Genomic DNA, 72089 nt, shown 5'->3' on the forward strand with positions numbered 1-72089 from the left:
TATTGTTTAATAAAGCCTTAAATATCCTTAAAATACTACACTATATGGCATCTTTATCTCTCCGTTGGTTATGATGTTCCCCATGGATCTGAGGTTTAATATATGACAGCCCAGGACTCAGGACCTCCCTGGACAGGAGACACCACAAGCGCTGTCTGCTCTATGCTGTAACCTCAGTGTAGTGAGGTAAGGGGCCATTATCTACCATTAGAGGATTCACATTCACCACTCTTCTAAGCAAGTGATACCTAAATCCAGCTGTTATCTGCACGATTTAATTGTTTGTCATCACTAATGAAGCATTGGAGTTGTTTGCTGCTGCACCGTCACCTTTATTGAACTGTAATATTGTTTTTATAATTTTGAGCACCCCCTGCAGGCGCTGGACACTTTAGTGCACGTTGCACAGTTACTATGATCACTTTGGACATTTAATGTAACATTGTACCATTTGGCACAATTTGCTTTAATGTTATTTATTTTTTAGCGATTCATTTAGTTGCATGAATCACGGTTGATTTAATTATAACATTTCTTGTATATTATTTTTGAGCATTCTGTACTGGCACTGGATACTTTATTTCCTTTGTCACAGATTTTGTGTAAACTATTTGGGCATTCACTGCCACATTGCACTCTTCGTTATAATTTATTTTGGATTTAATTTTTTTTGACATTTTTTTCACTACGTACACTTACGCTGATATTTAATGTATAGTCTTATTTTGGTGGGCCTTACTCCTTAATTTTTTATGCATATACTGTTTGCACGCTAGCACAGTGCTACACTCTTCATCGTGTTTGAGACCACCACCATATGCCTTAGTGAGGGCAAGAGATAAGCCCCCCACTCTAGGATATTTAGTAGGCCTGCACCTATCTACTAGAGTTTATTTTAGGATTAGCGCAGCACCATTCCCACTTGTCAGCTGACGTCTACACCAGGGGCCAGGCTGGACCCCATTCGGTGCAAGCTGCTTTTCCCTATCTATTATTACATTTACTACCACTGCATGGTAGCGCAGGAATAATATACCTTATACTGATGGACACTGATAGAGGGCACTGATGGACACTGACAGAGGGCACTAATGGACACTGATATAGGACTCTGATGGGCACTGATAGAGGACTCTGATGGACACTGATAGAGGACTCTGATGGGGATTGATAAGATTTAGTGATGAGCACTGAAGGGGAGGCACTGATAGGCGACACTGATGGGAGGCGCTGATAGGATTTACTGATGGGCACTGAAGGGAGGGATTGCGTTGGATGCACATCCCAGGGGGCATGCGGGAAGCACGGTTTTGGGAGGATGTCCATGGATACCCTCCCAAAATTGGAAGCCTGGAGCTCGGATGGAGGGGGGGGGGCCCATCATTGTTTCTTGCACCGGGGCCCTGAAGGTTCTAGTTACACCTTTGACTTACCAGATCTATTACTACACACTACAGGCAAATACTTTGATAACAGTGTGTGGTTAAGGCTTCATTCACATGAGTGTACTGATCTTTATACCTGTGCGAAGACCAGGTGCAAACATATGCCATCCAACCCCATGTAGGCGACCTGTTCAAATCAATGACAGGCAACTGGCTGCATGGATCTCCATTCGCATCCCAGAGTGTACATGCATGTGGGTTTGATACATGGATCAGGACTCAGACTACTGGAGGAACCTTATCTACTACCATCACTGGCTGACCTGCTTTTATCAAACCACCACATACATCTGCCCCAAACTGGCTGCTAGAGTGGTTAATCCTAAGTGAGCAGGTTGCCCTTCTGGAAGCTTGCATTAGAGATCTGGAGGAGAAAATTGCAACACTGGGCAGAACTGACAACCTTGAAAGTAGGGTTAATGGGGAGCGTGGAGGGGTGAGTCAGGATTATTAGGTAGGAAGATGGGTTAATGTAGTTAGTGGGAGTGGTATGGGCTCACAGAATAGGAAGGTCAGCCCTGGGTTTGAGCACCCTAACAGATTTGCGAGTTGGGTGAACATGTGAGGCTAGCAAGCTCAGAGGTGGCAGCCCTAGATGTCACTGCTACCCCTAACAGCCAGGAGAGCAACCCATCTGAGGGGAGTGCAGGTAGGCCTAGACAGTTGGTGGTAATAGGGGATTTTATAATCAGAAGGACTGATAGAATAACTTGTAGCCGAGGGCTACCCGAGGGGGGCGGGCCGCACCGTGTGACACCCGCCAGAGGGGTGACACCTGTGGGCAGCGGCACCGCACTCCGCACAGTCCTCCCCCCTACACAGCGCTGTGCACAGCGGAGCGGACTTAAGCCGTCTCCCCCTCTTGTCTGTTTACGGAGGGGGAGGAGGAGGAGTCCGAGGGACACATGCAGCTGTGCCTATCCCGCGCTGTTCTGAGGTCTGTAACTTTTTTATTCAAATAGACATGTGTGCTGGGGGGAATGCTATGGGAGGGGGGTCTGCACTGAGGGGGGTCTGAATTGATGGGGGTCTGCATTGATGGAGGGAGGGGGGTCTGCACTGAGTAGGGTCTGCATTGATGGGGGGGTCTGCATCATGGGGGGTCTGCACTGAGGGGGGTGGTCTGCAATGAGGGGAATCTGCATTGATAAATAAACTCTAGTAGATAGGTGCAGGCCTACTAAATATCCTAGGGTGGGGGGCTTATCTCTTGCCCTCACTAAGGCATATGGTGGTGGTCTCAAACACGATGAAGAGTGTAACACTGTGCTAGCGTGCAAACAGTATATGCATAAAAAATTAAGGAGTAAGGCCCCTCAAAATAAGACTATACATTAAATATCAGCGTAAGTGTATGTAGTAAAAAAAATGTCAAAAAAAAATTAAATCCAAAATTATAACGAAGAGTGCAATGTGGCAGTGAATGCCCAAATAGTTTACACGAAATCTGTGACAAAGGAAATAAAGTATCCAGTGCCAGTACAGAGTGCTCAAAAATAATATACAAGAAATGTTATAATTAAATCAACCGTGATTCATGCAGCTAAATGAATCGCTAAAAAATAAATAACATTAAAGCGAATTGTGCCAAATGGTACAATGTTACATTAAATGTCCAAAGTGATCATAGTAACTGTGCAACGTGCACTAAAGTGTCCAGCGCCATCAGGGGGTGCTCAAAATTATAAAAACAACATTACAGTTCAATAAAGGTGACTTGGTGCAGCAGCAAACAACTCCAATGCTTCATTAGTGATGGCAAACAATTAAATCATGCAGACAGCAGCTGGATTTAGGTATCACTTGCTTAGAAGAGTGGTAATGTGAAGTGTATAGTGGTATGGGCTCACAGAATAGGAAGGTCAGCCCTGGGTTTGAGCACCCTAACAGATTTGCGAGTTGGGTGAACATGTGAGGCTAGCAAGCTCAGAGGTGGCAGCCCTAGATGTCACTGCTACCCCTAACAGCCAGGAGAGCAACCCATCTGAGGGGAGTGCAGGTAGGCCTAGACAGTTGGTGGTAATAGGGGATTTTATAATCAGAAGGACTGATAGAATAACTTGTAGCCGAGGGCTACCCGAGGGCTTTCACACTGGAGTGGTGCGCTTGCAGGACGGGAAAAAAAGTCCTGCTAGCAGAATCCTTGGAGTGGTGAAGGAGCGGAGTGTATACCGTTCCTTCCCCGCTCCTGCCCATTGAAATCAATGGGACAGCGCGGCTATACCGCCGGCAAAGCGCCTCTGCAGAGGCGCTTTGTGGTGGTTTTTAACCCTTTCTCGTCCGCTAGCGGGGGGTAAAACTGCAATAGCTGCGCTTTACCGCCAACACCGCCCCCGCCCCAGTGTGAAAGGGCCCTAAGAGAGAAACATTTTCAAGGATGAGGGCTGCTCTCCAGGACTTAGACTGGGAGGGAATATTGGCATAGATGAACACAGAACAGAAATGGGAATTCTTCAAGAAGACTGTATGCAAACTTTCTGCAAAGTATATTTCCATGGGCAATAAGTCTAAAAATAAAATCTGTGTGGCTCACAACCAAAGTTAATAAAGCTATAAATAATAAGAAAAGAGCTTTTAAAAAATATAAAAATGAAGGAAAACTATCATTGTTTAAATGTTACAAAGAGTATAACAAAATATGTGAAAAGGAAATGAAGGGCGCAAAAATTCAAAATGAACGACAGATTGCAAAAGATAGGACAAACCCCAAAAATTCTTAAAATATATTATAGTAAAAAAGGTCAGGTCTGAGCATGTAGGCCCTTTAGAAAAAAATTTAGAGTGGGTGACTTGGGACAAAGAGCTCTTTGTATACAAAGGAACATGGGGGGAGCTCATGTCCATAATGGGGATGATATTGACACAGCCGCAAATGTTCCACAATGGCTCAAAGGTGATATGATCCAGAAATATTTAGACAGAATAAAAAGTGGATAAAGCACCTGGACCAGATGGCATCCACCCACGGATCCTAAAAGAATTGAGCCATTGAGTCATTTTAACCACTTCAGCCCCGGAAGGATTTGCCCCCTTAATGACCAGGCCATTTTTTGCAATACGGCACTGCCTCGCTTCAACTGACAATTGCGCGGTCGTGCGATGCTGTACCCAAACAAAATTGACGTCCTTTTTTCCCACAAATAAAGCTTTCTTTTGGTGGTATTTGATCACCTCTGCGGTTTTTATTTTTTGCGCTATAAACAAAAAAAGAGTGACAATTTTTTTAAAAAAGGCAATATTTTTTACTTTATACTATAATAAATATCCCCCCAAAAAATATAAAAAAACAAATTTCTTCCTCAGTTTAGGCCGATATATATTCTTCTACATATTTTTGGTAAAAAAAATTGCAATAAGCGTATATTGATTGGTTTGCGCAAAAGCTATAGCGTCTACAAAATAGGGAATAGTTTTTTGGCATTTTTATTATTATTTATTTTTTTTACTAGTAATGGTGGCGATCTGCGATTTTTAGCGGGACTGCAACATTGGGGCGGACAGATCGGACACTTTTGACATATTTTTGAGACCATTGACATTAACAAGTAACTATAGACCTGTTAGTTTAACTTCTATAGTTGGGAAGATACTGGAGAGTTTAATCAAAGACCACATAGAGGAGTTCTTGCTGAAAAAAAATAGTTTAAGCAACAGACAGCATGGATTCATGAAAGACAGAAGTTGTCAAACAAACCTGATTTCTTTTTATCAGGAGGTAAGTAAAACTTTGGACAGAGGGCTGTCTGTGGACGTGGTATACCTAGATTTTGGAAAAGCATTTGACACAGTTCCCCACACACAGCTAATGTATAAAGTTAAGTCTACAGGCTTGGAAAGATCCGTTTGTAATGTTTGAATGTTGGCATGTTTGTTATAATTACCACGTATTCTTCTTCTTGACTTGCAAGAAAATATAAGAAAATTGGTTAAAAGATATTGTAATTTCTGTTTTCAATGTTGAACGGGCCACAAAGTTTACAATTTGATTGTTCAGTCTCTGTGGCACATGTATGGCCATCTCTATAATGTGGCCATACATATGGCAATCAGATTATGCAACTTCCTTTACATTTATTGGCATCTACAGGTTATAGCATGAGGGCCTTTCTGCTCTATGGGTAATGTAGTCCATTGCCCTCATCCTCACCTGGTTCTGTTGTGCTATCCTCTTCCCCTGTTTTATTGGCACACTTCTACATTTAAATCCCCTCTATCTACTCTGCACGCAGATGATGGACGGGCTGCCATCCCAGCGTTGCTTTGTGTATAAGGTACATCTCAACTAACCTTTTATTGCTGCTTTTTGATCTAAAACTGTTTTTTCACGCTAATTACCCCCTTGTCCCCCTTGTCCCTCTATTTGTATTGCCGGTTTGTGTTAGTTATCCCCTCAAACTATACACCTGTTACCGTCCTTGGAAGAAATATTTCTCCCCACTTTTGTTTTTAATGTGGACATGGACGATCAGTATACAGGATAATGGTTACTGCCTATATGGTTAACCAATATATATGTTCTCTTAATAGTAGCAGCAAAGTCTATCCTTCTAAATTAATTCTACTATGGCACTGCTGTGTTTTGTTTTGTTGTTTTTTTTGTTTTTTTCCCCAATATATATCCCTATAATTAGCAATAACCAATATTAATGTTCATTATGGCCCTTATATTTTCCTCAGTCAGACCAACATTCCCGTTTGGCAGCCCTTGCTTCCCTTTAGACCTAACTAGTCTTATGTAACTATATAATTTCTTTTCCCCTTGATCCATTCAATCTTAATTATCCCTTTTTTTACCCCTCACTCCACCTACTCACATCCACATCACCTTCTGGTTGAGTCAATGCACATTTCACTCCTCACTTTTTTCCCACACTCACCCACGGTTTTCTCTTTCCTTCAATCACTCTACCTCCTCTTCTTACTCTTCCTTTTTCTGCTCCTCCCTCACACTCCTCATCCTTTCCCATTTGGATTTCCTCTCTGCTTCTGTCTCTTTCCCTCCCCTCTTCCTCCCCCTCCCTTCTCCCTCCCTCACCTTCTGTCCTGTTCTTTTTTTCCCCTTCTTCCTCCCCCGCTTTTCTCTCCCCCTCTTCCCTCCCCTCCCTCTCCCCCCCTCTATCCTTCCTCCCCTACCCCCCCTCCCAGCCCCCCCCTTTCCTCCCCTTTGTTCCCGGTCCCTCCCCCCTTTCCCTTTTCCCACCTTTCCTACTACTATCCCATCTTCAATTTTTCTTTCATGTCACAGACACTGGTTCCACGGCCCCTATTTGGGCCCACCTAGGTTTATTTTTCACCATACAGCGCAGTGTCCGTCCTCCCACGTCTGTTTTTTTATACAGCAGGTAACTATTTTTAGGTGGCATTTGAATATTCCAGCTGGACAGTCGCTAATATCTCTCTTTTCTTTCCAATTATAGCCTTTTGGATAATGTGTAGATGGCTTCTATGTGTATATTCCATTCCATTCAGTGATTTTTCCGGCCCAGTCACCCAACGCATATCCCCTGAGGAAGCCCCAATGGGCGAAACATGTAGGGACCATAATGCTGAGTGACCTGTTACTTTTCACGTTAATATGTATCGCTGTTGGCTCTATATTATGCCTAGCCAGCATAAATTTTTAAACGTTGTCTAATAAAATGTCATTTATATTTTTTATCTTGATGTCTGTTTAAACTTATTTTTCTTGGCGCCCATAAAATCCCACCAAATTATCTTTCTGACCATATATATATATATATATATGCATGTGTGTATATACAGTCAGGTCCATAAATATTGGGACATCGACACAATGTGCTTTAACTGCAGACTTTCAGCTTTAATTTGAGGGTATTTACATCCAAATCAGGTGATGGTGTAGGAATTACAACAGTTTGTATATGTGCCTCCCACTTTTTAAAGGACCAAAAGTAATGGGACAATTGGCTGCTCAGCTGTTCCGTGGCCAGGTGTGTGTTATTCCCTCATTATCCCATTTACAAGGAGCAGATAAAAGGTCCAGAGTTCATCTCAAGTGTGCTGTTAGCATTCGGAATCTGTTGCTGTCAACTCTCAATATGAGATCCAAAAAGCTGTCACTATTTATTTATTTATTTTAGGTACTTATATAGCGCCGTTAATTTACGCAGCGCTTTACATATACATTGTACATTCACATCAGTCCCTACCCTCAAGGAGCTTACAATCTAAGGTCCCTAATCTCACATTCATACATACTAGGGACAATTTAGACAGGATCCAATTAACCTACCAGCATGTCTTTGGAGTGTGGGAGGAAACCGGAGTACCCGGACGAAACCCACGCAGGCACAGGGAGAACATGCAAACTCCAGGCAGGTAGTGTCGTGGTTGGGATTCGAACCAGCGACCCTCCTTACTGCTAGGCGAAAGTGCTACCCACTGCACCACTGTGCCACCCAATTATTAGTGAAGCAAGCCATCATTAGGTTGAAAAAACAAAACAAACCACCCATCAGAGAGATAGCAAAAACATTAGGTGTGGCCAAATCAACTGTGTGGAACTTCTTAAAAAAGAAAGAACGCACCGGTGAGCTCAGCAACACCAAAAGACCCGGAAGACCATGGAAAACAACTGTGGTGGATGACCAAAGAATTCTTTCCCTGGTGAAGAAAACACCCTTCACAACAGTTGGCCAGATCAAGAACACTCTCCAGGAGGTAGGTGTATGTGTGTCAACAATCAAGAGAAGACTTCACCAGAGTGAATACATGCATTGTATGTACTCGTGTTATATGTTAATGGCACATGTTTTTTACATTTTATACTATTAAAAGACATGTTTTTATTATTGAGTTGGTGGTCCGTCAAAGTCTCATTGCTTAATTGAGTGCAAAGAATTTGCAACCAAGTATTAAAAAGTGAAAGTTTGATGGATGATTGTTAATCTGTCCCATTACTTTTGGTCCCTAAAAAAGTGGGAGGCACATATACAAACTGTTGTAATTCCTACACCGTTCACCTGATTTGGATGTAAATACCCTCAAATTAAAGCTGAAAGTCTGCAGTTAAGCTTGTTCGTTTCATTTCAAATCAATTGTGGTGGTGTATAGAGCCAAAAAGATTAGAATTCTGTTGATGTCCCAATATTTATGGACCTGACTATCTATCTATCTATCTATCTATCTATCTATCTATCTATCTATCTATCTATCTATCTATCTATCTATCTATCTATCTATCTATCTATCTATATATATCACTATACAAGGGGTGAGATGCACTGAACGATCCAATCGTGCCAGCAATCTAGTCCTTCCCACGGACCGATATGTAGGAACACAAAGCGAGGATTGCTGCACAGAAAAATTTTATTTCCATAGAAAAAATTATATATATATGTATATACTATTTAGATTGTATACATTATACTTTCCAAATATTATACTATTACAACCCATCTAGAATTAACTCACAGAAGTGAACTGCTCGGAGAGTAGAGCGACATTTTGGCCTCATTTTCTAGTCATCAGTGTGCAGATGCAAAGAGGGCAAACTGTCTCTTTTGGCCACCAACTCTAGAGTGCCTTGAGTGGTTATGATGTCTTATCTTCAGTACTGGGACAAATTCCTTTAGTGCTTGAGGCAAAAAGGCCAAGGCGCACCCACCTCCGCGAGTTGTACACTATTTTGGCAGCATAGGTTACACATCAAAGTTGGCCACCCATTCTGCCTACCCTTTGGTCTGGTTCTGCTGATACACGTAGTGTAATGCTAGCCAGTCAACCATGGTAGGAAGGGGATGCCCATACGAGTCTGAAATTATAGAACCTGCTCTAAGCACATGTATAATGTGGAAGCCCTTGTGGTAAATATTTTTGTTTAATGGAAGCTCAATTTTGCCACGTCATTGCTGCACCACTGTACCCATAACTCTGCTAGCCAAATTTTACCAGGAGAAAGACATTTTTGGTACAATTTTTGTCTGTTTATATTACCCAGTTACTACTTCTTGTGGTATTTTCCCCCACACCTGCTAGTGGTAGATTCCAAGGGGTTACTTTACTTTCTGCTAAATTCTATTTTCTAATATGGCTTCAGATTTACAAAAATGCCAATATATAAATAGTTATATATGAAAGAAAAACAACAATCTTGTTAGAGTGGTAATACATTTATTTCTGTTGGAACTGGCCAAAGATGCTGCAGTGAGGGTAACTCAAAGTCATCATTGTGAACCATTTGTTGACCAGAATCAATTATTCTAAGCCTGCAGCTCCAACTTTTTGCTTCCAAAGATCCTTTTTTTGTCAGTTTGCTGAACAAGATCACCTTCGCTACCGCCACAGTGCCACTGTCACTTGCTTAAGGGTAATTACCTGTAAAAATAAGCAAGTGCTGTTATTTCAAATGCCTCTTACACTCAAAGCTGTTGAGAAAAAAAAATTATATATGCAAAATATACAATTTCTTTTTTCAATGTGTTAACTGTGAATAAGTATAATGCAATCCTATTAGCCAATAACTGTAAGCAATAGTTGTTTGCTTGGCTTATCTAGAATTTTAGTATCATGAAGAATTATTGTGACACTAACAATGTAACTGCAATTAACGTTTTGTTAAACGTGATATAATGTACATATTTACTTGTACATAAGAGCCTTAGAGAAGAGACTTCGGGGAACCTGGTGGCATGGAAGGATTAGATAAGTAAAGTTCATTTTTCCCTGTACCCTAGGTAAAAATGAATATTTAATGGTTACATTGTGGGGGGAGCCCAACTGCAAGAGTGTTTTATTTTTTCCCCTAGAATTCAGCTTTAAAATAACTCTTTCAGTTTTAGCAACTTTCCTTTTTTGTCCAAATATAAAGTAACTTACAACATTCACAACTTTCATCAAACACAAGGCCAGTAGAGCAGTATTGTTTGTATGTAATTCCATTTGCACAGTTCCAGAAAGCATTCTTGTCACCAGCTACAGGATAAAGACCACTGGCTTTTCCAGCACAGAATTCTTTCTGAGTCTTGGCTGGAGGAGTGGGAGCATAGTTGCCTGAAATTGTAAAATAAAGGTTATCATATTATATGCAAATTAAGTCTCCTACTTAATGGTTTACTATTTGCTTCAACAGCTTTTGTTTTTAAAAAATGTAAATAACGGAATTGGGTGAGTATAAAGGAGCATCTTAAGGTATTTAATCATTATGGGGTTTCAGTCTTGAAATGAGCAAGCAACAAAAGCACTCTCATTAAGATTTGATTTTAAGAGAGAAACTATTGTATCAGCAGTCCTTCAATGTATGCATGCATTCACACCTTATACTTCTTATACTGGCATTTTTTGTGTTTTGCAATTGTTTTTGCACATCTATACAAGCTCCTGCATAAGAGGAGAGGCAGAGGAGAACAGTTGCTCAGGCGTAAAAATACATGTAAAAACAATTTCTTGTGTCAGACACTTACAGGTGCTTGCATTGTAATCTATGGGGCCAAAGACAAACACCATAGCTCCAATAAAAAGCTCATGTACCTTTTTTTGAGCTTTGAGCATTGAGCTTTGAGCGACTAAGCGTAGAGGTGTGAACAGCTTGTATTGTATTGCTCAGGTGTGAACGGGGGGCTAAAATTAATCAGCCTATCAAACTTTTTGCCAAAGGTGGCGCTAGTGTAGAAAATGTGGTGTAGTGGTGTAGAAAATAAGAAAAATAATTTAGTTTCCTTTCCTACAATACATGTCATCACTGGCAACAGATTCATCATCAGCATTAAAAAGTGATCCTAGGAATTAATTGGTCTGTCAGCGATGTGTTCATATGTATACCTGGATTCAGACCAGGTATTAACAAAATGATTGCCTCCAAAAAGAAAGAGCCCCAGGTGCTGGCTAATGCTGAGCCAAGCAGGAAGCGATGCTTTCATAAACTATTTTTTTTCCCCATTGCAAGCATACACCTTTAGCAGCCCCATTAAATCTAAAGCCTGAACATTTTTTTACCTTAATGCATTCTCTGCATTAAGGTAAAAAATGTCCCAGTATTTGTATCGCTCCCTCACTCCCCTTTGTACTTACCTGGGTCTTAACTCGATCCAGCTGTGTGCCCATCTGCAGTGGCTCTGTTCTCTCTCTCTCTCTGCTCACAAAGGCAGCAACAGCAGCCATTGGCTGCTGCTGTCAATCAAATTCTGTGAGTAGAGTAGAGAGCGGAAAACCATTGCACAGAGCAGGTAAGTGTAACATGTTTGTCATTTTAATAAAACGACTACCTTTACAAATGCTTTAATGTTTTATACCATAATATTTCAGCTACTTACAGCAATCACAGCTCACATCAAATACAAGTCCAGTAGAGCAGTATTCTTTGTAGGTTATTCCATTTGCACAGTTCCAGAAAGCATTATTTTCACCAGCTACAGGGTATAGGCCACTGGCTTTCCCAGCACAGAATTCTTTTGTCTTTGTGGGAGGTGGTGGATAGTTGCCTAAAAAAGCAAAATGCACATAACGTTTATAGATATGTAAACTTGTTAAAATCTGCTCCACCAGAAGCAGCCTTTTTAAAACTGTTTTTCCTATCTGAGCTTTTAACAGGGTTATAAAGGAGCACAGTTACAAGGCATCATCAGCATGAGCCATTAAGCCCTGGGAGTTAGGCTGACAATGAATATTAGACTAAAATACAGCGTTTTTTTGATGCGTAAGCACCACAGCTCAGCATCTTAGACTTCCAGTTATAGCATCTTGAGCCAACTGGTCAGGGAGGCCAATAATTACATCTAAATTACATCTGGTCTACAGATGTAAGCACATGGCTTGCTGCCGCCATCTTTGTTTGAATCATCCGCTGGTAGTTGCTGCTCTGCATTTTGTGGTTGTGGGGAGACCAATTTCCCTGTGCTGGGCGAGACTGCGGTAATAGCAGTCATCGCCATCTGGTAAGCGCATTTCAATTCCTTATCTTGAGTGTGAAGAGACACAGAAGATAACCCTTTGTTTTCCTGGCACTTTCATGGATGATTGCTTTCTCTTGGTCACTTCTTGGACTGTTACTTTGTGGGATTATTCTATCCCCCGGTTTATTTCTTTATTTCATTATAAGTGTGATATTCATGAGCTGATTATTTATTTGTTTATGGTTTCTATGTTTAAAGCTTATATATATACCATTTATCACACATTGTTTTTTCTATGCAATTTTTTTAGCCTTCTATATTCACTCCTTTTATAACACAGTCACTTTCTATTTATATATTATATTTTATGTATGTATTTACTGTTTATATGTGCATCAATTATCACATATCAACATGTCTTTTTTAGTCACTTTCTTTTCACCATAGCCTTTTTTAGCACCATCTTTTTTGTTTTATTTTTTTATTTGTTAATTTGAGATTTGATACTAGACTTTTAGGTCCTGGCAGCTTTGTTTCATACACTTATTTTTTACATTCACATTATTATATATTCTTTGAGCGCAGCTTTATTTTCGATTTTCCAATAATAACAAAGATTCACTGCTAACTGATAGATGAAAGATTTGCAAGACTTTTTTTTCTGTGTTAGAGTTTTGTAAAATTTTACACACAATGTCATCAATTTCTGTTAGTTTAACTGACTGACGTTAAACATTCCTGCTTGCAATTCTGAAAGTGCAAGTTTGGGTGTCGTGCATAGGGCGATAAGCTTAGCGTAATTTTGGAACGCAAGTTTTGCCGTAATTGCCAAGCAATTGCAGCAGAACCGCACCACTTTTGGGGTGTAGTAAACCATATACTAAACATTTACTGTATTAGTATTGCATTTACAACAAAAAAATGTGAAAAACGGCTTTAAATCTCACTGTGCAGCCGCAATCCAAATCCTGTGGCATCAGAGTCACCCGGGTCCTCCCACGCATTATGTCACACCCATGTGACTTCAGCAAGGAAAGGAGCGGGGTCTAAATGATTCTATATATAGCTTATAAAACTGTGGGCATAATCAGCAATTTTTGTAGCTGACTGAAATGTTGGCAGTATCAACGGCCACAGAGTGGAGGAAGATTTGGCTTGAAGATAGAAAACACGTCATGAAACCATACACATGGTATTTGGACTATATTAAGTTATGTCAAGCATCGAAGTGTTGCTTTATGTTTAAAGTATTCATTGTTCCATCAGGTATATTGTTTTTTCACAGACTATTGAAGCTATGTTTGTCTATATTTATGATACTGTATATGTATATACAGTATATATTAAGATTGTAATTGCATAGCAACTTTATTTATATGTATACACAGAGGGAGCGATGCATGTTAACAGATATTTGTTTAGAAGAAAAAAAAATAATATAATACATCTGTATTCTCCCTCTCATATGTGTCCAACTTTCCCTGTTCATCATTTATAGGGCTTATTTGTTTCATCCTTACCTTTTTACTATTGATATATTTGAAGATTTTTTCTATTGTTTGTGCTACTTGCTGTAGCAATACGCATTTCATATTCTATTTTAGGTGCCCTGATTGTACAGGTTTGTTAGGGACTGGATCACCTGCTGATGGTACACTGGTTCTCAAACCTGAAGGGGTTCACCAGCAGGACCCCAGTAATTAGTCTCTACCTGATACTGGCTGTTGGGAGGGTATAGAGCCCCTCCTCTAGTTTTCCACGGTGATTTGTCCTGTATCCCTTAATCTGAATGCTCTTGCAGCTTTGCATATGGTGATCCTGTTCTGTACTTGTGCTCTGTTTTCTGTTATCCTGACACAGTTTGCCTTGTACCTTCCAACCTGACCTAGCTGCGTTGAACCTATAATCTTGTTCCTACCACTTGTATCTGTTACCCTGATTCAGCTGCCTCAACCCGCTCTCCTTGAACCTGATCCTCTTTCTGGCCCTCATCCTGACCCATCTCACTTGCTGCCTCTTACACTTTACACCTGACCCAGCCTTACCTGACCTCTCCAAATGATTGCATATAATTTAGTTAACTATATTTCGGCAGAGATGAATGCTGTCACTTAAGCCTAATTAAATATTTGTCTTTTTGCTAGTATTATGGTCAAAAAATTATTTTTAATTTTTAATTATCAGGGCTTTTTTTCACCACCCTTGGCTCAGGCCCTCTGCTGACCACTTTCACTTGTAAACACAGATGTCCCGCTTCTGTGTTTAAAAGTGACAGCTTGTCTCCCAATGGCACCCTCAGATCTCATCTCTTGAACGGCTCACTACTTGAATGGGCATGCCAAGCATTTTAAATGACAGCCGCTAGATACCACTACTAACTCCCAAACCTCAGTGGTTAACAAGATAGTGTCTATGCAACAGAAGGCGTTTTGTGTTCTCCAATCTTGCAAGACTGAGTCCGTAATAATGGTGCAGCGAGTGTTTCGGCAGCATTTCAGGATTGATCCACCAGTGGCCAAGAACATTAGTCGTTGGTATAAACAATTTGAAGAATTGGGGTGTTTGTGTAAGGGAAAGAGTCAAGGGCAGCAACACACAGAAAAATGTGCAACAAATTCCAGAGGCTTTTTAGCGAAGCCCCCACAAGTCCGCTCGTCCTGCTAGTCGAGCCCTTGTGATCCCTCATACGACTGTTTGGCATGTGTTAAGAAGAAATTTGCTTCTGAGGCCATACTGATTGCAACTGGTGCAAGCTTTTTGTGTAAGTGATGGAATAAAATGTTTAGATTTCTGTCATATGGGCTTAGATGACATGGAGGACGACAGATTCTTACCGCGGTTGATTTTTAGTGATGAAGCAACATTTATGTAAGTGGTAACGTTTCGTGTCACAATGTTCGCATATGGGGACTTGAGAAGCCACATGAACTTATACAGCATGAGCAACTTTCAACAAAAATAATGTGTTTTGTGCAGTTTAATTTACAAAGATTTATGGCCCTTTCTTTTTTGAGGGAAACACTGACTGGCTTTTCCTACAACTTAATGAAGACTCTGAAGATTTCATTTTTCAGCAAGATGATGCATTAGCACAATCAAGTTCGTCGGTTTCTAAATGAAAATTTTCCTCAACATTGGATAGGTCACATGGGACACCAAGACTTGGCACTATACTCCTGGCCCCCAAAATCTCAAGACATTACACCCTGTGATTTTTATTTTGTGGGGATATATAAAATGTGTTTATGTTCTACTAATACCTGCTGACCCGCATTTTCATTATTAAATATAACTATTTGAAGTCAGGTTTTTCTTGTTGAAACACACTGTATTTACTAACTTTTTCACCACAATTTCTTTTCATTTTTTCTGCAACATTCCTGCATAAGAGGCCTCGATAAAAAGTGGGCCTTTCTTTTTTAGTTTAGGGTCAGCTTTAACATGTTAATGTAATTTAAAAAGGTATTTTGAATTTTCAATATTCCCCAAAAATCATTTTTAGGATAAGTGCACCTTTAAACAAAGTGCACTTATCCTTTCTCACGCCACTATCACTGAGCTAAACTACACCATGTTACCAGTTATAATCTTGTCTCACAATGGCACCCTCAGCCTCTGGCATATGTGTATATCCTTTATACAATGCTGCTCTGCAGTGGCTGCATATGTGCATTAACATCCCATAGATTTCCATGAGACATGGCTACATAGAAGTCCATGGAGAGCTGTGTGCAGGCAAAGCCAGTGTATGTCGCCTTCGTGAGAAGGATGTAAACAAATGCATCTTGTAAAAAAATGCATCTGGGGTAGTTTAGTTCAGTGTTGAGAGGGGTGGCAAAAAGAATAACGGCATTCATATTATATACAATGAGATTAATGACAAAAACTTGATTACTCACAGCATTGGCAGCTGAGCTCAAAAACGAGACCAGCAGGGCAGTTTTGACGATAGGTAATGCCGTTGTCACAATGCCAGAAAGCATTCTTGTCTCCTTTGACGGGATAAAAGCCACTAACTTTGTCAAAACAAAATCCAGAGCTTCCTCTAGATGTAGTGTCTTTGGGATGCTCCTTTGGTTCATTGCCCATAGGGTGATCTTTTTGTTCACTGTTCTTTTGTTTTTCCTTAGGTTCACTGCTCTTGGAATGCTCTTTAGGCTTATTGTCTTTTGGATGTTCCTTAGGTTCATTTGTCTTAGGGTGTTCTTTAGGCTCTGTATTCTTAGGATGTTCCTTGGGTTCACTACCTTTGGGGTGCTGAATAGGCTCACTTCCATTGGGATGCTGAACAGGCTCACTTCCATTGGGATGCTGAACAGGCTCACTGCCTTTGGGATGCTGAATAGGCTTAGGATGTTCCTTGGGTTCACTATCACTGCCCTTGGGATGCTGAATAGGCTCAGTGCCCTTGGGATGCTGAATAGGCTCACTGCCTTTGGGATGCTGAGTAGGTTCACCACCTTTGGGATGCTGAATAGGCTCACTGCCCTTGGGGTGTTGAATAGGCTCACTGCCCTTGGGATGCTCTTTAGGTTCAGTGGTTTTTGGATGTTCATTGGGTTCATTGCTCTTAGGATGCTCTTTAGGCTCTGTGCTTTTAGGATGTTCCTTGGGTTCACTACTCTTGGGATGTTGAATAGGTTCACTGCCCTTGGGATGCTGAATAGGCTCACTGCCTTTGGGATGCTGAGTAGGCTCACTACCTTTAGGATGCTGAATAGGCTCAGTGCCCTTAGGATGCTGAATAGGCTCAGTGCCCTTGGGATGCTGAATAGGCTCAGTGCCCTTGGGATGCTGAATAGGCTCAGTGCCCTTGGGATGCTGAATAGGCTCAGTGCCCTTGGGATGCTGAATAGGCTCAGTGCCCTTAGGATGTTGAAGAGGCTCATTGCCCTTGGGATGTTGAATAGGCTTAGTGACCTTGGGATGCTGAATAGGCTCACTGCTTTTTGGATGTTCTTTGGGTTCATTGCTCTTAGGGTGCTCTTTAGGCTCTGTGCTCTTAGGATGTTCCTTGGGTTCACTATCACTGCCCTTGGGATGCTGAATAGGTTCATTGCCCTTGGGATGTTGAATAGGCTCAGTGCCCTTGGGATGCTGAATAGGCTCATTGCCTTTGGGATGCTGAGTAGGCTCACTACCTTTGGGATGCTGAATAGGCTCAGTGCCCTTGGGATGCTGAATAGGCTCAGTGCCCTTGGGATGCTGAATAGGCTCAGTAACCTTGGGATGCTGAATAGGCTCACTGCTTTTTGGATGTTCTTTGGGTTCATTGCTCTTAGGGTGCTCTTTAGGCTCTGTGCTCTTAGGATTTTCTTTGGGTTCACTATCACTGCCCTTGGGATGCTGAATAGGTTCATTGCCCTTGGGATGTTGAATAGGCTCAGTGCCCTTGGGATGCTGACTAGGCTCACTGCCTTTGGGATGCTGAGTAGGCTCACTGCCTTTGGGATGCTGAGTATGCTCACTACCTTTAGGATTCTGAATAGGCTCAGTGCCCTTGGGATGCTGAATAGGATCAGTGCCCTTGGGATGCTGAATAGGCTCAGTGACCTTAGGATGCTGAATAGGCTCACTGCTTTTTGGACGTTCTTTGGGTTCATTGCTCTCAGGGTGTTCTTTAGGCTCTGTGCTCTTAGGATGTTCCTTGGGTTCATTATCACTGCCCTTGGGATGCTGAATAGGTTCCTTGCCCTTGGGATGTTGAATAGGCTCAGTGCCCCTGGGATGCTGAATAGGCTCACCGCCTTTGGGATGCTGAGTAGGCTCACTACCTTTAGGATGCTGAATAGGCTTAGTGCCCTTGGGATGCTGAATAGGCTCAGTGCCCTTGGGATGCTGAATAGGCTCACTGCTTTTTGGATGTTCTTTGGGTTCATTGCTCTTGGGGTGCTTTTTAGGCTCTGTGCTCTTGGGATGTTCCTTGGGTTCACTATCACTGCCCTTGGGATGCTGAATAGGTTCATTGCCCTTGGGATGTTGAATAGGCTCAGTGCCCTTGGGATGCTGAATAGGCTCACTGCCTTTGGGATGCTGAGTAGGCTCACTACCTTTAGGATGCTGAATAGGCTCAGAGCCCTTGGGATGCTGAATAGGCTCAGTGCCCTTGGGATGCTGAATAGGCTCACTGCTTTTTGGATGTTCTTTGGGTTCATTGCTCTCAGGGTGCTCTTTAGGCTCTGCACTCTTAGGATGTTCCTTGGGTTCACTATCACTGCCCTTGGGATGCTGAATAGGTTCATTGCTCTTGGGATGTTGAATAGGCTCAGTACCCTTAGGATGCTGAATAGGCTCACTACCTTTAGGATGCTGAATAGGCTCAGTGCCCTTGGGATGCTGAATAGGCTCACTGCCCTTGGGATGCTGAATAGATTCATTGCCCTTGGGATGTTGAATAGGCTCAGTGCCCTTGGGATGCTGAATAGGCTCACTTTCCTTGGGATGCTGAATGGGCTCAGTGCCCTTGGGATGCTGAATAGGTTCACTGCTTTTTTGATGTTCTTTTGGTTCGTTACTCTTAGGATGCTCTTTAGGCTTTGTACTCTTAGGATGTTCCTTGGGTTCACTACTCTTAGGGTGTTGAATAGGTTCACTGCCCTTGGGATGCTGAATAGGTTCTTTAGGTTGACTGTTTTTAGTGTTATGATCAATAGGCTCACTGGTCTTAGAATGCTGTTTGGGTCCACTGCTTATAGGATTGTCTTTAGGTCCAGTGTCTTTGGGGTGTTCCTTATGCTCACTGCTTTGGGTGTGCTTGTCAGAATCATTGCTTTTAGAGTGGGTGTTGGAGTGTCCCTGGCTTTGAGTTTTTGAAGGAACTGCTTTGACAGGAGAATTAGGTGATAGAGCAGACCTGGAACCTGTAGAAAACATAAATTGTCATGTAACAAATGGTTAAAGATCCAACTTGCACTTAGCATATATTTTTTATTTCACTGAATCTTTTGACGGAACTCTAATTCTGTACAAATGTATTCTAACCACAGATGTAGTGCATAACATCATATTATTAAAAGCTAAAATGGTTCTGAATGTTTTAGGTACTTACAACACTGACAGCTCTGATCAAAAACCAGACCAACAGGGCAGTCTTGTTGATATGTTAGCCCTTTCCAGCAGTTCCAGAAGGCTTTTTTATTCCCTTGTACTGGGTAAAGACCAGTTAACCTTCCAACGCAGAATCCTTTGCCACTCACATTACCACTGCTTTTTGCTGGAGAAGAGTTGTAAACACCTACAAAAAAAAATCAGGGTTCACAATCTAACAATCAAGCCAAGGAGTTACAATGTAACAAAAATAACGTTGTTGTATCATAATTCTTGTGACACTGCAAACACTGTTCTGCAAGTGTCCGTTTACACAGGAGCAACTGTAACTTCCCCTGTGACTTACAGCAATATAAAAATTACAGGCATGTGGGGGTGTGGTCTGGACATGACTGAGTGAGGACGTGTTCCTGAGGAGCTCCCGGTCCGACCCGTCCTTAACCAGCTTTTAAACAACAATTATCTACTCGTTTTACCCGGTATGTACTCCGCTGGAAAGCAGTTCTGGTAATATTCCGCTCAGACTCTCAGGAACCCTCATCTCCTTCCCACGCACCACCGACCCTGAGAGCCGATGCTGAGCTGAGAGCACTCTTACAGGCCCTCCTAACGAGGGCAGACATAGAAGCCATCGTAAGCAGACTAGAGGCGCCACACCGCCAGGAGATAGCAGTGGTTAGGCAAGAAGTACAAACCTTGTCGGATCGCATGGGGTCGGGAGAGTCATCAGTGGCCACACTCGAATGACGGTTGTTGGAGGTTGAGGCAGCACAGACCGCCCAGGCTTCAGCAATCCTCACACAGCAACTACAGTTAGAAGAATTCGAGGGCCGCAGCAGGTGTAACAACCTGCGTCTGAGGAGCCTACCAGAGGCCACTGGGATAGAAGATCTGGCAGCGTCCACACTGGTACTCTTCAGAGACCTGATGGGAGAACTTTAGCCACCCAGCCTGTCCTTCGATCGGATTCACTGAACTCTGGGCCCCCGCTCAGCTGACCTGGACAGACCGAGGGATGTCATCTGCCGTATTCATCAATATGCCCACAAAGAGCTGGTACTGCGAGCGGTCTGGGAGAAGGGAGACATCACATTTGATGGGGCCGTCATTCGGATCATGCCGGACCTATCCAAATCGACGTTACAACGGGGGGCCCTTCTGAAGCCAGTGCTGGAGGCGGCGAGAAACACGGGCATTACATACAGATGGGGTTTCCCCATCTCAGTGACATTTAAGAAGGCTCAGCGTTCCTTTACCCTCCGGACCCCAGCTGATCTCCCTGCCCTGTTTACGTTCATGGAAACAGATCCCATCGAGGTACCGGATTGGCTACAGACACTGCAGCGCTCCATCCCCCAGTCTGGACGGTCCAGCATGAGGAGATCCCGATCACCGAGACCGCAGAGGAGCCGGTGCAGATCTCGCTACACCTCGGCAGATGCACCGAGGGAGGATTGACTGCTTGTACCAACACGGTGAACTGATGGAAGTTGATCCCCCCCCTCTGCACTTTTCTATTCTTTGTACATCCCCCACATCCTGGTATCCCCCTCCCTTTTCTCGCAGTGGCAATCTAACTGTTTATATGTGAACCCCACCTCCGCTGAGTTGCCACGCAAAATGACCAGAGGGGAGAGGGACTGTGCGAACAGGCACACACACACATTGATATCAGTCCATGGTGGATTTGGAATGGGAAGTCATTACCGAAACACCAGGGGAGGGGAGGTTTGGGAGGGAGAGGGGTAGTTTGTGGAACTTGCTTGATTCTCCCTGGTGGTATAATGCCATCCTCCCCCCCTGCCTTTTCCAGCACCCCCTCTTACAGGACCTGGAATAATTCAACGAAGGGGTCGTGGAACTTGGAAGCTCTGCAACAAGGACCATTAATTACAACTGATCCTAACGTCCCCAACCGACCATGGAAAGGTGAAGGGTATATGCATATCACGGGTCCAGGTTAATATACATGAACATTATTACCCTAATCTTATGTTTCTATTACTTTCGTGTTAGTTAGCTATATTTCGGCAGAGATGAATGCTGTCACTTATGCCTAATTAAATATTTGTCTTTTTGCTAGTATTATGGTCAAAAAATGATTTTTAATTTTTAATTATCATGGCTTTTTTTCACCACCCTTGGCTCAGGCCCTCTGCTGACCACTTTCACTTGTAAACACAGATGTCCCGCTTCTGTGTTTAAAAGTGACAGCTTGTCTCTCAATGGCACCCTCAGATCTCATCTCTTGAACGGCTCACTACTTGAACGGGCATGGCCAAGGATTTCAAATGACAGCCTCTAGATACCACTACTAACTCCCAAACCTCAGTGGTTAACAAGATAGTGTCTATGCAACAGAAGGCGTTTTGTGTTCTCCAATCTTGCAAGACTGAGTCCGTAATAATGGTGCAGCGAGTGTTTTGGCAGCATTTCGGTATTGATCCACCAGTGGCCAAGAACATTAGTCGTTGGTATTATCAATTTGAAGAATTGGGGTGTTTGTGTAAGGGAAAGAGTCCAGGGCAGCAACACATAGGAAAATGTGCAACGAATTCCAGAGGCTTTTTAGCGACGCCCCCCCAAGTCCGCTCGTCGTGCTAGTCGAGCCCTTGTGATCCCTCATACGACTGTTTGGCATGTGTTAAGAAGAAATTTGCTTCTGAGGCCATACTGATTGCAACTGGTGCAAGCTTTTTGTGTAAGTAATGGAATAAAATGTTTAGATTTCTGTCATATGGGCTTAGATGACATGGAGGACGACAGATTCTTACCGCGGTTGATTTTTAGTGATGAAGCAACATTTATGTAAGTGGTAACGTTTCGTGTCACAATGTTCGCATATGGGGACTTGAGAAGCCACATGAACTTATACAGCATGAGCGACTTTCAACAAAAATAATGTGTTTTGTGCAGTTTCATTTACAAAGATTTATGGCCCTTTCTATTTTGAGGGAAACACTGACTGGCTTTTCCTACAACTTAATGAAGACTCTGAAGATTTCATTTTTCAGCAAGATGATGTATTAGCACAATCAAGTTCGTCGGTTTCTAAATGAAAATTTTCCTCAACATTGGATAGGTCGCATGGGACACCAAGACTTGGCACTACACTCCTGGCCCCCAAAATCTCAAAACATCACACCCTGTGATTTTTATCTTGTGGGGATATATAAAATGTGTTTATGTTCTACTATTACCTGCTGACCCGCATTTTCATTATTAAATATAACTATTTGAAGTCAGGTTTTTCTTGTTGAAACACACTGTATTTATTAACTTTTTCACCACAATTTCTTTTCATTTTTTCTGCAACATTCCAGCATAAGGGGCCTCGATAAAAAGTGGGCCTTTCTTTTTTAGTTTAGGGTCAGCTTTAACATGTTAATGTAATTTAAAAAGGTATTTTGAATTTTCAATATTCCCCAAAAATCATTTTTAGGATAAGTGCACCTTTAAATAAAGTGCACTTATCCTTTCTCACACCACTACCACTGAGCGAAACTACACCATGTTACCAGTTATAATCTTGTCTCACAATGGCACCCTCAGCCTCTGGCGTATGTGTATATCCTTTAAACAATGCTGCTCTGCAGTGGCTGCATATGTGCATTAACATCTCATAGATTTCCATGAGACATGGCTACATAGAAGTCCATGGAGAGCTCTGTGCAGGCAAGGCCAGTGTATGTCGCCTTCGTGAGAAGGATGTAAACAAACGCATCTTGTAAAAAAATGCATCTGGGGTAGTTTAGTTCAGTGTTGAGAGGGGTGGCAAAAAGAATAACGGCATTCATATTATATACAATGAGATTAATGACAAAAACTTGATTACTCACAGCATTGGCAGCTGAGCTCAAAAACGAGACCAGCAGGGCAGTTTTGACGATAGGTAATGCCGTTGTCACAATGCCAGAAAGCATTCTTGTCTCCTTTGACGGGATAAAAGCCACTAACTTTGTTAAAACAAAATCCAGAGCTTCCTCTAGATGTAGTGTCTTTGGGATGCTCCTTTGGTTCATTGCCCATAGGGTGATCTTTTTGTTCACTGTTCTTTTGTTTTTCCTTAGGTTCACTGCTCTTGGAATGCTCTTTAGGCTTATTGTCTTTTGGATGTTCCTTAGGTTCATTTGTCTTAGGGTGCTCTTTAGGCTCTGTATTCTTAGGATGTTCCTTAGGTTCACTACCTTTGGGGTGCTGAATAGGCTCACTTCCATTGGGATGCTGAACAGGCTCACTGCCTTTGGGATGCTGAATAGGCTTAGGATGTTCCTTGGGTTCACTATCTTTGCCCTTGGGATGCTGAATAGGCTCAGTGCCCTTGGGATGCTGAATAGGCTCACTGCCTTTGGGATGCTGAATAGGCTCACTGCCCTTGGGATGTTGAATAGGCTCACTGCCCTTGGGATGCTCTTTAGGTTCAGTGTTTTTTGGATGTTCTTTGGGTTCGTTACTCTTAGGATGCTCTTTAGGCTCTGTGCTTTTAGGATGTTCCTTGGGTTCACTACTCTTGGGATGTTGAATAGGTTCACTGCCCTTGGGATGCTGAATAGGCTTACTGCCTTTGGGATGCTGAGTAGGCTCACTACCTTTAGGATGCTGAATAGGCTCAGTGCCCTTGGGATGCTGAATAGGCTCAGTGCCCTTGGGATGCTGAATAGGCTCAGTGCCCTTGGGATGCTGAATAGGCTCAGTGCCCTTGGGATGCTGAATATGCTCAGTGCCCTTAGGATGTTGAATAGGCTCATTGCCCTTGGGATGTTGAATAGGCTCGGTGACCTTGGGATGCTGAATAGGCTCACTGCTTTTTGGATGTTCTTTGGGTTCATTGCTCTTAGGGTGCTCTTTAGGCTCTGTGCTCTTAGGATGTTCCCTGGGTTCACTATTACTGCCCTTGGGATGCTGAATAGGTTCATTGCCCTTGGGATTTTGAATAGGCTCAGTGCCCTTGGGATGCTGAATAGGCTCATTGCCTTTGGGATGCTGAGTAGGCTCACTACCTTTAGGATGCTGAATAGGCTCAGTGCCCTTGGGATGCTGAATAGGCTCAGTGACCTTGGGATGCTGAATAGGCTCACTGCTTTTTGGATGTTCTTTGGGTTCATTGCCCTTAGGGTGCTCTTTAGGCTCTGTGCTCTTAGGATGTTCCTTGGGTTTACTATCACTTCCCTTGGGATGCTGAATAGGTTCATTGCCCTTGGGATGTTGAATAGGCTCGGTGCCCTTGGGATGCTGAATAGGCTCACTGCCTTTGTGATGCTGAGTAGGCTCACTACCTTTAGGATGCTGAATAGGCTCAGTGCCCTTGGGATGCTGAATAGGCTCACTGCTTTTTGGATGTTCTTTGGGTTCATTGCTCTTAGGGTGCTCTTTAGGCTCTGTGCTCTTAGGATTTTCTTTGGGTTCACTATCACTGCCCTTGGGATGCTGAATAGGTTCATTGCCCTTGGGATGTTGAATAGGCTCAGTGCCCTTGTGATGCTGAATAGGCTCACTGCCTTTGGGATGCTGAGTATGCTCACTACCTTTAGGGTGCTGAATAGGCTCAGTGCCCTTGGGATGCTGAATAGGCTCAGTGCCCTTGGGATGCTGAATAGGCTCAGTGACCTTGGGATGCTGAATAGGCTCACTGCTTTTTGGATGTTCTTTGGGTTCATTGCTCTTGGGGTGCTTTTTAGGCTCTGTGCTCTTGGGATGTTCCTTGGGTTCACTATCACTGCCCTTGGGATGCTGAACAGGTTCATTGCCCTTGGGATGTTGAATAGGCTCAGTGCCCTTGGGATGCTGAATAGGCTCACTGCCTTTGGGATGATGAGTAGGCTCACTACCTTTAGAATGCTGAATCGGCTCAGTGCCCTTGGGATGCTGAATAGGCTCAGTGCCCTTGGGATGCTGAATAGGCTCAGTGCCCTTGGGATGCTGACTAGGCTCAGTGACCTTGGGATGCTGAATAGGCTCACTGCTTTTTGGATGTTCTTTGGGTTCATTGCTCTCAGGGTGCTCTTTAGGCTCTGTGCTCTTAGGGTGTTCCTTGGGTTCACTATCACTGCCCTTGGGATGCTGAATAGGTTCATTGCCCTTGGGATGTTGAATAGGCTCAGTGCCCTTGGGATGCTGAATAGGCTCACTGCCTTTGGGATGCTGAGTAGGCTCACTACCTTTAGGATGCTGAATAGGCTCAGTGCCCTTGGGATGCTGAATAGGCTCAGTGCCCTTGGGATGCTGAATAGGCTCAGTGACCTTGGGATGCTGAATAGGCTCACTGCTTTTTGGATGTTCTTTGGGTTCATTGCTCCCAGGGTGCTCTTTAGGCTCTGTGCTCTTAGGATGTTCCTTGGGTTCACTATCACTGCCCTTGGGATGCTGAATAGGTTCATTGCCCTTGGGATGTTGAATAGGCTCAGTGCCCTTGGGATGCTGAATAGGCTCACTTTCCTTGGGATGCTGAATGGGCTCAGTGCCCTTGGGATGCTGAATAGGTTCACTGCTTTTTGGATGTTCTTTGGGTTCATTGCTCTTAGGGTGCTCTTTAGGCTCTGTGCTCTTAGGATGTTCCTTGGGTTCACTACCCTTGGGATGCTGAATAGGTTCACTGCCCTTGGGATGCTGAATAGGCTTACTGCCCGTGGGATGTTGAATAGGCTCACCTCCCTTGGGATGTTGAATAGGCTCACCTCCCTTGGGATGTTGAATAGGCTCAGTGCCCTTGGAATGTTGAATAGGCTCAGTGCCCTTGGGATGCTGAATAGGCTGAGTGCCCTTGGGATGCTGAATAGGCTCACTGCCCTTGGGATGTTGAATAGGCTCACTGCCCTTGGGATGCTCTTTAGGTTCAGTGGTTTTTTGATGTTCTTTTGGTTCACTACTCTTGGGGTGTTGAATAGGTTCACTGCCCTTGGGATGCTGAATAGGTTCACTACCCTTGGGATGCTGAATAGGTTCTTTAGGTTGACTGTTTTTAGTGTTATGATCAATAGGCTCACTGGTCTTAGAATGCTGTTTGGGTCCACTGCTTATAGGATTGTCTTTAGGTCCAGTGTCTTTGGGGTGTTCCTTATGCTCACTGCTTTGGGTGTGCTTGTCAGAATCATTGCTTTTAGAGTGGGTGTTGGAGTGTCCCTGGCTTTGAGTTTTTGAAGGAACTACTTTGACAGGAGAATTAGGTGATAGAGCAGACCTGGAACCTGTAGAAAACATAAATTGTCATGTAAAAAATGGATAACGATCCAACTTGCACTTAGCATATATTTTTTATCCCACTGAATCTTTTGACGGAACTCTAATTCTGGTGTCAAGACAAATGTATTCTAACCACAGATGTAGTGCATAACATCATATTATTAAAAGCTAAAATGGTTCTGAATGCTTTAGGTACTTACAACACTGACAGCTCTGATCAAAAATCAGACCAACAGGGCAGTCTTGTTGATATGTTAGCCCTTTCCAGCAGTTCCAGAAGGCTTTTTTATTCCCTTGTACTGGGTAAAGACCAGTTAACCTTCCAACACAGAATCCTTTGCCACTCACATTACCATTGCTTTTTGCTGGAGAAGAGTTGTAAACACCTACAAAAAAAAAAAAATCAGGGTTCACAATCTAACAATCAAGCCAAGGGGTTACAATGTAACAAAAATAACGTTGTTGTATGATAATTCTTGTGACACCCCAAACACTGTTCTGCAAGTGTCAGTTTACACAGGAGCAACTGTAACTTCCCCTGTGATTTACAGTAATATAAAAATTACAGGCAGGTGGGGGTGTGGTCTGGACATGACTGAGTGAGGACGTGTTCCTGAGGAGCTCCCGGTCCGACCCGTCCTTAACCAGCTTTTAAACAACAATTATCTACTCGTTTTACCCGGTATGTACTCCACTGGAAAGCAGAGGGGCAGATATCAGAAGCGGGTTTATCCTAAGCCACGCAGAAGCGAAGATATACAGAGATATCTCTTGAACAATCTCGGAGCATACCCAGCTACCAAGATGGCGGACACCACGAGGCCTGGTTCTCACAACGACCAGCAGCCACAGGCTCCTTCTACCCAGATGCCGATGCCAATTGCACCAAACCTAGACTACACCGTTCCGGTAATATTCCGCTCAGACTCTCAGGAACCCTCATCTCCTTCCCACGCACCACTGACCCTGAGAGCTGACGCTGAGCTGAGGGCATTCTTACAGACCCTCCCAACAAGGGCAGACATAAAGGCCATCGTAAGCAGACTAGAGGCGTCACACAGCCAGGAGATAGCGGTGGTGAGGCAAGAAGTACAACCCTTTCGGATTGCATGGGGTCGGGAGAGTCATCAGTGGCCACACTCGAACGACGGTTGTTGGAGGTTGAGGCAGCACAGACCGCCCAGGCTTCAGCAATCCTCACACAGCAACTACAGTTAGAAGAATTCGAGGACCGCAGCAGGCATAACAACCTGTGCCTGAGGAGCCTACCAGAGGCCACTGGGATAGAAGATCTGGCAGCGTCCACACTGGCAATCTTCAGAGACCTGATGGGAGAACTTTAGCCACCCAGCCTGTACTTCGATTGGATTCACCGAGCTCTGGGCCCCCGCTCGGCTGACCTGGACAGACCGAGGGATGTCATCTGCCGTATTCATCAATATGCCCACAAAGAGCTGGTACTGCGGGCGGCCTGGGAGAAGGGAGACATCACATTTGATGGGGCCATCGTTCGGATCATGCCAGACCTATCCAAATCGACGTTACAACGGGGGGCCCTTCTGAAGCCAGTGCTGGAGGCGGCGAGAAACGCGGGCATTACATACAGATGGGGTTTCCCCATCTCAGTGACATTTAAGAAGGCTCAGCGTTCCTTTACCCTCCAGAGCCCTGCTGAACTCCCTGCCCTGTTTACGTTCATGGAAACAGATCCCATCAAGGTACCGGATTGGCTACAGACACTGCAGCGCTCCATCCCCAGTCTGGACGGTCCAGCATGAGGAGATCCCGATCACCGAGACCGCAGAGGAGCCGGCGCAGATCTAATTACACCTCGGCAGATGCACCGAGGGAGGATTGACTGCTTGTACCAACACGGTGAGCTGATGGAAGTTGATCCCCCCCCCGTTGCACTTTTCTATTCTTTGTACATCCCCCACATCCTGGTATCTTCCTTCCTTTTCTCACAGTGGCAATCATAACTGTTTATATGTGAACCCCACCTCCGCTGAGTTGCCACGCAAAATGACCAGGCACACACACATTGATATCAGTCCATGGTGGATTTGGAATGGGAGGTCATTACCGAAACACCTGGGGAGGGGAGGTTTGGGAGGGAGAGGGGTAGTTTGTGGAACTTGCTTGATTCTCCCTGGTGGTATAATGCCATCCTCCCCCCTTGCCTTTTCCAACACCCCCTCTTACAGGACCTGGAAGAATTCACACAAAGGGGTCGTGGAATGTGGAACGCTCTGCAACAAGGACCATTCATTACAACTGATCCTAACGTCCCCAACCGACCATGGAAATGTGAAGGGTATATGCATATCTCGGGTCCAGGTTAATATACATGAACATTATTACCCTAATCTTATGTTTCTATTACTTTCGTGTTAATATGTTTGGTGTTATGTATGTATATTAGACTTTCTGCAGAAATATTTAGGGGGAATTAATATTAATATCAATGTTGTTACTGTCCCCTCGGAAGCCACTAAATCACTAGAGCTGGCATTAGCAAAGGCTGGGTTGATAGCTGTCTACATACTAGACCCCCAAACACCTGGGGTGGGACCAGGAGGACCATGAGTGGAGGGATAGTACGGGACAGGAGCTAGCTAGAATTACATACAGGCTGGCATGCAGGGGTCACGACCTAAAAGGATCCCGGGCACAGATTTAGCAAGGAGGGGACCCATGCAAGCCCCCCCCCTTTCATACCCACGGCAACACATGCTGGGGGACGCGGGGTCCTACAGATCTTGGACACTCAGGGAAAAAGAACCTAGAGATAGAGAATTGGATTGGATAGCTAACACCATCAATATCCTCTGCCCCCTTGTATCTGTTTCTGTTTCTCTAATGTTACCAGACTCCTGTTAGTGATTACATAGTGTGACAGGCTGTTTTATTTCTGATGTGATGACCTGCGTTTATTGTTTTACTCATTGTTTTACATAGGAGTATCTAGAGTAGATGTTTACCATATGTTACCAAACTGGGTGGATGAGAGCGGACTGGGAGAACCTCTCCCGGTCTACTCTTACCTCTTTCCCAATAGGACGGAGCAGTTATCCTGGTGAGATCTAGGACATGCTCCTCTGAAAATGGACTTGTTTGCACTTATCTAGTGGACAGACGGTTTACACTGTCCGTTGTCGGTTTATACATTCTTCTCTCATTTCTCCTTCATTTCCTGCTTTCTCTCCTCTATTTACCTACTCTTATCACACCCCCCCACCCCGCTTCCTCCCCTTAATCTCCCCTAGCTCAGGAGATGATGGACTCCATCAATATCTATTCGCTGAACGCAAAGGGCCTAAACATACCTGAGAAGCGCCGTATGTTGTTAAATGACCTTAAAAGAGCCCACACTGATGTAGCTTTCATCCAGGAGAGGCACTTCAGGACAGGCAATCCTATCTGCCTCAAAAACCGACACTTCCCTCACTCATACCATGCCACTAATGTAGAGGCTAAATCTAAGGGAGTCTCTATACTCATTTCAGGGATGGTGCCCTGGACATGTACGAACACCCTAGTAGACCCTGGTGGCTGCTGCATGTTCATTAAGGGCCTGCTAAGGGGCCTGCTAAGGGGCATGAAGATGACGCTAGCCACTGTATACGCCCCTAATGACCGACAAGACGCCTTCTTCCGCCATACACTGAACTTACTGATTTTAAGGAGGGCCAACTAGTTCGGGGGGGGACATTAATGTACCCCTAGTCCCCGCAGTTGACACTTCTTCATGCACCTCATCTCTACGTACAGGTATACACAAACGCATAACCCGGGACTTATATGATGCCCAACTGATAAACGTCTGGAGGTTACATCATTCTGGGGAACGTGATTATACTTTCTTTTCATCCCCACACAAAGTGTATTCAAGAATAGACTACTACTTTGTCCCTCATAGCCAACTGGAAGCGGTCCACAATGTTGAGATAGGCAACATCACATGGTCAGATCATGAACCCATCACCATGCGCTATTGTTTGTCATCTGTAACGATGAGAGAATTTTACCTCAAGTATTATCTAAAACCTATGTCCTGCTCAACTCTCCCCCGGAACAACCGGACCTGACATTCATATGTAAATGGGAAACTGACCTACAATGCACATTTACTAATGCCCAAGAACAAACAATTATCAGATTCTCATTAAAAACATCTATCAGCACCAAAATACAGGAACTCAACTACAAGATCCTGACTAGATGGTACTACACTCCTAACAGGCTTCACGAGTATTTCCTGGCCACATCAGACAAATGCTGGAGGTGTCAGACAGATAAAGGGACACTCCTCCACATCTTCTGGTCCTGCCCTCTGCTTCAGCACTTTTGGACGACAGTCCGAACGATTACGCAAAAATTAATGGATTACACAATAAGTGATGATCCAGCTTTCATCCTACTGCATGCTACTGCAATCCCGACACGAATATACAAAAAGTCAATAGTAAGGCACTTATTGAACGCAGCTAAAGCTTGCATCCCACTTTTGTGGAAGAAAAGCTTGCCGCTGACTCTAGGGTTGTGGTTGCGCAGAGTGGAGGAGATCAGAAGGTTGAAGGACTTGGTCCTGACAGCACAAAATAGACAAGATCAACATTCCCAGGCATGGATGCTTTGGAATATGTTCATACTTTCCGATGAAGGAATTGCCACGCTTGCCACCTAGAACAGAGTAACACAACAGAAGACGATACACCTGGGCCTACCACCCTATACCCCCTCCCTTCCCTCCCCCCCATCCCCCTCCTAGACTCCGTGTTCCTCCTCCCCCTTCTCTTTCCTTTTTTCTTCTTCCTCCTTCTTCCTTCCTTTTTTCTCGTTTCTTCTTCTATTCTCTGCGGAACTTATTTGATCCCAACCGCCTGATCCTGGGATTATTTCTTTGAGGTATTTAAAATTTTAAGGTTCAACCGGGCTTAGGCTCTCAAAAAAGTGATGTTATACACCATTCATGCAACTCCGCTATTTTTAGTGAAAGTCAACTACAGATGCTGAACATTCAAATACAAATACCGATGCTACTGTTATTATGGCATTTATTCGCCTGTGAACATCAAGTACTGTGATGGGAATTGTACCATATTTTCTCTGTTGATTCTTTGTTCTCTTACTTTCTCCTGGAAATAATAAAATTTATCTTTGAAAAAAAAATTACAGGCAGGATTTGCTGGCTGTTGCACCTATAGAGTTGTGGAAGGACAAGGAGCAGTGCATACCACACATGAGAAAAGTTTTTTAGGGCACGTATAGTACATCCACAGCTCTTTAGGGAGCTGTCAGATGATTGGCTCTGCCTACGTTCAACATTTACATCCTAATTTTTAGCTAAAAATTACTCCTTGAGTCTCTTCAAAATTATTACCTTTGTTCACGCTTTTTGTACCAAGAAACTTTGTGCCTGTGCAGAATGTCCTAGGATTTTATGTGTGCTTTTCAGGGGAAGCCAGATATGACTTTACTGTAGTAAACATTTCTTATTTATTATAGGTGCATGCCAAAGTTCACCTTTCTGTTTAGGAGAACTTTTTTTTTGTTCTTCTTTATTTTTTTAAGTAAACCATTAGTTCAGCACTAGGTTAAAATTAGTCAGGTTTGTGCAGGAATAAAAATAAACCTTTTTTGCAAATTGGCAATGGATTTAGATACAGTGGGGACGGAAAATATTCAAACCCCCTTAAATTTTTCACTCTTTGTTATATTGCAGCCATTTACTAAAATTTAAGTTCATTTTTTTCCTCATTAATGTACACACAGCATCCCATATTAGAAAAACACAGAATTGTTGACATTTTTGCAGATTTACTAAAAAAGAAAAACTGAAATATCACATGGTCCTAAGTATTCAGACCCTTTGCTGTGACACTCATATATTTAACTCAGGTGCTGTCCGTTTCTTCTGATCATCCTTGAGATGGTTCTACACCTTCATTTGAGTCCAGCTGTGTTTGATTATACTGATTGGACTTGATTAGGAAAGCCACACACCTGTCTATATAAGACCTTTCAGCTCACAGTGCATGTCAGAGCAAATGAGAATCATGAGGTCAAAGGAACTGCCTGAAGAGCTCAGACAGAATTGTTGCAAGGCACAGATCTGGCCAAGGTTACAAACAAATTTCTGCTGCACTTAAGGTTCCTAAGAGCACAGTGACCTCCATAATCCTTAAATGGAAGACGTTTGGGATGACCAGAACCCTTCCTAGAGCTGGCCGTCCGGCCAAACTGAGCTATCAGGGGAGAAGATCCTTGGTGAAAGAGGTAAAGAAGAACCCAAAGATCACTGTGGCTGAGCTCCAGAGATGCAGTCGGGAGATGGGAGAAAGTTGTAGAAAGTCAACCATCACTGCAGCCCTCCACCAGTCGAGGCTTTATGTCAGAGTGGCCCAACGGAAGCCTCTCCTCAGTGCAAGACACATGAAAGCCCGCATGGAGTTTGCTAAAAACACCTGAAGGACTCCAAGATGGTGAGAAATAAGATTCTCTAGTCTGATGAGACCAGGATAGAACTTTTTGGCCTTAATTCTAAGCGGTATGTGTGGAGAAAACCAGGCACTGTTCATCACCTGTCCAATACAGTCCCAACAGTGAAGCATGGTGGTGGCAGCATCATGCTGGGGGGGTGTTTTTAATCTGCAGGGACAGGATGACTGGTTGCAATCGAGGGAAAGATGAATGCGGCCAAGTACAGGGATATCCTGGACGAAAACCTTCTCCAGAGTGCTTAGGACCTCAGACTGGGCCGAAGGTTTATCTTCCAACAAGACAATGACCCTAAGCACACAGCTAAAATAACAAAGGAGTGGCTTCACAACAACTCCGTGACTGTTCCTGAATGGCCCAGCCAGAGCCCTGACTTAAACCCAATTGAGCATCTCTGGAGAGACCTAATAATGGCTGTCCACCAACGTTTACCATTCAACCTGACAGAACTGGAGAGGATCTGCAAAGAGGAATGGCAGAGGATCCCCAAATCCAGGTGTGAAAAACTTGTTGCATCTTTCCCAAAAAGACTCATGGCTGTATTAGATCAAAAGGGTGCTTCTACTAAATGCTGAGCAAAGGGTCTGAATACTTAGGACCATGTGATATTTCAGTTTTTCTTTTTGTGTTTTTCTGTCAATATGGGGTGCTGTGTGTACATTAATGAAGGAAAAAAAATGAACTTAAATGATTTTAGCAAATGGCTGCAATATAACAAAGAGTGAAAAAATTAAGGGGGTCTGTGTGCAATATGGAAATGTTTTTAGAATGGAAAAAGGGGGGCACAATTTTGGGCCCACAAACATGAGATTGTCACGGCCATATCCCTCTCTTTAATAAAAAAATATTTGGATCTTTATTTTATGTTACTGTCTCTTTAAAATGTATTTGGATTGTCATGGGGATTTCGGCGGGAGACATGCTTTTCCAGAAGATTATTGGCACATGTCCAGCGCTATATAAATTACTCTGTCACCCGGCTCTCTCACTGTTGACCAGGATCGTCTCAGGGAGCTCCCCTCCCTCCCACCCTTGTTGCTGGCACTTTATGTGGTTTTGTCACCCTTGTATCAGAGGGGGGACTTTGCTGAATGAATAATTGATGTTATCTAGCTTGAGTTCTATGACTGAGCGATATGTTTTGAAGTGTTTAGTATTTTTTTTTTTTTTTTGATTTTCAACGTAATTACTTTCATACCAATAAAGGTGCCACGGCCATTTAGTCTTATATATTTTGTATGTCTGTTTATATATTTACAATTGATAAAATGTTATATTTTGGGGATAAATGTGCAGCCTACAATCCCATGCCAAATGTTTTTGCTTATTTTTGTTTGCATGGTGGCTGAAGCTCACAGGAAATTCCTATAATGTCAGAGATTATGTTGCCAGGATTTCCCATTTAACCAAAATATGTTTACAATATACAACTTGCATGCTTAGTATTATATTACTGTATTATCAGCTTAAGAGCTGAAACCTTCCCTTTCATTCCTTTTTTTTCTATACGCTTTTGGAGCAGTCATGTGACATCTTAGGATACCCTTCAAATGATGATGATGTCATTCATAGAAGGGTGTTCATTCTCCTGTGACTTGACACCCTGGGCCTATAGGAAGAGAGATAGTGTATCATTCAGCAAAGAAGGGGACTGATGGCCAATATCAGAAGAAGATTAGGAGTAAAGCGCTGAATTGTGAAGAGAATTAGTATTTTTTGGAACCTTCTTTTTTAAACAGGAAGGGACAGGATTTTTTTTAAAATAAATGTAAGTGGATAGCCCTGCTGCCCTCATCTAATAGCTTGCTATATAATATTATATTGTTAATGTCAATACATTTGTTGCTTGTCTTACCCTCTGTTGCATGTGCTGAGTTAGGCAGGCCATAGATTATTGCATAGATTATGCAATTTTCTTTCCTGCAACCATGGGTTGCAGGACAGAAAATCATTGCAGTGTTGATGGGGGAACCCCTCCCGCAAGGCTTTTGTGTTCTTCCGGGGGGGGGGGGGTCACGGGGGGTCTTCCCTGTCAGAGAACAAAATGATTAATGCTAGCAGCTATAGTCGCTGGCAATAATTGCATACTAGAAATCCGACAAGCTGATTGTACAGAAATCAATTGATGGATCAACTCGGGTACAATCAGCATGTACATACTGTAGATGGATCAAATCTCAGTCGGTCCCTGCAGAAGCGACCACAATTCTAACCATCTATGGCTGGCTTTAAAAAGAATACTTTTCTACTGTCATTATTAGATGTGAATATTGTTCTTCAGTGAAATTCAAATAAAAATATTTCATATTTTTTACAGGAACTAAAACTGGATCCAAAATAAATAAGAATGTTCCAATGCATACAATCAACATCTTGCATTTCACAATTGCATTTCATTCCCCCTTTGATTACTTACAGCATTGGCAGTCCTCAGTAAAAATCAGACCTGCAGGGCAATCTTGCTTATAGGTAAGTCCTTTCCAACAGTTCCAGAAGGCATTTCTTTTTCCTGCTACTGGGTATAAACCAGTAGCTTTTCCCACACAGAATGCAGTGCCAGTTGAACTTCTAGGACTATTGCCGGAATGATCATCATGTTTAGAATTGCTATCACTACTCTTTGAATGTTCATCAGTACCACTGCCCTTTGGATTGTTTGGGATCTTTGGATTGTTGTTCGGTTCATTGGTCTTTGGATGTTGGTTAGATTCATTGTTCTTTTGGTGGCTTCCAGTGTCGCTTGGGTGGTTTTCAGACTCACTGCTCTTTGGAGAGTCAGTGCCCTCAGGTTGGCTAGAATGATGCAAATTAGGGTTATTGTGCTTGTGACCAGCTGGAGGAGTTTTGGGTGAAGATGAAGAGGTACAAGCTGAAAAAAAAATCATCATCATTATCAAAATGTTTGTGTTTTTCATTGTATTGTATTTTTAGAAAATAACTCACCGGTAGACTCAATTCCAAGGGTTTCCTTTAATGCAGAGACGAGAGGGAATTTGCCCTGGTTGCAAAATGTACCAGTAAAATCATCCATGTCAAGTGACCAAACCATTGCTCCTCCAAAGTTATTTTGCATCAACCAATCAGCCTACAGTTAAGAAACACAATATTATCAATAAGTTGTAATTATAAGTACTTGTATACATACCAGTATTATTCTAGCAGTCTATAAAGACGAGTAGCAAAACTGACATGTTGACATGGAATATATAGAGGCATTTTAATGCTCTAAAGAACTATATATCATAAGAAGACCTATTACATATAATAAATACAAGCGATATAGTAATTTTTACATTTGTTATAATTAGATAATGTATCGCATTATACGTATTGTATGTCAGATTCACTTTAAGTGTATATGTAGCCAAAACTTTTCTTAGTTTTGGATAGAGTAGGAAAGAGATAAAACCCCAGCATTGTTATTTTTCTGGCTGGCTGTGTACCCTTGGAAAACTTTTCTTCACTTCCTGTCCCAGAGATGCAACAGGAAGTTACTGGAAATCTCCCAAATTTCCCTCTTTGACAGTTGTCTCCAGGACAAGTGTCCTCATTAGAAGCTTTCTACTCACCTCTTGTTCAGGTCACAACTCTAACATTTTGGATTTCTTCTCTCTTTCTGTTTATGTGACAATGGTCACCAGTACAAATAAAAGGGTGAATCTCCTCAATGGGGAACTTAACAGATGCCCACTTTCTCAGTTTCTCAGGGAATGAAGGTTATTTTATTTAAAAAAAAAAAATTTCATGGTAAGTACATACTTTATAGTATACTGTATGAACGTTGTGCTGTTAGCAATGGTACGAACTGTATACAAACCGTCTTTGTTTATGGTCATGCTTAAGTATAAATACCAAGCTTTTTGAAGATGAAAAAGAATAACTAACCACACATCAAAGCAATTTTATTTGTAGCCACAATAATGATTAGCTGACAAGGCAATCATAAAAAAAAAAAAAAATCTTAAATGTTTTTAGCATAGTTCTACATTAATTATATCATACTGTAAGTGTTATGAGGGTATTTAAAAAGTACCTTCAGCTGGAAACTGATGGTGTTATCATACCCCACCCAGTGACTGCCCTGGAAGGCATATGGAACATCTTCTGAAAAAGACCATTCACTCCTGGCCCCAGTTTTTAGAAAATTGCAGATCTAAAAACATGAGACAAGAAACAACAGCTTGTAATAAATATGTACTTAACTGCTATAAATTTAAATCGTATTAAAATATACATTATGCTGTGCTGTATAGTTACAGTACAAAGTTGTTTAGATTAAAAAGGTCCATCAATTAAATTTCCCTTATAGATATGGCAGTTAAAATGCCCACAGTCAAAACAAACATTTAGAATTGCTGCCAGTTTACCTCAATAGAAGTGTCCTCATGGCCCAAATATGGCAATTAGATAAATCAATAATTTAACATGCCATAAAATATTCCTGTTAATGTGAGCAGCCCAAAATATTTCCCAAGACAAAAACTTGACTACAAGCCTTCAGAATTACAAGTCCCTACTTTGATTAATAAATGTGTTTTCTGTGGGGAGGCAAGCTTGCCAAGTGCTAGGAGACAGCTTGCTGACCTCTGTAGCTGCAGGTAACATGAAATAATTAATCCTCAAGGATTACAACAGAGATTGTAAAGTGAGGTTTTAGTCAGTTTCTGAGCAGCAAGTGTTTTTTTTTTTTAATTATTATTTATTTATTTATTTTACAATAGAAAGCAAACAGGCTTCAATTTCAAAGTTTCTGGTGAGCTTTGAGAATAAATTTCTCCCCAGTACCTGGTATGCCCTTGATGCCCCTGTGAGGTTGGTGTATTAAAAGGTTGGATGGTTTCTCTGGCAACCACACTGCACCACTCCACCCCAAGCTTTTCATCCTGAAGAAATTAATAGTTGGGTCGTTAAAAGGCAGAAAATTCCTGGCTAGGGGTAGAGTGCACTGGGAGATGAGGTTTACAGTGTAGAGAGTGTGTGTGTGTAAAGTGGCTGTCTGTATAGCTAACATACAGACCTCAGACCTGCCAAACATGATGGAATTGTACAAAACCCCTGAGTGGGGAAAAACTTGCTATACTGTCTTTTGTGGACAAGTGATTGTGGGTACAAACACATTCTGAACTGTCACTTAGTGGGCGAACTGTCTTTTTTGTTATGAAAGATTCGAAATAAAAACATGCTTTATTTTCGTATCCATTATATTTTCGTATAGTTGTGACAAAAGTTCGATATAGATAGATAGAAGATTCAACTCCACGGTGACAATAGCGATCTGTGTCTATCGAACCTGCGGTTGCATGTGCCTAACCTAACTCTTTTAGTCCAAGATCATTCGACATAGAGAGAAAAGATTCAACATTATAGAGACATGAAGGTTCAACTTAGCAGCTAAAAACATACGTTTGACTAGTAATAATAATTAATAATTATAATTATTACTAGGCAAACAACATTCGAATTCTACTATAGCTTGTGGGTGGAGCATTCGGAAATGTATGATCACGGCGTTGTACAGTTTAGCTGCGTCGTCGAATCTTCTTAGAACATCCGACAGACACTATAAGCCTTCAATTGACAGATCCGACCTTATTTGATTCGGATTTTTGGACTAATGCATTTTTTAACAAAACTAAATAAATAAAACCGTATTTCGGGAGTAACTAAATACATTTATTTTTCGGACGAAACAGAAATTCTGAAACAAAATATTTTAGTATGCACATGTCTACTGAGTATGAAGCCGAGGAGCAGGAGGATCAGTTAGATCAACTCAATATGGGGTGTTAATAAGGGTAGTGAAACTTTTAGAAAATGTTTAAAAAAATGCCCTTACCCTTTAACCCATCTCTTAACTTAACCATAACCCATTTTCTACTCTAAGAAAATTTCTCTCCACTTTCTATCTTGATGACACCTTTAATGTCAAGATGTTGCCAGGGCCAGAAGTAAAGGAAAATTTCCCCAACATGGATACGAACCTGACAAAGAGTCTAACCCTTCCTTATGCTTTCCAAGACCAAAACAATTCTGCCTGGAATTGGGCTTTAACAATTCCTATAGAAAATTAATATGAATTAATTGGAAATTTGGTATAGTATATGGTGCATTTTTTTTTTTTTAGCATTTATACTATTTCTCTATCTTGAAGGATCTAAAGAAAATCTGCTTCATATTTCAATAGCTAAAACTTGTATACAGGGTCACATTTTAATTTTATAAGCCCATTATTTACTTTAAATTGTTTGAAAATGCTTATAGGAATGCATACCTAATTACAGGCATTGGTCAATTGCAGGATGAATTAATAGGTAACCTTAATTTAATGGTTAGTGTTCCAATATATGAATGACAAGGATTAATGTTATTCTTTAAAAAAATATATCAACTTTAAATAAGGCATATGCAGTATGGTATATTGGTATGCATTGGATGCCCTGATAATATTTGCAACTGTTCATTGACTAGATGTTAAATCAGAAGTAAATGTTAGTTTGTTCCACAGCTGGAAACTGTTATGTTATGAAATAATAGGCTCAGTTCACTAAGGTATAAAAGAAATGTTCTTTGCCATTATAATATTTAACCACCCAACTGCTATTATCAGCTCTGACTGTTGAAAACATTATTACAGGTTAGTAAATTGAGCTTAATGATGTGTGTAAGAGATGGGTTTAATTATGTGCACAGCAGGGGCGTTGCTAGGTCTACAAAAGATCTGGGGCTAGAGCCCATAGCAGAGTAGTAAAGAAAGTCATACGCTTAGGTGGGCATACACATGTATATACAGTAATATACAGTATGTGTGTGTGTGTGTGTATATATATCCCCAGAGAGCCCCCCACTTACATCAGGGTCCCCAGAGAGTCCCCCTTACATCACGGTCCCCAGAGTGCCCCCTCCTTACATCAGGGTCCCCAGAGAGCCCCCTCCTTACATCAGGGTCCCCAAAGAGCCCCCTCCTTACATCAGGGTCCCCAGAGAGCCCCCTTCTTACATCAGGGTCCCCAGAGAGCCCCCCACTTACATCAGGGTCCCCAGAGAGCCCTCCACGTACATCAGGGTTCCCAGAGAGCCCCCTTACATCACGGTCCCCAGAGAGCCCCCACTTACATCAGGATTCCCAGTGAGCCCCCTTACATTAGGGTCCCCAGAGAGCCTCCCCCTTAAAATCAGGGTCCCCAGACAGCCTCCTCCTTGCATCAGGGGTCCCCAGAGAGCCCCCCACTTACATCAGAGTCCTCAGAGAGCCTCCCCTGTAGAGACTCTGGGGTATGGGCCCCAGATTTGGGGCTATAGCCCCAAAAGCCACCCCCTAGCAACGCCACTGGTGCACAGTATAATAATATTAATAATAATAATTTGATAAATAAAAGAATTATGCATCTGTTTGCACTTTAGTAAAGGTTATATGCTTTATATACTTAATGAACTACTGTGTTTTTTTTGTTTTAGATATTACTGTGAAGAACCACAAACCTCATAGTAAGACCATATTCCAGGCTGCCTTGTATAGATGCCAGCTGGTCCTGGTCCCAAGGTAGGAGCACCAATGGCAGTGTCAAATGGGTTTTTCAGACTGAAAGTGCGCCCATAGGTTGGGAGGCCAGCCATGAGTTTGGAAGCTGGTGCACCATGTTTCTTCCAGTAGTACAAGATGTAATCCTTGAAGAGAAACCATTTATGTATAAATATTTGATACATAGGAAGGGTGAGTGAATGAATGAGCAAGTAAGAGATAGATATGTCGATTTATGGAAGTTAGATTAGATAGATAGATAGATAGATAGATAGATAGATAGATAGATAGATAGATAGATAGATAGACAATCAATAGATTGAAAAGCCAACATGTTCCTTACTTTTAAATTTATTCTACTTACAACATTCAAGCTATGTGGTCCAAACAGTGGGCTGTTCTCTCCAGTATAGCCTTCCCAAGAACCATGCAGGTTATAGGTCATAACATGGATGTAATCCAAAGCTCTGTGTAGTTTGGAATAATACCTTCAGTTTACTGACATGAAATAACACAATTTGCAACTGCATGTTTTATATATATATATAGGAAGAGCAGTGGTGACCTAAAATTATGGGAGGAGCCCGGGGGGGTATTTAAGCAGACCACCCACACTGGTCTGTGTCGGTTCCAGTGCACAGTATTACATCACCAGGCCGACTCTGCCAGCTCACTGTGTGTTCGTGAGTCTGTGTTTTCGAATTCCATGGTGTTGCAGTTCCCCCCAATTCATAGGTTTCCGTCAGTCGTTCCATGCTCACTGACGCAGGTATGATTTGTTGCTACCATTCCTACAAACGAACCGTTAGTTAGCATGTTCCCATTTGTAAAACTGTTGTCACCTCGTAAAAATCCCTTGCCGTATTCTCACATCTTTGTAGAAATTTCACCATGTCATATGTATGTACTAGTACTCATTCATTAAGAGTTCTACCCCATTCGAGCCCAGTCACATCAGCGACGTAACGACTCATGGCAGCCCACTGCTTGGGACCATTCGTATCTAGTCGCCTAGGCGGCACAAACGTTACAAATCACGTAACTCACTCACACTACAGCCACTTCTGAATCAAGTCCCAAATCCTTTGCCCTTTATACTACACCTCCTATGAAACCTCCTACAAATACTCACACCTACAGCCGATCCGAGTCTTATCGCATCATTGGCGAAACTATTTGGACCCACGGCACTACAAACCTTACTGTTAGTCACACCTACAGCCGAGCCGAGTTTTGTCGCATCATCGGCACAATGATTCAGATCCTCTGCACTACAAAACACCAATAGCCGATCTGAGTATAGTCGCATCATCGGCACAAACGATTCGGATCCTCGGCACTACCACCCCCCCTTCCACACCTACAAACACCACAGCTCCTACTAACACCACTTTTACTCTAATCAATAGCCCGATCTGAGTCTAGTCGCACCATCAGTGCAACGATTCGGATCCACGGCACCACAAACCTCACCGTTACTCACACCCCAGCCCGGTCCGAATCCAGTCGCATCAACGACACAAACACAGTGGCACAACTATTCGGATCCTCGGCTTTACGTTACACTTATCAAGCATCAACATATGTATCTCACTTCATTTATTTTTACGTGTCATGGTCGGTCATTACTACATACTCAAATCCCACTATCTTTTGTTTTCGCCTTCCTGATATCTCTGCAGGTGGCTCAAATCGGCCACTCTCCATCTCCCGTAGCAAATCGGCTGCTCACCTATTCTCTGTCGCTTGCCCCTTTAGGTGAGTAGAGTTCCAGTTGGTCCATCCTGCACCAGGTTTGGACAGTATTCCCTCAGGTAAAAAAAAAAAAACACACACTGTCGACAGGACTTGCACCTTCACTAGGGGGCCAGCCAGGCCCCAAACAGTTCTTTGCAATACTACCTTGTTAATAATTTTTCTATGTCACCTTACTACAGGTTCTCGGTCGACTCAGTTCTCGACCCCAACCAAGTCTTCACAAGCTAGGGCATCGAGTCAGGTGCATAATTCAAGGGATTCTCCCTTGCATTTCTCTTCACACCAATGCAACTGTCCCCTCCGACCTTTGCAACCTATCTTAAACACATGCATTCTCCCCTCCTGTCTTTTAGATGAAGCCATGTCGCAGGCTGACAGCGAAGACTTTGGGGTATTTCCTACCCTGCCACAGCGAGGAAAGCCAAGCTATTTAGGCTGCTATTCCCACTGCCTGCTGCGGCCCTACCAGGCACCTAGGCATCACTGCAGTCCATATCTTCAGCTACTACTCAGCTCCACACCTTGGTGACCACACTGTCAACAGCAGTCACGAAAATCCAGGCCAGAGTGGGATCCCATGGAGGTACGCCCAGCTGTGCCCCTACCAGACCCGGTCACCATCGCCGTCCCTGTACCTTCACCTACAGGTACGCCTGACATCTGCACGACTGTTTTCCCTGTGCACCTCAGCCCAGCTGGCATCAGGAAGGACATCTTGGATGGCAAGGACGTTAACCTAGCATCTCTCCTCATATCAGTCCACGATATGGCTGACAACAAATCATATTCTTGGGGGGACGTCTCAGTCATCCTGAAGGCAAAGGACCCTAGGCTTAACCGCAAGCTCACTGTCACGGAGTTTGTGCTAGCCTTTGGGATGGTCAGAGACGTTCTTTACATGGCCAATCCCAATAGGAAGGATGAACTGGACCTGTATCTGCATGCAGTAGTGGATTTGGGTCACAAGTATGGGGGGTTTTAATTCTATGACTACCACCAGTCATTCTCAGCCAAGGCAGCAGCTAGACTCTCTCTTTCACCCACACAGCAAACTGGTGCTCCGAGCTAGGTGGCCGATGCCTCCCCAGCACAGGTGTGCACAGCCTATTGCATTAGGGTGTGCACCCGACGTTTAAACACACAAGCGTATATATATATATATATATATATATATATATATATATATATATATATATAGATTGGTGTCAGTAGTTTATCTTTATTAATATTTTTTATTATTACTTACCATTTATTTTTCATGTTTTACCATATTTTTTTACAATCATTTTTTAATTTTTTTACAGTTTTTTTAGGAGCCCCGTTGGAGGGCTTTGGTGAAATATTAGGGGTCTAAACAGACCCCTGATGTCTCACTTTTGAGACAGAGAAAGGGACTGAAGACAGAGATTCCCCAGTCCCTTTCTCTGCAGCCAAGCAGCAGGGGGAATCTGCTCAGAACAGGGTGACCTGGCACACCTGGCACACCCTGTACACACGCCTATGCTCCCCACCTCTAGTGCCGCTCAAAAATCACCGACATTCACATGGCCACCCTAGGCAGACAGGTTAGGAGGACCAATCTGCGCACTCGGGGGTGCAGCTATCTGTAATAATTTCAATTTTGCGACCTGCAGCTACTCTCACTGCAAGCTCCTTCATATTTGCCTCATATGCCATAAAGCACATCCCAAAGTCACATGCGACATCAAGCAGCTTAATTCCTCATGACTAGGCCGCGTGCACGTATGGTGGCTCGAGTTCTATCTATCCTCACGCCCAACTCCCTCCTTGGCCACTTTCGTGCAGGGGTTCACTGCAGGATTCCACACCGGACTCATCACACTTCCCCACATGACCCATGAGTGGAAGAACCTACTCTCAGCCGCCACAGATGAGTCAGCCATCAGCACCCTGTTGCAGACCAAACTAGACAAGGGGTACATGATCAGCCCCCTTTCCAAGTCACCATTCACTGTATGGAGAGTCAGCCCTATTGGGCTTGTCAAGGGCAAGTTTTCCAAAAAACTTTGTTTAGTATATGATTTGTCCTCGCCTCATTGTTCTCACATCCCAAGTTTGAACTCCCTCATACCCTCAGAGGAGTTTTCCCTTAAATACTCGTCAGTTGACCTAGCTATACAAGCTATCATTTGCATAGGAGCAGACGCTTGGCTATCCAAAGCGGACATCTCGGACGTCTTCAAGTTACTCCCAATTGAGCCATACCTATGGCTTCTTACGCCCGAGCGAGTTCACTGTCACCAGCTCCAGTTACCAGGTGTTACGCAGACGCCATCTGACACGCCACCAGAGTTACTTCATCCTGCACCTCATGGCGTTCAAAACGCAACACTCCAGTCCCAGGGTGGATATCAAACTTTTCCAGACTCACAATGCCTGGTGCCCAGTAGCCATTCTAGATCAGTTGTTAGCTCATCTGTCCAACCTCTCGGAGTCTAACCCATTGCTACCTTTCCCTATTAACCCTTTAGGCGGTAACTAGTTCAACAGGCACGTTAGAATCCTCTTGCTTAACTTAGGCCTTGACCCCAGTCGACATTCTGGACATTCCTTCCACATTGGAACGGCATCAGCAGCGTCACGAAACGGGGTCCCGGACCACGTCATCAAGAAGATGGGCAGGTGGAAATCCGCTTGCTTTGCTCCATACATCCCCAATCCGCAAGCAGAAACGTCATAAGCCTTCAGCAAGTATTCCTTGTAGGACGTTAGCAGCTCAAATAAATAATTACCTCCCTAACCAATTCTTTTGCCCCCTTCTCTTGGCATACCATCCTGCAGACCAGGGCACACGTCAGGTCTACTTTATGTTGTTAGTCTTGTGACGTGTTAATCTCTCGCAGACATAGGGCTCCGACCATAAATAGGAAGGCCAGTATGTTGGCCTGAAATTATGGGAGGAGCCCGGGGGGGTATTTAAGCAGACCACCCACACTGGTCTGTGTCGGTTCCAGTGCGCAGTACCCACCCACCCATTCCCTATCTTAGGGCACTTCTCTTAAAAAACTTTCTCTACAAAACCATCCACTCACAGCCCCCTTCTCTTGGCATACCGTCCTGCAGACCAGGGCACACTTCAGGTGTACTTTATATTGTTAGTCTTGTGACATGTTTATGTGGTTCACATCTCTCCCGGACATAGGGCTCCGACCATAAATATATATATATATAGATATATATAGATATATATATCTATATATAGATATATATAGATATATATATCTATATATAGATATATATATATTTTATCTTTTCATGTGACAACACTGAAGAAATTACACTTTGCTACAATATAATGTAGTGAGTGTACAGCTTGTATAACAGTGTAAATTTGCTGTCCCCTCAAAATAACTCAACACACAGCCATTAATGTCTAAACCGCTGGAAACAAAAGTGAGTACAGCTCTAAGTGAAAATGTCCAAATTGGACCCAAAGTGTCAATATTTTGTGTGGCCACTGTTATTTTCCAGCACTGCCTTAACCCTCTTGGGCATGGAGTTCACCAGAGTTTCACATGTTGCCACTGGAGTCCTCTTCCACTCCTCTATGATGACATCATGGAGCTGGTGTATGTTAGAGACCTTGCACTCCTCCACCTTTTGTTTGAGGATGCCCCACAGATGCTCAACAGGGTTTAGGTCTGGAGACATTCTTGGCCAGTCCATCACCTTTACCCTCAGCTTCTTTAGCAAGGCAGCGGCCATCTTGGAGGTATGTTTGGGATCGTTATCATGTTGGAATACTGCCCTGCGGCCCAGTCGCCGAAGGGAGGGGATCATGCTCTGCTTCAGTATGTTACAGTACATGATGGCATTCATGGTTCCCTCAATGAACTGTAGCTCCCCAGTGCAGACAGCACTTATGGAGCCCCAGACCATGACACTCCCACCCCCATGCTTGACTGTAGGCAAGACACACTTGTCTTTGTACTCCTCACCTGGTTGCTGCCATACACGCTTGACACCATCTGAACCGAATACGTTTATCTTGGTTTCATCAGACCATAGGACATGGTTCCAGTAATCCATGTCCTTAGTCTGCTTTTCTTCAGCAAACTGTTTGCGGGCTTTCTTGTGCATCATCTTCCTTCTGGGACGACAGCCATGCAGACCAATTTGATGCAGTGTGCGGCATATGGTCTGAGCACTGACAGGCTGACCCCCACCCATTTAACCTTTGCAGCAATGCTGGCAGCACTCATACATCTTTTTCCCAAAGACAACCTTTGTATATGATGCTGAGCACGTGCACTTAACTTCTTTGGTCGACCATGGCCAGGCCTGTTCTGAGTGGAACCTGTCCTGTTAAACCACTGTATGATCTTGGCCACCATGCTGCAGCTCAGTTTCAGGGTCTTGGCAATCTTCTTATAGCCTAGGCCATCTTTAGGTAGAGCAACAATTCTTTTTTTCAGATCCTCAGAGAGTTCTTTTCTATGAGGTGCCACGTTTAACTTCCAGTGACCAGTATGAGAGAGGGAGAGCGATAACACCAAATTTAAAACACATGCTTCCCATTCATACCTGAGACCTTGTAACACTAACGAGTCATATGACACTGGGGAGGGCTAATTGGGCCCAATTTGGACATTTTCACTTAGGGGTGTACTCACTTTTGTTGCCAGCGGTTTAGACATTAATGGCTATGTGTTGAGTTATTTTGAGTGGACAGCAAATTTACACTGTTATACAAGCTGTACACTCACTACTTTACATTGTAGCAAAGTGTCATTTCTTCAGTGTTGTCACATGAAAAGATATAATAAAGTATTTACAAAAATGTGAGGGGTGTACTCACATTTGTGAGATACTGTATATATATATATATATATATATATATATATATATATATATATATAAAATATTTAAACAATGTAGACAGTATATAACATAATCTTCTTACTCAGAGATTTGGGGTATCTCATAACTTGACTGAATTTTGCCTATACCAGAGGCCACAGCTGCAGTTATCATCAATCTCGGTTTCTTGGTTTTTAAGGCTTCTAATTCAAAAGCTGCTTTAATTTCCTACAGAAACAATAATAAACATGTTAGAATGGAATTTACCATTTATTCCTGCCCTCTTAGAAAAATCAGTGATGTGTTATAAAACACGCATGGTAAGTTATTGTATTTAATAGCAGTCAACAGCTGGCATTCCAAGATTGCATAAGAATAAAATATTTATGTGTAATCGTATTTTAAATCTGCAGTTACTTTAAAAAATCTATATTTTCTATCTATACTAACAACTAATTTAAGGATCTATGAATATAGTGAAAACTAAAAACAAGAAATTAATATTATACCTTAACCACCTCAATACTGGGCATTTTCGCCCCCTTCCTGCCCAAGCCATTTTTCAGCTTTCAGCGCTGTCGCACTTTGAATGACAATTGCGCGGTCATACAACACTGTACCCAAATGAAATTGTTTTCATTTTTTCCCCACAAATAGAGCTTTCTTTTAGTGGTATTTGATCACCTCTGCAGTTTTTATTTTTTGAGCTATAAACAAAAGAAGAGTGACAAGTTTTAAAAAAAAAACACAATAATTTTTACCTTTTGCGATAATAAATATCCAATTTTTTTTTCTTTAAAACAAATTTTTTCTCAGTTTAGGCCGATATGTATTCTTGTACATATTTTTGGTAAAAAAAAATCGCAATAAGCGTATATAGATTGGTTTGTGCAAAAGTTATAGCGTCTACAAAATAGGGGATAGTTTTATAACATTTTTATTTTTTTTAATTTTTTTACTAGTAATGGCGGCGATCTGCGATTTTTATCGTGACTGCGACATTATGGCGGACACATCGGACACTTTTGACACATATTTGGGACCATTCACATTTATACAGCGATCCGTGCTATAAAAATGCATTGATTACTGTATAAATGTGACAGGCAGGGAAGGGGTTAACACTAGGTGGTGATCAAGGGGTTAACTGTGTTGCTAGGGAGTGATTCTAACTGTAGGGGGCGGGGACTCACTAGGGGAGGAGACCGATCGGTGTTCCGCTGTACTGGGAACATACCATCGGTCTCCTCTCCTCTGACAGGACCGTGGATCTGTGTCCACGGTCCTGCTGTGATACCGGTAATCGTGGGTGCCCAGCGGACATCGCGGCCGCCAGGCACGCGCACCGGGTGCCTAGTGACACGGCGCGCGCGCGCGCGATCGCCGGCGGCGGTGCGCGCGCGCCCCCTGGTGGCCTAAGCAGGCGAGGACGTCATATGACGCCCTCCCGCAACGAGAGCTGCGCCGCCTGGCTGTCAATTGACGGCCGGCGGTCGGCAGGCGGTTAAAAAAGCGTAAAAAATGTAATCTATTTAACCACATCACCCTGGAAATTTTACCCCCTTCCTGACCAGAGCACTTTTTACAATTTGGCACTGCGTCGCTTTAACTGACAATTGTTGTCATGCAGTGCTGTACCCAAACAAAATTTATGTAGTTTTTTTCCCACAAATAGAGCTTTCTTTTGGTGGTATTTGATCACCTCTGCGGTTTTTAATTTTTACACTATAAACAAAAAAAGAGCGACAATTATGAAAAAAAAAACAATCTTTTTTACATTTTGCTATAGTAAATATCCCCAAAAATGTTTTCAAAAAACAAATTTCTTCATCAGTTTACGCCAATATATATTCTCCTACATATTTTTGGTAAAAACAAATTGCAATAAGCGTATATTGATTGGTCTGCGCAAAAGTTATAGCATCTACAAACTATGGGAAAGATTTATGGCATTTTTATGGCATTTTTATTATTATTATTTTTTTTACTAGTAATGGTGGTAATCTGCGATTTTTAGCGGTACTGCAACATTGCGGCAGACAGATCAGACACTTTTGACACATTTTTGGGACCATTGACATTTATACAGCGATCAGAGCTATAAAAATGCACTGATTATTGTGTAAATGTCACTGGTAGGGAGGGGGTTAACACTAGGGAGCAATCAAGGGGTTAATTGTGTGTTCCCTGGATGTGTTCTAACTGTATGGGGATAGGACTGACTGGGGGAGGAGACACATCATTGTTCCTACTTAGTAGAAATAAACAATATGTCTCCTCTCTCCTGACAGAACAGGGATTTGTGTGTTTACACACACAAATCCCTGTGCTGGCTCTTGTGCCCCGATCACGTGTGGCCGACGGCGATCGCTGCCGGCCACACGCGATTGTGCCCACTGGTATCGGGTCCCCCGCCATGCTGCGGGCGCACGCGCGCACCTATGGTGGCTCTTAAAGGGAACAACGTACCCATACGTTAATTTGCCCAGCCATGCCATTCTGACTACCTATATCGGCGTAAGCCGGTCGGCAAGTGGTTAAATAAATATCTATGTGTACAAACACCTAATCTGGAAATCTAAAACATATTTTCTTTTAAAACCTGGCTTCTAGGCTGGATATTGGATAATGTGCACTGTATAATTATTACATGTAATACATTTTAGGCTCCTGACTTTTTCCAGCTTACCTGGACCAGAAGAGTAAAGAGGTGTCTGTCCTGTGGGGGGCTACCACGGGTCCCAGGGTATTCCCAATCTATATCCAGACCATCAAAGTCATACTTTCGTAGGAACTCAATCACAGATTTAATAAACGTTTCACGGTTCTTGAATGTTGAGACCATGGTAGTAAAACTATGCAGTGAGAAAAGACAGCAAATCTTGTAATACCGAGATATATTACAATCAGTGTGAATGCTTGTTTTGCATTATTGTTATTTAAAAGGAAAATCTGCCAAAAATTGCCCAGGTTTTGGTAGATGTTGTAGAGTTAAACCAACTAATAGTTTTATTTATTTCTGCTGCACTCCAGAGAGAAAACTTCAATGCTTGAGTTCTGCACATTTAGTGCAGTGATTATCATGGGTAAAAAGGTCCCTCTAATTTCACAATTATAGTAAATGCAGCAGAAATATTGGCAGTACCCCAAGGTAAGTGGGAGCAACCAAAACGTTCACGTCTGTAGGAAGAGTACCAGGATTTATAGTTTATAGTCAGAGGTTCTCCTGCTGATAACCACAAGAGCTCTAAGAAGCCATCAGGTTACTCAACCATATTCTGTATGAGAAAAAATAAGGTTCACTGGCCCTTTATTATCTGTACTTACGGTGCAGTTCCAAAGTTCCATCCACCAACAGATATTAAAGTTTTCAAATCCTTGTTCCTAAGAAAATAAGATGATGATTGTTTAAGTGCTAAACCTGCACTGGTGTGATATTTAAATGCAACATTTACATTTTCAATTGTGCAATTACATAAAGAGTGTAACTAAAATTATATAATGATTCAGTAGAAAAAAGCAACCATTTGAATGCAAAACAAAGATCATCTGTTTACTTGGTGGGCACATTGATGTTAACATAACATTTGTTGACTATTAACATTGGAGTTATACTGTATGTCCATGTCTGGTTGTGTCAGTATGGCACTGATTGTGTCTGTAGACATGTTTCTAGTTGCGTCAGTAAGTTATTGGTTTTGTCTTTGCTAAAGGTTTCTGGTTGTGTCAGTACAATACTGTACTGACACAACCAGTACACCATGCTGTTTTTAATTTGGCCCTGGCTCTATCCAAAAAAAATTATATTTTTTGTTGGAGTTGGAATTTCACATTGAACTTTACGTTAATTCTACAAGTTTGCCAAAATGTAATGTATTTATATTGCGTAATTTGTAAAAGGAATATTTTTCCATTTGTAGCAGATTGCTGAACTAAAGAAAGAGAAGAGAAACCTCTGCTGCTAGCAACCAGTCAGATGAGCAGCTTGGTACGAATCAATGAAACATGTGCACTACATGTTTCCTTAAGAGAAAAGATGACTCTTTCACACACTTACTGCTTCTTTAGGTCTTGTAAAGCTTCATATTTATCCACGTCATTCCACTCCAAAGTGGTGATTTCATTTTTGGACATTCCAGCAAAGGCATAGATAAGATGAGTACAGAGGCATGGGTCAATATTTTCAGTCTTAAAACTTCCAAGTCCAGGTCTGTACTGTGCCGAGCTGCTGAAGTAACATGTTAACTCATATGCAGAACCTATGTTTTGAAAAAGAGAAAGTAAGTTTATGATTAGCCTATGCTCTCCCTACCCCAGATGTCTGAAAAATCTGAAATGTTACCAAGAATTTAAGGAAAAACTTCTAAAGCCCAAATAAGTTATTGGGCTCAATTTTGGAACACCATAATTCACCATGTATAAACACATAAGTGGTCCATATAGTGAACTTGGTGCAGTTATCTACTTTAAGGTCAAGGTTAAGGACAAGTGGGTACTCTTTCCTTGTGGAGGAAAATAGATTTAACTTCCACATATGGAAAGGCTTCTTCATAGTAAGAGTTGTGAAGATGTTGAGTAGACTGCTTCGGGAACTAGTTCTAACCAGCTCAGTACTGTAGATTATTTTAGAAAAAGAGCTGAATGCATTCCTTATGCACAAAATATAACTGGATAGTAATATGTATAAGGAATAGCACCTGGCATTTTTGACTCAGGGACTATTCCATTGCCTTCTGTGGGGCCAGGAGGGAATTTATTTTTCCCTGTTTTAGGAAGAATATTGGACCTTGCTCTATAAAAATCAGAGGGTGTTTTAATACACATTATGTAGACAATGGTTCACTGCTGACACAATCAGTAAACACACCCTGGGAAATGTCATATAGCCATTGATATTGTGCATGCATGTAGACAATAAGTGACTGCAAAGATGCTGCAAGGAATCAGCAGCAGTAAGATTCTTCCTCTCTTTCTGTCTATATCTCTGCCTGAGCATCATTACCCAAACTGGCTTCTTTACAATGACAGTGACAATGATGGGCAGCACTTGAGCCATGCATGCATGGCTACTTGTAATCACCACCAGGGGCACATGAGGCAGGATGACAATGGAGGAGCACATATTACACGGGGGTTATTTATGAAAGGCAAATTCACTTTGCACTACAAGTGCAAACTAAAGTGCAAAGTGCACTTGAAATTCCACTGAAAGTGCACTTGGAAGTGCAGCCGTTGTAAATCTGAGGCTTAGATCTGAAATGAGGGGAAGCTCTGCTGATTTTATCAACCAATCATGTACAAGCTAAAATGCTGTTTTTTATTTTCCTTGCATATCCCCCTTGGATCTACAGCGACTGCACTTCCAAGTGCACGTTTCAGTGCAATTTCAAGTGCACTTTGCACTTGTAGTTTGCACTTGTAGTGCAAAGTGGAGTTTCCTTTCGTAAATAACCCCCATAGTGTTGGAAGACCATTAGCACCCCATATCACCCCAGAAAGTGCTTGAAACCACCTTATATTATTTCAGTGAAAGTTTCAGATTACATTATAATTTTAAAGCTTACTGTACATGTGATTTTGATGACTGAGTTTATATCTACTTTAATTAGTAAATTATCAGAGGCTGCCATAAAGATTGCAGTCAGTGCTGGGCTTTCTCACCAGAAAGGCTAATACCGTATGTAAACTAAACATCATGTTTGTACCCTATATTAAATGTTTACTTAAAAATACAGGTACATGTAATTTAAAATGTTAAAACACTGTTTAAAAACATGCATATTTAAATATTTATATACAGTGTATATATAACTGACAATAAACTAAGTTTAATTTGAAACTTACCTAGCTGCACGCTAAGCACCAATGCAAACCCTAAAGAAAACAGAAAAAATATTATTTATGCAATATTATCTAACTATCTATCTATCTATCTATCTATCTATCTATCTATCTATCTATCTATCTATCTATCTATCTATCTATCTATCTATCTATCTATCTATCTATCTATCTATCTATCTATCTATCTATCTATCTATCGTATCTATATATATATTGTAAAGCTTATGTGCTAAGTTATTTTCAGTAACTTCAGGCTATTAGAGTTGTTTGTTACAGCCATTAAAGCAGAGCTAAGGTCACATTAGCAAAAATTGTTGGTAAAAAAGTCGGTAAGTTTTATGACAGAAGAGACTCTGTGGGGCTGATTAACTAAAGGCAAGTACAGTTGCTCCAGACCTTAGTAAATGAGGGCAAACTCTGCTGACTTCTATCATCCAATCATACACAAGCAAAAATGCTGTTTTTTTTTTTTGTTTTGTTTTTTTTTTTTTCATTTTTCTTGCATGTGTTTGGGTATTCTGAAGTGAAGCTTTACCTCATTCCCTAAGCTCTGGAGCCATTGCACTTTCAAAGTCCACAGTCTATTTGTCTTTAGTAAATCAACCCCTGTATGTCTCTCTTCTGCCGTGACAACTCTTTCCCTAACTGCTGACATTGTTTCTTTCTAATTATGTAGCTGGATGGTAAGGAAGACAAAAGATGCCAGACCAAGAAGAAGAATGGAGAAGATGGCAGCAGTGGTGACAAGGGGGTGCACAGACATTGCATCCCTGAAGAAGAGCATTTTAGAAGGTACATAAGTGTGCTCAAATGTGAAAGTATTCTGCGCATACTTGCACATTGTGGCAGGAGCTTTGGGAAGCAAAAATAACTACAGTTCTGCTTTAAGAAGTAGTGATGGCCACTAACAGAATTCAATTCAGGCTTCACCTTTGATTAGCTTAGCAAAGTCAAGGTAAAGAAAGATAACGGATGATTTGGGTTACTACACTATGCCTTATTAAATACATTTTTTTTTAGGAATCTGTTCTCTTTATTTAACTTAGAGAAAGTGATTGCACTCAAATAGTTATTCAATTGAAAATGTTATTTAAATAGTACTAAAACTATTACTTTTGTCCAGTTTTCCTATCATTTCCTGTCGTATTCAGTCCACACTACTGAGTGACCGCATGACACCAGTTATCACTTACCGGCAAGGAGTACGAGCCTGGCCATTTTTGCACTCAAACAAAGGTTGGTGCCTTTTTATACTTCATACATGGCATGCTGAAGTCATGCAAAGGAGATATTGCAAAACCTATCTATTACTGACCTACAGGTTGGCCCCTATCTGTTGACCTTATCAGTGTAGCAAATCCTGATACCTATTTTTGAAGTGACTACATGAGATATAAGTAGACAGACCACACAATGACTATAATATGTTCTCAGTCCATGTTTCTTGTCAGGGGGTAGAGGGGAATGAATTATTTAATTTCTTCTAGTAATACCTATGACTATTTGTTTAATCAAAGTTGATAAGATCTGTCTAAAATTTACCATGAAGTGCAGCCAAAAATAATATTCATCTATGAAATAGTAGTAGGCAAGTGAAATTAAATACAAAGTCAAGGAGATCTAATGATATCAAAGTCACAAAGATAGTGAACATCTGTAGTGGGTTTATAGGTGTGATATAAGAAATTAAAGAAAGAGTGAATTGCAACACTGAGGGGAATTGCCCACCTCAAGAGGTGGCTTCTTCTTACTCAGAAAGTAGTTAATGGGGTTAATGTAAACGGTAAAGGGGTTAATCAGCATGGGACTCTTTATTGGCTGTCTTGGTACATTTTTGTAAAGCCAGCTTCGTGGCTATAATTAAAGAGGGATCAAGGTCTTCATGTAGTAACTACAGGCCTGTAAGCTTCACTTCTATATTGGAAATGATCTGTGAGGGTTAATAACAGTCCAAGGGTATCTTCCAGAATATCAGAAGCTAGCACTGATTTACAAGTGACTGGACTTGACAAACTAATCTACTTTAGGATTTAATGGCAGGTAATTCTGAGACCACCCCAATATACTCCTTCTAATTTCTGCAGTGCAGATAGAGGTAACCAGACGGGAGGAAGGTTTTGCACATACCCTTCCCTATAAGTGAAAACACACACACCCAATAAATCAATATAACAAAGTCCTAATAATTTTTAGGCATCGTCCCAGGGTCTTTTGGTGTGTGGGCATGCACACCTTGTTTGGAATTGATTATATTACCAAAAATGAGGGACATATAATTCAGATATAAGAAGCAATTTTTCAATTGAGATACTTTAGGACAGCCATTTTCAACCAGGGTGCCCAGGAACCCTGGGGTGCCTTGAAGCTTCATTAGGGGTGCCTTGGCAAAATGCCTAAAAATTGCCCAAAATTTGTATACAAGCCAGCTTGTGGATGCAGGTTGCCTTTTTAGTTACACTAAGTAACAGGTTTTCATTGTGCACCATTACAACCTTCCAGCTGCCGGCATCCTAATGACCAATGGCATCATCAGTTGATGAGGAGGATATCAGACGCCTGCATAGCATCCTTGTTTTGACCTTCCCCTGCCCCTCTCCATCAGCATTGGGTGTCACATTAGCTGAGGGAGAAGATAAACATTAGAATACTAGTCAGTACCAGTTTGCAAAAGTGCATTTGCTTTGGAAGAATAAATCAGCTCTAATGTTGGGTATCCTACTTGGATTTGTGGATGTATCTGAATTATGTAAAACTATTAAAATAGCTTTTACAATTTGAATGGGTGCCTCAAGATTGTTCATAATTTCTAAGGCTCCATTCACACTAGCGCGTTTTTTGATGCATTTTGCATTTTGCAGAAATGCATGGGAATTTTTTAACATGGGTTCCTATGGAACATGTTCACATCAATGCTTTTTTGTATCTCTGCGTTTTTGGAAAGGGTCGGGGACTTTTTTTCATGCAAAAAGCAGCGTTTTGCATGTAATGGATTTCAATGGACAAGCATCAAAAACGCAAGTGCACGGTTTTTGCAGCGTTTTTGCAGCGTTTTTGGTGCGTTTTTGGTGCGTTTTTGCCGTTTTTTTTTTTTTGTAATTTTTTTTTAAGACTGTAAAAAAAATGAAAAAAAAAAAAAAAAAAACGCAAAATGCAAATCGCGGCAAAAACGCGGCAAAAACGCCGCAAAAACGCTACAAAAACGCTGCTCAAAAACGTGCCAAGCATGAAAAAAAAACCTCCAAAAACGCTCAAAAGCAACATGCATAGGTGTGAATCGAGCCTAAAGGGTGCCTAGACTGAAAAAGGTTGAGAAACACTACTTTAGGAAGTAAGCAAAAACTTAGACAAAGGGGTGCCTGTGGATCAAGTATACTTGGACTTTGCTAAAACATCTGCCACATGTCCCCACAGGTGGATAATGTGTATGTTTTAGGCCTAAAAACGCAGTCTGTTAACATGATACAAAACACACACTGTTTAATTTACATTGTCCCTTCTATTTCCATATATGAATAATGGCACTGTAATTATTTTATTTAAAAAAATAGTACCTTTTTCCTAATCAATATACAGCTGTCACATGACCCAGATCTTTTCTAGTCTGTCTGCGGGGGAAACATAAGCAGGAGGAGCTTCTAGTCCTCTGCTACTGGTCACATGTTCAAAATAAAAAACAGCCTTTGGAATACAGAGTAAAAATAAATAATTAATATCAATAAATTGTTTTAAATAGTCATACAAATATATATTTGAGATCAAATCTTTATTATTTTTTTGGCAATAACATGGTGTGAGCGGATTTCTGCGAGTTACAGGCTGTGCCAGGCCCGTCCAGCCTATGGCTTCACAGAGAGGTGAAGCCTCCATTAATCTACATGTTATCTTGCTCCTATTGTGTTTAGCTGGTAAGTGGCCATGGAGGAGGAGGGAGGGAGTGGGCTGTCATTTACCTCTGTGTATGCCCCCACATGTGTGACACATGGGCTGCTCAGTTGTGATAGGGAGAAAATGCTCAGCATAGGAACTTATCATAAATACTCAGCACAGAAATGCTCAGCATAGAAACTCAGCTGATCACAGAATGCGGTAAAGGGTCAATCACAGCGACCCTTTACCATGTGATCAGCTGTGTCCAATCATAGCTGATCACATGTACACAAACTTGCTGGTTATCAGCATTCTTTTCCTCATGTGCTGTCCCAGCGCGAGGTGAGGAGAGCCAGTAACTGGCAATTCTGACAGCACACATTTACAAATCAGGGCACTGACAGACAGTTTCCATCAGTGCTGCCTATCAGTGTCCATCGGTGCTGCCTATTAGTGCCCATCAGTGCAACCTATCAGTGCCCATCAGTGCAGCCTATCAGTGTCCATCAGTGCCCAACAGTGTCACCCCATCAGTGCCTATCAGTGCCTATCAGTGCCCATCAGTGCACATCAGTGAACAAGAAAAATTACTGTATTTATTGGCGTATAACACGCACCTTTTCACCCTGGAAATCGGGTGCAAATGGTGTGTGCGTGTTATACGCCGATACTGCAATTTGGAGGGCATTGCTCAAGCTGCATTAATGGGTAATTGTGAGGCTGCATATGGCATTGATCAGGCTGCAGATGGGCAATGGTGAGGCTGCAGATGGTCAATGGTGAGGCTGATGGGCAATGGTGAGGCTGATGGGCAATGGTGAGGCTGATGGGCAATGGTGAGGCTGCATTGATGGGCAATGGTGAGGCTGCATTGATGGGCAATGGTGAGGCTGCAATGATGGGCAATGGTGAGGCTGCATTGATGGGCAATGGTAAAGCTGCATTGATGGGCAATGGTGAAGCTGCATTGATGGGCACTGACCCTTATTTTGCTTTAAAGTTCTTTAATTAAAATTTAAGTTTTTTCCTGAAACTTCCCTCCTAAAATGAAGGTGCGTGTTATACACCGATAAATACGGTACTTATTTGCAAAATTTTATAACAGAAACTAAGAAAAAACATTTTTATTTTTTTAATTTGGTATTTTTCATTTGTTTAGCAAAAAAATTAAAAAACTCAGTAGTGAATAAATAACACCAACCGACAGCTCTTTCTGTCTGAAAAAAAATAATTTTATTTGGGTACAGTGTTGCATGACCGCCCAATTGTCATTCAACCTGTGACAGCACTAAAAAGCTGAAAATTGGCCTGGGTAGGAAGGGGGTGAAAGTGCTCAGTATTGAAGTGGTTAATTGGTTGAACTTGATGGACACGTGTCTTTTTTTTTTCCGGGCTAACCAGGTAACTATAAGGAAGAAACATTCAGAAGAAACTGACTACAGAACTATCCAGCTGGCGAGTCAGTGGTCACACCTGGTGGACACACCTGACTGCCAACACACAGAAAATAATCACTTCAATTATTTACTAGGCCAGCCACGGTAAAAATGTATCTGTATCCTTCATTAGCCATCTGATGGGCTTTAAAAACAGCAAAAACTGCTCTAATTTGTCAAGCCCAGCTCTGCCCTACCCTTTTGACAGACATGCTGTAAACACAATCTTTTCACTCAGAAGAGAAGACGCTTCCTTATAACACTTTTCATCATAATCTCCAGACTCCTCTCCTGTGTATAAAGCCTGTGGCCCCCAAATCCCCCCCCCCCCATGTGAACGAATATGCGGTACATAGTACCCCTACTCATTCACCGCCCCACAAAATGTGTAGTGTAAAAAAAAACATTAGACAGTTTAAGGCGGTGGGGAGGTCACCTGATGATGTCACTGGGTGACCCTGCCCCTTGGTTATTTAACCACTTCAGCCCCGGAAGAATTTACCCACTTCCTGACTAGGCCATTTTTTTTTTGCGATATGGCACTACGTCGATTTAACTGACAATTGCGCGGTCATGCGACATTGTACACAAACACAATTTATGTACTTTTTTTTCCTACAAATAGAGCTTTCTTTTGGTGGTAGTTGATCACCTCTGCGGTTTTATTTTTTGCACTATAAACAAAAAAAGACTGACAATTTTTTTAGAACATTTTTAAATATTTTGTACGTTTTGCTATAATAAATATTAAAAAAAAAAAAAAAAATGTCTTCATCAGTTTAGGCCAATATGTATTCTTCTACATATTTTTGGTAAAAAAAATCACAATAAGTGGCCTGTTTGCGCGAAAGTTATAGCTTCTACAAAATAGGGGATATATTTATGGCATTTTTATTTATTTATTTTACTAGTAATGGCAGTGATCAGCAATTTTTTGTGGGACTGTGACATTTCGGCGGACAGATCGGACACTTTTGACACTTTTTTGGGACCATTGACACTTATACAGCAATCAGTGCTATAAAAATGCACTGATTACTGTGTAAATGTCAATGGCAGGGAAGGGGTTAACACTAGTGGTGATCAAGGGGTTAAATGTGTGCTCTGGGAGGTGTTTCTACCTGGGAGGGACTGACTGGAGGAGGATATCCTCCCGTCAGAACAGCGATCTGTCTGTTTACATTGACAGATCCCCATTCTGGCTCCTTGTGGATCGATCGCCAGTGGCCGGCGGACATTACGGCCGCCAGCCACATGCATTAGCTCCAGCGTCGTTCTCACAGCTCTTAAAGCGGCCGACGTACACCTACGGCGGTTTGTGCAGCCGTGCCAACCTGTTGCCGTATAACAACGGAGGCTGGTCGGCAACAGGTTAAGAACTATCAGAGGGCGGCAGCCTTCGGCGCGAGCGGACCTTTTTTTTTTTTTTTTGGGTCGGCAGTGGTGGCAGGCATCATGATTGACGATGGATCTACACTGGGGGACATTTATTTTTACAGTGCCTTGAAAAGGTATTCATACCTTTTGAAATTTTACACATTTTGACATGTTACAACCAAAAACGTAAATTTATTTTATTGGGATTTTATGTGATAGACCAACACAAGGTCCAATGCAATACTCCCAACACACACGTTCCTGCACAAACGGCTGTATCTAAAGGCCCGTACACACGATTGGACTTTTTGACAGCAAACATGCAAATTAGCTGTTTTGTAGCAACATCCGACCATGTGTACGTTCCATCGGACAAACTTTTTCTGTTTCCATCGGACTTTTGTTGGCTGTGCGAACGCACAAACTTTCCGGCAACAAAAGTCCGATCGTGTGTACACAAAACCATCGGACTTTTGTACAAACTACAGTACGCAGCCGCGAGAATGTTTCCAGCGCGAACCCATCGCGTTGGTTCTCGGCGACAGGGTACTGTACATCTCGTGCTGGCTGCAATACAACACAAACACAAACACATTTTCCTATTGCGGCGAGCGCGAGAGGGAATTCCCCTCTGGGGGCATACCAGGCCCTTAGGTCTGGTATGGATTTTAAGAGAAACCCCCTACGTCGAAAAAACAGCGTGGGCCCCCCCCAAAATCCATACCAGACCCTTATCCGAGCACGCAGCCCGGACGGTCAGGAAAAGGGGTGGGGACGAGCGAGCGCCCCCCCCATCCTGAACCATACCAGGCCGCATGCCCTCAACATGGGGGGTGGGTGCTTTGGGGGAGGGGGGCGCCCTGCGGGCCCTCCACCCCAAAGCACCTTGTCCCCATGTTGATGAGGACAAGGGCCTCTTCCCGACAACCCTGGCCGTTGGTTGTCGGGGTTTGCGGGCGGGGGGCTTATCGGAATCCGGGAGCCCCCTTTAACAAGGGGGCCCCCAGATCCCGGCCCCTCACCCTATGTGAATGAGTATGGGGTACATCGTACCCCTACCCATTCACCTAGGGAAAAAAGTGTCAATAAAAAAAAACACACTACACAGGTTTTTAAAGTAATTTATTAGGCAGCTCCGGGGTCTTCTTCTGACTTCGGGGGTCTTCTTCCGACTTCTCTGCTCTCTCCGGCCTCTTCTCCCGATGTTCGGTTCTTCTCCCGGTGTTCGGCCTCTTCTCCAGCTCTCCGGTTCTTCTGCCGGGCTCCACCGCTATCTTCTTGTCGGGAAGAGGCCCTTGTCCTCATCAACATGGGACAAGGTGCTTTGGGGTGGGGGGGCCGCAGGGCTCCCCCCTCCCCCAAAGTACCCACCCCCCATGTTGAGGGCATGCAGCCTGGTACGGTTCAGGAGGGGGGGCGCTCATTCGTCCCCAGCCTTTTTCCTGACCAGCCGGGTTGCATGCTCGGATAAGGGTCTGGTATGTATTTTGGGGGGACCCCCACACCGTTTTTTCGGCATAGGGGTTCCCCTTAAAATCCATACCAGACCTAAGGGCCTGGTATGCCCTTGGAGGGGAACCCATGCCGTTTTTTTATTTAAAATTTGGCGTGGAGTTTCCCCTCAAGATTCATACCAAACACAGTGCCTGGCATTGGCGGGGATCCAAGACGGATCCCTGCACCAGTGTGAACCCGGCTCGCAAGGTGTCAATCTCGCCGATAAAAGCGTCGAGATTGACACAATATCAGACAACAATTCAGAAGTTGACCAAAGGGTGGTGGTAAAGAGCTGAAAAACCACGTGATTTGGTGAAAGTCGGCTGGAAAAGTCCTGCCGTCTGTATGCAATACAAACGTATGGCCAACGCCCTTTGTACAAAAATCCACAGGAAAGTTTGTACAAAGTCCTATCGTGTGTATGGGGCTTTACATTGGGTGCTGAAATGACCAACGGCTGGAATCAACTGTAATCATAAGAAGGAAGTGTCACCAGCACACCAGGATCTCCAAAATTGGGTCAAAAATTTTAATCACATAGTATCAAAAAATAAAAGCGACATTTCCGAGCCATGCAGGACCCCTTCATCAGGCAGGTCAGCTGCCTGATGAAGGGGTCCTGCGAGGCTCGGAAACGTCACTTTTATTTTTTGATACTATGTGAATAACCACTTCAGCACCGGACGATTTTACCCCCTTCCTGACCAGAGCACTTTTTGCGATTTGGCACTGTGTCGCTTTAACTGACAATTGTGCGATCGTGTGCCGTGGCTTTCAAACAAAATTGACATCCTTTTTTTTCCCACAAATAGAGCTTTCTTTTGGTGGTATTTGATCACCTCTGCAATTTTTATTTTTTGCACTGTAAACAAAATAAGAGCAACCATTTTGAAAAAAACGCATTATTTTTTACATTTTGCTATAATAAATATCCCCCAAAAATATATAAAAAAACATTTTTTTCCTCAGTTTAGGCCGATACGTATTCTTCTACATATTTTTGGTAAAAAAAAATCGCAATAAGCGTTTATTAATTGGTTTGCGCAAAAGTTATAACGTTTACAAAATAGGGGATAGTTTGTTTTTTTTTACTAGTAATGGCGGCAATCAGCGATTTTTATTGTGACTGCGACATTATGGCGGACATGTCGGACATTTTTGACACATTTTTGGTACCATTGTTATTTATACAGCGATCAGTGCTATAAAAATGCACTGTTTCCTGTGTAAATGACACTGTCAGTGAAGGGGTTAACCACTAGGGGGCGGGGAGGGGTTAAGTCAGTGCTAGGGAGTGATTACTAACTGTATGGGGGATGGGCTAGCTGTGACACTACACTGATCTCTGCTCCCGATGACAGGGAGCAGAAATAAATGACACTGTCACTAGGCAGAACGGGGAGATGCTGTTTACATCAGCATCTCTCCGTTCGTCCTCTCCGTTCGTCCTCTCCATGAGGCGATCGAGTCCGCGGGACCCGCGACCCGACTCACGGAGCTCCCGGCGACGCCCACGCAATGGCATGGCGGGGAATTCAAATGGACATCTACCGCCCCAAAGTCCCCTACTGCCCCAAAGTACCCCCCTATGTTGAGGGCATGTAGCCTGGTATGGTTCAGAAGGGGGGGTGCTTGCTCATCCCCTCCCTTTCTTGACTTGCCAGGCTGCATACTCGAATAAGGGTCTGGTACAAATCTGTAGGGGGAACCCACGCCTAATTTTTTTTAAAATGTTTTAACTGCCGGCAAATATATTTTTTACTTTCAGCTGTCAGCAGGAAACCTTCTCCTTAACAACTAGTTCCTTAAATATTGCATGCCGGGACCACTACTTATTTACCGCATGCAATTTTTTTTTTAATTAATCTATTTACACTCCTGTTCTATGAAGAATTTACCAAGCATTTTTGCTTTATGTAGTAAATACCGCATGCAAGTCATTGCGAAAGCAGTATTGAATTGACATTTCAGGATCGCATGCGGTATTTGGGAAAACACCTAAGTATCGCATGCGATCTGGTTTTGTGAATAGAGCCCAGTGGAATCAAATTACCTGGCGTAACTTCCTCACTCCTCTTATATACATATTGCCTGAAGTTTTTAAATATATATATATATATATATATATATATATATATATATATACATACACACACAAAACTGGTTTAGTGGCACTCACAGGTCTTGCAAAGGAGGAAGATTAAAAGCTCAATCCATCTTTCTCAAGATACTACAATATGGAATTGAACAGACTAATAAACCCCAAGCTCCATCCACTCCTTCTGTTTGGCAAGTTTTTTTTCTTTTTAGTGGTATTAGCCTTGGGGTTCTCATCATCATTTCTCCTCTGCAACTATTAATATGTCTGAGTCCTCTGGTTTCTTCTATCTGGTTGTGGAGCATTGATTTATATTAAGTATATTTGTATGCATTTCTATCTTTGTGCTTTGTCTATTGTCTTATGTTGGGTGCTATTCACACTTTTGGCACACATGGAGTGTTTGGCCTTGGGTAGTATTTTTGTGGCTATCTGGTCATTTTTAATTTGTTGCTATGTTCTCCCAGCACATCTCTTGTTACTTTATTATTTTTTCATGGTACTAATTAGAGGTGGTCCATGCCTGCCTGGTGTTTGCCATGTGCTATGGTGGCCATCTTGTGAATGTTTATTACATGCTTTGTTCCATTTTTTCTGCAATTTGCCATTTTTATGTATGAGCTATTTTTGTAGGATTTTGTATATTTTGCTTTTTTAATTAAATATTGTGATTTGCTCCCTGTGTGATCTTTCTTTGACCTCTACCCTGCATGTGTATTTCAACCCTTGCACTGTGTGAGGTCATCATTAGGGGGTGTTGGTGGGTGGGGCTTTAGGTTTATTAGTCTGTTCACTTCCATGTTGTAGTGTCTTGAGAAAGATGGACCGAGCTTCATCGAAACGACAATGAAAACACTACTGTTTTTGATCTTCTGCCTCTACAAGACGTGTGAGTACCTCTAAACCAGTTTTGGATTTATATGGTTTTCTTTGTTAATATATATATAGTATATATTATTATTATATAATATACAGTATCTCACAAAAGCGAGTAAACCCCTCACATTTTTGTAAATATTTTATTATATATTTTATTATATATTTTCATGTGACAACACTGAAGAAATGACACTTTGCTACAATGTAAAGTAGTGAGTGTACAGCTTGTATAACAGTGTAAATTTTCTGTCCCCTCAAAATAACTCAACACACAGCCATTAATGTCTAAACCACTGGCAACAAAAGTGAGTACGCTCCTAAGTGAAAATGTCCAAATTGGGCCCAAAGTGTCAATATTTTGTGTGGCTACCATTATTTTCCGGGACTGCCTTAACACTTTTGGGCATGGAGTTCACCAGAGCTTCAGAGGTTGCCACTGGAGTTCTCTTCCACTCCTTGATGACAACATCACGGAGCTGGTGTATGTTAGAGACCTTGCGCTCCTCCCATCTTCCATTTGAGGATGCCCCACAGATGCTCAATAGGGTTTAGGTCTGGAGACATGCTTGGCCAATTCATCACCTTTACCCTCAGCTTCTTTAGCAAGGCAGTGGTCATCTTGGAGGTGTTTGGGGTTGTTATCATGTTGGAATATTGCCCTGTGGCCCAGTCTCCAATGGGAGGGGATCATACTCTGCTTGATTATGTCACAGTACATGTTGGCATTCATGATTCCCTCCAGGGTTGCCAACCGCCTGTGTTTTTACGGGCAGCCCGTAAAAACAGGGCTATATTTTCATGTCCGTGAAAATCCGTAAAAAAAAATCTTGCCAGTAAAAATGATGGTCCCGGCTCGGAACTGCGCATGTGCAGTCCCAAGGCATGCCGAGAGTCTCCGATCATCCCGATAATCTTTATAACACGGCTGCTACTTGTCTTGTACCCTCCCCCTTCCTTCCACAACGCGCCTTATTTGATTCTGGGAGATGCTGGGAGGGGGAGGTATGTAGTGAGCCTGCAGTGGAGCTGGACGGACTTCAGCATAGTAGAGGGTATGCTAGCTATCAGTTAAATGCAGTCATGTCTTTGCCTTGTCTTAGTGGGCAGGAGGGGAGGGGGGCAGAGGATGGGCTGTGTAGCAGGCTTGTGTACAGCAGATCGTTTTTTTGTGTGTCAGATCTGCTTTGCTTCTAAAGGGAGGACGTTTTCTCCCCAATCTCTACCTATTACCTGCAGTGCTCACCAGTCCAGGCACAGCCTCCTCAGTCCTCTCCAGAGTTACCACCTCATGTGTCTGGGGCACTACAAATCCAAGCATGCCAGGAGAGGGGAGGCAGCAGTAATTTGATGTGGCTGGTATTTTCTGATGAAAAGTGCTGCTGTATATTGTGTTTGTACTGTATGGTCATAATATAATTGATTATGTATTGTACTTGATGGTCTTGAGGTGTTTATTCATATATTTTTATCTGAATAAGTAGTGAGCACATTTGGTCTCCTGTACTATGTCTGCAGCCTATGACCGTCTCCTGTACTATGTCCGCAGTCTCTGACCGTCTCCTTTAGCATGTCCGCAGTCTCTGACTGTCTCCTTTAGCATGTCCCCGGTCTCTGACCATCTCCTTTAGCATGTCCGCAGTCTCTGACTGTCTCCTTTAGCATGTCCGCAGTCTCTGACTATCTCCTGTACTATGTCCGCAGTCTCTGACTGTCTCCTGTACCATGTCCACAGTCCCTGACCGTCTCCTGTACTATGTCTGCAGTCTCTGACCGTCTCCTTTAGCATGTCCGCAGTCTCTGACCGTCTCCTTTAGCATGTCCCCGGTCTCTGACCGTCTCCTTTAGCATGTCCGCAGTCTCTGACTGTCTCCTTTAGCATGTCCGCAGTCTCTGATTATCTCCTTTAGCATGTCCGCAGTCTTTGACCGTCTCCTTTAGCATGTCTGCAGTCTCTGACCGTCTCCTTTAGCATGTCCACAGTCTCTGACTGTCTCCTGTACTATGTCTGCAGTCTCTGATCATCTCCTGTGCTATGTCCGCAGTCTCTGACCATCTCTTTTAGCATGTCCGCAGTCTCTGACCGTCTCCTTTAGCATGTCCGCAGTCTCTGACCGTCTCCTTTAGCATGTCCCTGGTCTCTGACCGTCTCCTTTAGCATGTCCGCAGTCTCTGACCATCTCCTTTAGCATGTCTGAAGTCTCTGATCGTCTCCTGTGCTATGTCTGCAGTCTCTGATCATCTCCTGTGCTATGTCTGCAGTCTCTGATCATCTCCTGTGCTATGTCTGCAGTCTCTGATCATCTCCTGTGCTATGTCTGCAGTCTCTGATCATCTCCTGTGCTATGTCTGCAGTCTCTGATCATCTCCTGTGCTATGTCTGCAGTCTCTCTGATCATCTCCTGTGCTATGTCTGCAGTCTCTGATCATCTCCTGTGCTATGTCTGCAGTCTCTGATCATCTCCTGTGCTATGTCTGCAGTCTCTGATCATCTCCTGTGCTATGTCTGCAGTCTCTGATCATCTCCTGTGCTATGTCTGCAGTCTCTGATCATCTCCTGTGCTATGTCTGCAGTCTCTGATCATCTCCTTTGCTATGTCTGCAGTCTCTGATCATCTCCTTTGCTATGTCTGCAGTCTCTGATCATCTCCTGTGCTATGTCTGCAGTCTCTGATCATCTCCTGTACTATGTCTGCAGTCTCTGATCATCTCCTGTACTATGTCTGCAGTCTCTGATCATCTCCTGTACTATGTCCGCAGTCTCTGACCATCTCCTTTAGCATGTCCACAGTCTCTGACCGTCTCCTGTAGTATGTGTGCAGTCTCTCACCGTCTCCTGTATCCTCTCTGCAGTCTCTGACCGTCTCCTGTGGGATAAAACCCAGAGCCACCAAGCTGGAGCCATTTGACTGATCCCTGCACGGTGCACCTGAGAGGAGGTGAGAGACAGCGCTGCCAGGCCAGTCTGAATGGGGGGGTCACTGATGTAAGGAGGAAGTGAATACAATAATGTAAGGGGGCACCGATATAAAGGTTTCCCCCCTATATTAGTAACCCCCCTTACCTCAGTGTATTCACTGTATGGAAGGTGGTCTCTGGTCACCAGAGTGCCCCCCATATCAGAGTTCCTGGTGTTCCCCTTTACAACAGAGTCTGCAGGATTCCCCCTTACAGTGCAAGGGGGAACTCAGTCTGTGGACCCTGATGTAATTGGGAACTCTGATGTAAATGGAACACAGTGGACTCTGATATAAGGTGGTCTCTGGTCACCAGAGCCCCCCTCTACATCAGAGTTCCCCCTAAGATCATGATTTGCAGCTTTCCCCTTTACATACGAGTTCCTTTTCACTGTAATGGGGATCCTGCAGATTCTGATGTAAGGGGGAACTCTGTGCTTGCTGGGTTCTAGTAACCTGACCTTCATGTCAATGCAGAAATATGTTTTTTTACTTTAGTTAAACTCTAACACATTGCTAATAGCACTAGATATATGTTTATAGTTTAAATATTGATATTTGCACTGAAAACTGAAATTTTAGGTACTTTTTTGCAGTGCCAGTAAAAAAATTGGTGCCATTTGTAAATTTTGGCATCCTGCCAGTAAATTTTGCTTCGGAGAGTTGGCAACTCTGGTTTCCTCAATGAACTGTAGCGCCGGTAGCACTCATGCAGCCCCAGAACATGACACTCTCACCACCATGCTTGACTGTAGGCAAGACACACTTGTCTTTGTACTCCTCACCTGGTTGCCACCACACACACTTGACACCATCTGAACCAAATAAGTTTATCTTGATCTCATCAGACCACAGGACATGGTTCTAGTAATCCATGTCCTTAGTCTGCTTGTCTTCAGCAAACTGTTTGTGGGCTTTCTTGTGCATCATCTTTAGAAGAGGCTTCCTTCTGGGACAACAGCCTTGCAGACCAATTTGATGCAGTGTGCGGCTTGTTGTTCTCATGTTTTGAGCACTGCCTGGCTGACCCCCCACCCCTTCAACCTCTGCAGCAATGCTGGCAGCCATCATGCATCTATTTCTCAAAGACAACCTCTGGATATGACGCTGAGCATGTGCACTCAACTTCTTTGGTCGACCATGGTGAGGCCTGTTCTTAGTGGAACTTGTCCTGTTAAAACACTGTATGGTCTTGGCCACCATGCTGCAGCTCAGTTTCAGGGTCTTGGCAATTTTCCTATAGCCTAGGCCAGTGATGGCGAACCTTGGCACCCCAGATGTTTTGGAACTACATTTCCCATGATGCTCATGCACTCTGCAGTGTAGGTGAGCATCATGGGAAATGTAGTTCCAAAACATCTGGGGTGCCAAGGTTCACCATCACTGGCCTAGGCCATCTTTATGTAGAGCAATAATTCTTTTTTTCAGATCCTCAGAGAGTTCTTTGCCATGAGGTGCCATGTTGAACTTTCAGTGACCGGTATGAGAAAATGAGAGCGATAACACCAAATTTAACACACCTGCTCCCCATTCACACCTGAGACCTTGTAACACTAATGAGTCACATGGCACCGGGGAGGGAAAATGGCTAATTGGGCCCAATTTGGACATTTTCCCTTAGGGGTGTACTCACTTTTGTTGCCAGCGGTTTAGACATTAATAGCTGTGTATTGAGTTATTTTGAGGGGACAGTAAATTTACACTGTTATACAATTTACTTTACATTGTAGCAAAGTGTCATTTCAGTGTTGTCACATGAAAAGATATAATAAAATATTTTCAAAAATGTGAGGGGTGTACTCACTTTCACGAGATATGGTATATATAGCTCTAGATCTCTATATCTATATAATGTGTGTGTGTGTGTGTGTATATATATATATATATATATATATATAGTTGTGCTCATAAGTTTACATACCGTGGCAGCATTTATGATTTCTTGGCCATTTTTCTGAGAATATGAATGATAACACAAAAACTTTTCTTTCACTCATGGTTAGTGTTTGGCTGAAGCCATTTATTATCAATCAACTGTGTTTACTCTTTTTAATGTATAATGACAACAGAAACTAACCAAAAAGACCCTGATCAAAAGTTTACATATCCCAGTTCTTAATACCGTGTATTGCCTCCTTTAACATCAATGACAGCTTGAAGCCTTTTGTGGTATTTGTGGATGAGGCTGTTTATCTTCTCAGATGGTAAAGCTGCCCAATATTCCTCTTGGCAAAAAGCCTCCAGTTCCTGTAAATTCTTGGGCTGTCTTGCATGAACGGCAAGTTTGAGATCTCCCCAGAGTGGCTCTATGATATTAAGGGTCAGGAGACTGAAATGGCCACTCCAGAACCTTCACTTTATTCTGCTGTAGCCAATGATGGGTCGACTTGGCCTTGTGTTTTGGATCATTGTCATGTTGGAATGTCCAAGTACGTCCCATGCGCAGCTTCCTGGCTGATGAATGCAAATGTTCCTCCAGTATTTTTTGATAACATACTGCATTCATCTTGCCATCAATTTTGACTAAATTTCCTGTGCCTTTGTAGCTCACACATCCCCAAAACATCAGCGATCCACCTCCGTGTTTCACAGTAGGAATGGTGTACCTTTCATCATAGGCCTTGTTGACTCCTCTCCAAATGTAGCGTTTATGGTTGCGGCCAAAAATCCAAATTTCCCTTTCCTGTTTTATACAATTTAACTACCTTTTCCCACAGATCCTTTGACGATTCTTTTGCTTTCCCCATGACTCAGAATCCAGAAACGTCAGTGCAGCACTGGATGAAAGATGCAAGGGTCTGTCAGAAGTCCAGAAACTCACTGACCTTTTAAACACACACACTAATTACAAGCAAACTGATCACAGGTGAGGATGGTTACCTTTAATAGCCATTCAAACCCCCTGCTGTCAACTTGTGTGCATGTTATCAGGCCAAAATCACCAGGGTATGTAAACTTTTGATCAGGGTCATTTGGGTAGTTTCTGTTGTCATTATGATTTAAAAAGAGTAAACACAGTTGATTGATAATAAATGGCTTCAGCCAAACACTAACCATGAGTGAAAGAAAAGTTTTTGTGTTATGATTCATATTCTCTGAAAAATGGCCAAGAAATCATAAATTCTGCCAGGGTATGTAAACTTATGGGCACAACTGTCTATGCTCACCATGGGTCTTTAGCAAGGGTCCTATTTACCATGTTCAAGAATACAGTAGCTGTCAGATTCCATGCAATATTCTTTTGTGGTGCCAGGATCCCTTCTTAGGTCAGCCTCCAGGGGTGATACCCTCCAGCAAGTATCATTTAATCCAGATTTTTTCAGGCCCTTAGCCAAGCACAAGCTGAGGCTCAACATCAGCTCTCAGGTACACAGTCTTCATCCAAAAACACTCTGAGCAAGCCTCCCAAACATTTATTTTCTCTCTCAGCCACCTTCTGGGTGTCCCTTCCATGGATTGGCTGAGAGTAAATAAATGTTGGTTGACCCTCCTACGCTATGCTCTGGAAACTTCTTCTAGAGATAGGCAGGAGTAACCAACCAAGGGGCCATGGGGTGGCACAACACATACACACCTGTGCAAACATCTTAGGCAGGTGTGAAAAAATGCTGTAAATTATAAAAGTAGTAATACTTTATTTTAATCAATTAAAAAAATAGAAAGAGAAGAAAAATCCAAATCAAATCAATAATTGGTGTGATCACCCTTTGCTTTCAAAACAGCATCAATTCTTTAATGTACACTTGCACAAAGAAGGAACTCAGCAAGTGGGTTGTTCCAAACATCTTGGAGAACTAACCACAGATCTTCTGTGGATGTAGGCTGCCTCAGATCCTTCTGTCTCTTTATGTAGTCCCAGACAGACCTGATGATGTTGAGATCAGGACTCTGAGGAAGCCAAATCATCACTTCCAGGACTCCTTGTTTTTCTTTACGCTGAAGAGAGTTCTTAATGACATTGGCTGAATGTTTGGGGTTGTTGTTCTGCCTGTATTTCTTAGCATTGAGGACACCATTCCTGACCAAATCTCCAACATACAAAATCTCTGCTACAAACTTGCAAGCAACCTCCACCATGCTTCACTGTTGCTTGCAAACACTCATTATTGTGCCTTTTGCTACAGCCAAGTATTTAAAATTTGGACACATCAGTCCAGAGCACCTGCTGCCATTTTTCTGCACTGCAGCTCCTATGTTTTCGTGCATAGTCGCTTAGCCTTGTTTACATGTCCTATGCTTGAAAAATAGGAACTGAGGTTGAGAAAAATCGCAGAACAATATTCTGCTAATGTTAAATGGTTTGTTTCATGTCTGTAACGACATTCTGCTGGAAAAACAACAGACTTACTGGCTGCATCGCCAGATAAAAACACAGTTGTAGAAGAAAGAAAGCCTAAAAAAGAAAATGAGTACAGCCATTACAGCTAAAAAATGGTAAGCTACAATATAATAATCATTTGTTTTGGGGTTTAATACTACTTTAAGCTCCTTTTTTAAGTTGCAAACACATCCTTATCTAAGAAAAAACTGTTTATAAGTTGAAGATTAGAAGAGAAAGGCAGTCTTCATTTCCAAGGCTGTTTGTCATAGACACTCTCCTTCGATCCAGACAATTTTCATTAATAAAACATTTTTATATTTGGGTCACATTTTTGGATTTCAGCAGTCTCAAGGGCTTTAATGTATTTAAACCTGGTATATCTTCTTGATTTCCTGCATACAAGCTTTGATTTGGGTCCCACTCAGACTTCTCTATTGTGGTTCATTGATGTAAGCATGTTACAGTATATAAAACACATTAACAAGCATTGCATTAGGGCAGTCCATTCAAGTGAATGTAGATGGACGTAGTGCACCACAACACATAGTAGTGTGTTACTGTGTGCTGTGGTGCGCTGCAATGCATGTGCATCCGATGTGCATTGGGTTAGTGCATTGGGATGCCATTCAAAACAATGGGACAGCAACATGAAAACATATGTAACTTACGTAAGCATGTGTATGTTACCCCAAT

At 42.5% G+C, this 72089-nt stretch overlaps 1 protein-coding gene across 1 annotated transcript; it reads right to left on the bottom strand.

Annotated features, from left to right (window-relative positions):
- Nucleotides 1–9561: 9561 nt before the first annotated feature.
- LOC141128581 (uncharacterized) lies at nt 9562–54273 on the bottom strand. Its single transcript, XM_073615947.1, has 18 exons — nt 54161–54273; nt 52968–52997; nt 51181–51382; nt 50451–50507; nt 49813–49978; nt 47227–47351; nt 40909–41011; nt 40505–40690; nt 37059–37178; nt 35969–36110; nt 35442–35894; nt 26725–26910; nt 23185–26529; nt 19347–19532; nt 16198–19158; nt 11720–11887; nt 10287–10460; nt 9562–9785 (listed from the first exon to the last, which is right to left on the bottom strand). Exons 1-18 carry the CDS (start codon nt 54183–54185, stop codon nt 9772–9774), a joined length of 8643 nt encoding a protein of 2880 aa, XP_073472048.1. The 5' UTR covers nt 54186–54273; the 3' UTR covers nt 9562–9771.
- Nucleotides 54274–72089: the final 17816 nt, after the last annotated feature.

This window comes from Aquarana catesbeiana, linkage group LG02, assembly GCF_042186555.1.
Source record: "Aquarana catesbeiana isolate 2022-GZ linkage group LG02, ASM4218655v1, whole genome shotgun sequence".
In the NCBI taxonomy this organism is placed as follows: domain Eukaryota; kingdom Metazoa; phylum Chordata; class Amphibia; order Anura; family Ranidae; genus Aquarana; species Aquarana catesbeiana.

Coding starts and splice junctions, on each gene's coding strand:
- LOC141128581 (XM_073615947.1), bottom strand. CDS start 54,185: ATGGCCAGGCTCGTACTCCTTGCCG. Junction 26,530..26,724: donor TGATCAGAGCTGTCAGTGTT/GTAAGTACCTAA, acceptor TGTTTTCTACAG/GTTCCAGGTCTGCTCTATCA. Junction 10,461..11,719: donor TGATGTGAGCTGTGATTGCT/GTAAGTAGCTGA, acceptor TTACAATTTCAG/GCAACTATGCTCCCACTCCT.